The sequence below is a fragment of the Hibiscus syriacus genome, unplaced genomic scaffold (genome assembly GCF_006381635.1).
Source record: "Hibiscus syriacus cultivar Baekdansim isolate YM2019G1 unplaced genomic scaffold, ASM638163v2 tig00110195_pilon, whole genome shotgun sequence".
NCBI lineage: Eukaryota > Viridiplantae > Streptophyta > Magnoliopsida > Malvales > Malvaceae > Hibiscus > Hibiscus syriacus.
Genome location: NW_024062621.1, coordinates 419,792 through 470,284, shown reverse-complemented (window position 1 = coordinate 470,284; position 50,493 = coordinate 419,792). Strand labels below are relative to the sequence as shown.

At 31.9% G+C, this 50,493-nt stretch overlaps 4 protein-coding genes and 2 pseudogenes across 9 annotated transcripts; 3 read left to right on the top strand and 3 right to left on the bottom strand.

The window, feature by feature from the left end:
* Positions 1 to 2,209: 2,209 nt before the first annotated feature.
* On the bottom strand, positions 2,210 to 3,202 carry LOC120218104. The gene is made up of 2 exons (XM_039215076.1): positions 2,839 to 3,202; positions 2,210 to 2,589 (listed from the first exon to the last, which is right to left on the bottom strand). The coding sequence occupies exons 1-2, from the start codon at positions 3,055 to 3,057 to the stop codon at positions 2,254 to 2,256; spliced, it is 555 nt and encodes a 184-aa protein (XP_039071007.1). The 5' UTR covers positions 3,058 to 3,202; the 3' UTR covers positions 2,210 to 2,253.
* A 13,498-nt stretch (positions 3,203 to 16,700) lies between these two features.
* Positions 16,701 to 20,565, top strand: LOC120218160 (extensin-2-like). Of its 2 annotated transcripts, none has more exons than XM_039215127.1 (4): positions 16,701 to 17,197; positions 17,285 to 18,052; positions 18,271 to 20,425; positions 20,510 to 20,565. In XM_039215127.1, the coding sequence occupies exons 1-4, from the start codon at positions 16,816 to 16,818 to the stop codon at positions 20,514 to 20,516; spliced, it is 3,312 nt and encodes a 1,103-aa protein (XP_039071058.1). In that variant the 5' UTR covers positions 16,701 to 16,815; the 3' UTR covers positions 20,517 to 20,565. The 2 variants fall into 2 exon arrangements, with proteins under 2 accessions (XP_039071058.1, XP_039071059.1); XM_039215128.1 differs by having other exon boundaries at positions 16,701 to 17,234; positions 17,430 to 18,052.
* A 7,014-nt stretch (positions 20,566 to 27,579) lies between these two features.
* On the top strand, positions 27,580 to 35,105 carry LOC120218157 (clathrin interactor EPSIN 2-like). Of its 5 annotated transcripts, none has more exons than XM_039215122.1 (14): positions 27,580 to 27,736; positions 28,222 to 28,292; positions 28,498 to 28,549; positions 29,596 to 29,675; positions 29,757 to 29,835; positions 30,099 to 30,182; positions 30,288 to 30,433; positions 31,225 to 31,542; positions 31,900 to 31,947; positions 32,206 to 32,301; positions 32,377 to 32,534; positions 33,081 to 33,307; positions 33,466 to 34,282; positions 34,368 to 35,105. In XM_039215122.1, exons 2-14 carry the CDS (start codon positions 28,258 to 28,260, stop codon positions 34,793 to 34,795), a joined length of 2,568 nt encoding a protein of 855 aa, XP_039071053.1. In that variant the 5' UTR covers positions 27,580 to 27,736; positions 28,222 to 28,257; the 3' UTR covers positions 34,796 to 35,105. The 5 variants fall into 5 exon arrangements, with proteins under 5 accessions (XP_039071053.1, XP_039071054.1, XP_039071052.1 ...); XM_039215123.1 differs by having other exon boundaries at positions 31,225 to 31,548; positions 31,906 to 31,947; positions 33,087 to 33,307; XM_039215121.1 differs by having other exon boundaries at positions 31,225 to 31,548; positions 31,906 to 31,947.
* Positions 35,106 to 36,370: 1,265 nt separating this feature from the next.
* Positions 36,371 to 39,956, bottom strand: LOC120218158 (protein YIF1B-A-like). Its single transcript, XM_039215126.1, has 5 exons — positions 39,826 to 39,956; positions 38,677 to 38,851; positions 37,771 to 37,869; positions 37,541 to 37,692; positions 36,371 to 36,921 (listed from the first exon to the last, which is right to left on the bottom strand). The coding sequence occupies exons 2-5, from the start codon at positions 38,845 to 38,847 to the stop codon at positions 36,678 to 36,680; spliced, it is 666 nt and encodes a 221-aa protein (XP_039071057.1). The 5' UTR covers positions 38,848 to 38,851; positions 39,826 to 39,956; the 3' UTR covers positions 36,371 to 36,677.
* A 1,551-nt stretch (positions 39,957 to 41,507) lies between these two features.
* Positions 41,508 to 50,493, bottom strand: part of LOC120218032 — a 9,118-nt pseudogene continuing 132 nt past the window's right edge.
* Positions 43,159 to 48,207, top strand: LOC120218153 (annotated as a pseudogene).

Sequence of the window (50,493 nt, the reverse complement as noted above, 5' to 3'; positions counted from 1 at the left end):
TTATGATATAATTTTAAAGAAAACTTATAATTTAAAAATGAAATTAAAATAGGATAGTTTAAATTAAGGTAAAGTACACAAATGGTCCCCAACTATAAAGAGTTGGTTTATTGAGTCCATTAGCTATTAAAAGTTATAGAATGATCCACCAATTATAGGATATTATTTTGTTGATTCCCCAAACTATTAAAAGTTACAAAAATGGTCACCCGACTATTCATATGTTCCAAACTTGTTCTTTTTGTTAAAAAAAATTAGTGGTCATCTGAGTTGGACGTTAACATGTTGACTGTGATATGATAAAAAATTTGGACCCATAATTATAGGGCATTGCTTTGTTAAGTCAAATAACGCCCAACCTAGACGATTGTCAATTTTTTAACGAAAAATGACGAATTTGAAACTTATGAATAACTGTAACTTTTAATAATCGGAGGACTGAAACAAAATAGTTTTCTATAATCAGAGAACTATTTTGTAACTTTTAATAGTCGAGAGACTCAACAAAGAAGTACCCTATAATCGAGAGATCATTTATATATTTTACCTTTTAAATTATTATAAAATACGATCACATAAATACATTTTTAATCTTATAACTATGGTCATATTAATTTTGGGATCTTCCATTCAACCGACAAGAAACCATCCCATGTATGCCATAAATACATTTGTACTATTTTGATTGAAAAGTAAATTCTTGGATTGTTGGAAGGTGAAAACATAAACAAAGAGATGGGGGACAAAACATTAACATTTGTCATTGAAAACTCCTGTACTTTTAAATTTCGAGTAGTTAAATCCCTTTAATTTCTTGCTGAAATGGCCTTAAACAGATCTTCATTCTCCACATTTATTGCAACCTTTAATCATTCAATTTTTTCTTGAATAAAGTTTATAAATTTCGAATTAAATTATATTAAAAATATATGTTTGAGTCTCATTTCAAATTTATGTGTAATTATTTATAATAATATGATATTGATTGATTCTAATTTAAACAAGTGGCTCTAACCATATATATATTCTTTTTCACATATATAAGTACGATTTGTTTTTTAATAAATCAAATACTATATAATATTATATATTTATATTGTTATTTTTTAAAAATAATTTTTGAGGATAACATTGATGAGTATAAAGGAGTTAATGAATTGTTAGAAGGAAAGAAATTGCAAAGAGTTGAAGCTAGAGGTACAAATTAAATAAAAGACAAAGTTAAGGGATTAAATTAAAAGAACAAATTTATTGTCAAAAAGAAGAACTGAAATTACACAAGTACTCTATAATGGTTGAGGAACATGTGATTCAAACTTGATAAAAATGCATTTAAAATGAATAAGAGATCGAAGAAACAAAGAAATCATAAATCAAATTACTTAGCTAAAGATCAAAACATCAGTTAAATTTTCAGATTTTTATTATTCAAATTTTATAAATCAAATTTGATTCTACTCGAATTCTGAATAAAAAAAATCGAGTTAACTCAAATAATTTGAAATTAAAAAATCAGTTTTTTCAAATCATCTAGTTTTGTTCACCCATACATACATACATACATACATACATACATACATACATACATACATACATACATACATACATACATACATACATACATACATACATACATACATACATACATACATACATACATACATACATACATACATACATACATACATATACATACATACATACATACATACATACATACATACATACATACATACATACATACATACATACATACATACATACATACATACATACATACATACATACATACATACATACATACATACATACATACATACATACATACATACATACATACATACATACATACATACATACATACATACATACATACATACATACATACATACATACATACATATTGAACTGAACATTATAGAACATATATTTGAACGTGTTTAAACATGTTATCTTTTAATTTATTGATTTGAGGAGGGGTTTAAATAACTTAGAGATTGTATTTAAAAAAACAAATATATATATATATATAAAGTTAATACGTGTAAGTCTAAAACAATTTTAAATTGTGTAAATCTAAAAGAGTTTTAAAAGAAAGATTATATTTACTGTTATTGAACCAACATTATAAGTTCATCCAAAGTTTTTTTTAATGGCTAAAAGCCTGCCTAAGAAGTAATAACCCTGGAAAGAAAGAGATGACGTGGTTGAGAATCTTAGATTGAGCTAAATTGGGGTCTTGACACGGTTGTCTTAGTTTAAGAGGCTCAAGGTACTAAGAGACTTAGTGGTTTGCAATGTAGGAAGAGAGTGCACATACTTGCAGTTAGGGCAAGCAGGGGATGATTTGGAGAGAATGACAAGAAGATGACAATTCAAGCATGGCAAAGCCACCATGTTGGTGGTGTTCGAAGCATGTTGTCGATTCTTGTCGTAGGAGTCTTCGACCGAGATCAAACAACCGTTGAAATGTTCCGAGCAATCAGAGCTTGTTGGTGAGATGTTGAGCTCAAGGTCTAGTTTCTGATCTCTAGGCCAATTCCGCGTCTTCTTCAAGGTTTTCCTGTTCATGTAGTACATTCTACCAGACTACAAGAAGACACAATCCCACCCCAGATTTTCAAATCATTAGTTGAGTTCGACCATGTCATATATTCTTCGAATGACACATATGCATACCCTGAAACCGAGTAACATGGTATGTATGTATGTATGTATGTATGTATGTATGTATGTATGTATGTATGTATGTGCATGTGTGTGCCTGCATGTGACAAGTTAGAACATTGAGAAATATGAACTAAAAATGAAAGATTTCAGCAAAGAAAAAGAGCATACTTCAAGATCAAGACATTGTTCCCAGCCTAATGGCAGAGAGTCTTTAACTTGAAGATCAACACTGGTTTGAAACTGATATGGGAAAAGCTTCCTTTTTTTTGAAGGAAAATTGAACCCATCAGCTTGATGATGATGATGATGAGATGACGGAGCGAAGCTGCTTGTTTGATCAGCTGAAACACATATGTTTGAAGCCAAAGACAACTCTGTAAGTTCCATGAAAACAGCAACAGCAACCTTTCAAAACTGTTTGGGGAGAATCATCAAACAGATAAGAGGCAATGAAGGGGAAATTGCAGAAGGAGGGGGAGATTGAAAATACTGGAAGAAGGGTTCATAAATTGGGTTCATCAAACACCATTAAAAGGAGGACAGACAAGCATTAAAAGTGGCAAGTAGATACTACTTTAATGCACCCAAATCTTGCTTCACTGCTTACAATACTTAATTAACATTTAAGATGGAACTAAACATGACAATCTCAAAATCCAAACCATCTTTACATTGTTGAAAGTTGTTCACATGTTCCTCCAATTCCCCTTAAAGTTTCATGACTTCACTTCTTGGGGAGTAATGGAGGAATATATTTAAGTTCATGAAGCTCTAAGTTCCTGATTTTTTTTACATCTAATTAAACACCCCCAATTTCATTCCCAATTGAAATGTCTAAAAGTTTGAGGATTAGTTTAGAATGATAGTCATAGTTTATGGATGGAATTAGAACATTTAAAAGTTTAGAGACTAATTTAAAATGAGAGTCATACTATGAAAGTTCCAATTGATCACTTTAGATTACACATAGATGCCTCCTAGTCAGTGTTTAAAAAACAGAGCAAAATTAAGATCATTGATTATCGATTCAATCGATTAAACTGTTTGAATTAATTGATTGCATTAAAAGAATATTTAAATATTAAAGTAATAAACATTTAATAGAAATAGATAGACCATTAAATGGTACAAGCTCTAATATAAATTCAATGGGTCAGTAATTAAATATTTTAAAACATAATTTTTTACATTCTAATATGATTACAAAATAATATTTATGTTCGATTTTAAATTTAGATAAATTCATATACATCTACAGATAAAACTACTCAAACCTAGCTCAGTTAGAATTACATTAGAAAACGTATTGAAAATTAAACTTGAAAGTCATCTAAATATTCAAGTTATAGTACATCAGCACATGTAATTGCATGGAGAAAATATTGAAATTTTACCCCATGAATAGGTATAGCTTAGCTAATTATAAGGACTAGGCACGCATTATTAGATATCCCGAAACAGTTATTAATACCCAATTTGGAAATCCAAAGGTACTATACCCTAAACCATAAATACAACCCTTGCGGTTCAAAAGGTTCAAATCTCAACATTATTGTGTAAGAATCACAAGTATCTCTCATTTATTTGTTTAATTGATTATATTAAATATCGGATGCATAAAAAATAGTTTGATCAACAAAACTCAAGACATTTCTTTATAAAAAAAATTATAACTCATATCTTAATTAGCTTCCTTCAAATAACCTATCATTAATTTCATGAAAATATTCAAATAATGATTGACATTTATTACAAATACTAATTATAATTTCAAAATTCAAATATGAATCGGATATCCGCGAACATCGAAATAAGCATGGCTTGTGTAAGGGCATGGGTTAGGGATCCATTTATGTGTGTAGGTGAATTGGTTGAACAAGTTATTACTAAGAAATGCAACAAATTTTATGTGTTGCTGGTCGATGCATTAATTCATCTGCATTTGTACAATTTAGGGGTTCAACTACTTTGTCATGCATTTAATAAAAAAATACTTCTCAGACTTTAATTTTCATAGTCCATGAGAGTTGAGGATTATCACCGTCTCACTGTTGTCCATCTCAACTCCGACATGCTTGATGCCATAGTCCCAAACTATAATTTGATCACCGAGAAGAGCTCACAATTCAATATGGAGGATTGAACAACGCCCAATATTCCTATAATATCCAACTATCCACTCACCATTGTTGTCTCACAACACTCCTCCGCCTGCTGCAGCCAACGTGATTAGTTGGTTTGAATTAAAAGTTAGTTGTCAATAAAACAACCAAGGGTAAGCATGTAATTTCCGAATCCTATTTAGTTCGAGTGAAAAATATTTTCCCAGCACGATATTGATACCAAAATTAAAGTGGGAGCAGTCCATTCATACTGTACGTCTAACTCGACTGTCATAAGGGGCAATGTGAGTTTTGGGTCTATAACTATGGGCTTCTATGACATACATAATTTATTTCAATACCTGCGTTTTAATCAATCAAATGGGTACATATAGGGATGGTCATGGGTTAATAGGGAAGAGTTTTTGGCCCATCCAAATTAATTTGAATGTAATATCCTTTCATTTGTCATCCGACTCAATGTCAGATTTGAGTTTAGAGCTGATTCAAAATCTTGTCTAAAAGATAAAAACTCGCATTACATTCAACTCAACACCAATATATATATATATATATATATATAATTTTTATTAGGCAAAATAGGGATATAATTGAACGAATATAAATTTCTGGATCGATCGGGTCTAGTAGAGTATTTTTCACCTTAAACTTAACTTAATCCAATCTCATCATTAAAAAAATTGATTTGAACCTAACTTTTATAATAAAAAAAACAACTCTATAAGATCATATCAAGTCAAAATGTGTTAATATTGATCTGAACCTACTGACACCTCTATTTGTTGATTAAAAACTTAATCAATCATTGTTGCACTCCATGAGTACACGAGATATATAGGACAAACTTTTTTAATGAGCGGGTAATAACAATGATTCCTTTCACAATTTGGATATTTGCTTCAAATTCAAGCCAGGAAAACTGTTAGACTTTGATTCTAAATTGAAATTTAGTTTTCAATCTTGAGCTCAAATGAATTTCTTGATTTCTTTTAGTTAGGCTTGTTTTGTCTTGTAAAAATGGAATTTATCCTTAATGTTCAATTTCAAAATAATATTTATTATCCAACGCTTTATTTATTTATTTTATAAATAGGTTTGTTGAATTGTCATTGTCAGATTGATGAAGGCTTAGAAAAGCATTATTATTGGCTGAAAATTGGCAAAGGGTGATGTCCCGGTGAATTTACGTATATAGTTTTGCCATTTGGCTTTTAAAATTATTAATTAATTTTCTTCTTTTCTGTGCTACAATCGTGCCTTACAAATGTTAGTTCAATGTTAAAACTGGAAAAAGTTGGGGGAAGTTTCGTTTTCGGCTGCCCCATGCGCCCGTGAAGTGGCTGCTCTCCTTTTATTTATCGTGTTTCCCTCCATAAAATAGGAGTATACCTATGATTTTAGGTTAAAAAATGATTTTTTTAATAAAATTATATTAAGAATTTAAAATTGAAGAATTAGATTTTCGTATCTATATATGTTTATAAAGATATAATATCCGCACTAGAGTAAATACGCATTAACATAGGTAGCTAATTGATAATGTGCATACATCTTATAGACACAATGCAATTGTTTGAATTCAGATACTCTAAAAAGAATAATAATCTTATTTATCTTTAAAATCGCTCAATAAATTTTGTATTCCCCTAATTTTGCTCGTAAGAGTTAGACATTTGTTTATTTTTCGTCGAGTATGTCTAATTTGTATAAATTGAGTCTTGAATACATTCTTTTATAAATTTAGATAAAATGAACTCAGTTTGGATTCGTTTTCCTTCTATAAACCCGTACACAATTTATTTGATTTAGAATTAAAATGATTAGTACGAATCAAACGATTCCAGTGATTAAATAAATTATTATTATTCTTAGAAGTCTTCGTGCAAAATGTCCGCAGGGAATGTTTGAACGTTAATTATTAAATAGTGAAGAATTTTTCAAACATATATTATATTATAATCATATGATATTAATAAAAAATTGATTAAACTAGTAAAATGGATGATAGAAAGGTCCTTCTGCCAACCAATATCTAGTTGTTTTAGTTGCCTAAAAAGTAAATACAAGTAGACAAGATGGAAAAGGATAAGATGCATGGGTCTAAAACATTAGTTGAATTTCAAGATGCCCACAGCTTTGAATCTAAAAAGCTATATTTGTATATACACCTCCTTTTTATGTGTATATAATAATTATTTTATTCATTGATAATTAAACAAAAATATTTTATAAACAGAATTATAACATGATTGTGTGTAATTTTATTAAATTAAAAAAATAAAAGCAACAAAATAAGAATTATCTACTCATTTTTAAAAAAGTTATTATTTATATATAAAATAATAATCCTTATCTATTAATATAGAGACACATGAAACATATTTATAATGTTGACGATGGCCAATTCCAAAGAGAAATAGCTGTTCCTTCTTTCCTTAGAAAAAGAGAACCCACCTAACATTTGAGTTACTTAGTTGTCCTTCCTCTTATAGGGCCAGCAAGGTTGTTCTCAAAAATACTTTGCATGATCAATAACACAAACTAGAGAGATGAAGTTTAATAATCTATTCGACATACTTGATATCGATCGAACATTATTGATATTATCGAGTTATACTTCTTTGATTTTGTAACTTCACTCGCTTTAATCATTAAAGGTTTACATCATTCAATATTAATTCATATCCTATATTAATTTGATGAAATTATATAATATCCAATGTCTGTATGGTAAAATTATATTTTTATCCTTCTAAAGAACGTGTAATTTAATCTAATATCTTGTTTCATCCTTTTTCAAACCAAGATCAAAACAGATGCATGTAGCTTTTAGAGACAAATTACTCCTACTATTTTCTTCTTGAAATCTTGAAAAAGTTAACATATGAATATTGAAACCAATTAAAAATAGAAAATCATCAACTTTATCAATTGAGTTTAGTTTGATTGATATCATTATCGATGTATAATATATGAGAAATTGAGATTGGACATGTTTAAACACTCAATATCTCTATGATTTATGGATGAGGAAGAGTATAAATTGTATATTCTTTATATTATGATTTTTTTATAGACTTAATATAAAAAATTGTTCAAACTATATCCTTTTTCCCATTTAACTGTCTAATTTTTTTTTTCGGTCAACTAAGTGTCTAACGTTACAAATGTTACAATTTTAAGTGTCCCGACCATAACGACCATTAAAAAAATTTATTAAATGACACGTTTCATATTATGATAATTTTAAAAATTTTATTTTAAAAACTTATATATATATTATAAAAATATCCTAATTTTTTCTGAAATATCAGAAAACCCCCTAAAATTTTTAAACCTAAAATATTAACCTTCACCGACAACCCCTTGGGGTCAGCCCGTTGATGCCTATCAATTCATCACCCCTAAAACCCGACTCACCAGTCAACGGCCAAACGGCCAAAATCTAAATGGCCGAACGACCAAACAACAAATTTTTTATTTTCATCAAATGGCCAAACGACCACTTCCGTCGATGACCACCCACCCACCGTCGACGGAACCCACTAACGACCACCCACCCCTCACCAGTGCGAGACCAAATCTTTTTGCACAAATCTCAGCCCCTCTCTGTTCTCCGCAAATCCTAGCAAATTTTTTGACACCATTATTCTATGCAAATCTCAGCCATCGTTCATATTGGAAGAAAACGGGAAAGAAACCGGGGGGGGGGGGTTGAATTTGCGAGAGGGAACGGTGGGAGTAAATTTTCAAGGGTGGGTGGGGGACGGGATGATGGATTTTTTAAATAAATTTTTAAATATAATATATTTTTAAGTTTTCTAAAATAAAACTTTTCACTTAATGAGAGAATTTGGAGTCAGCCACCTAAAAGTGACGTTGGAAATATTAGACACCTATATTAATTGGAAAAAATTTAAGTATTTAAATAAAAAAAATGTATAACTAAAATACTTATTTTTATATTAAGTCTTTTTATACGGGTCATGTAGAGGTCATATAGATTGTTTAAGGATCAAACTTTGAGTATCAACTGAAGATTTAAACACAATTTTTTGTCACTTCAGTTATGATTCAACTGATAAATTTATAAAATTTAGATTAGAGTAATTTATTTGTGGGTAAAATTTGTAATTTGAGATGTAACTATGAGGTTGGAATATTCATTAGAGACACTCCAACAACTTCATCTTATTCTTTTAATTAAATTTCTTCTTTCACTTCATCTCTTTGATTGTTTGCTTGTGACATAAGGCACGCAATTAATTAATTTGGTTTAGGTGGATAATAAAAGTAATAATAAAGGTTTTGAACTAATGGTCAAGAGAATGAATTACAAAAAATACAAAGTCTCTAAGACCGTTGTGATGTTGAAATTAAGGCTACATTTTTATTCCTACTATTTTGACATAAAAAAGATTTTGAGAAAATATTTTATTTATTTTCTCATGCAGTTGGAAAACTCACAGTGAAATAATCAATCATTGGTCTATTAAGAAATTATGTGAGATTTTACGAAAATGACATAATTAAAATTTAGTCATTGAAATGTACGTGGAAAATTGTCACCTTTTCAATGATCATTTCATTGTTTTTATTAACAAAATTTCCATTGGGAATTGTCAAAGACGTGAATAACATTGTTTCCTCCTTGAACTTTGATAATTTTCAAAGCACCAGTTAAGGTTGAGTGGCTGTTAACAGGCATACCATTGAATAATTTAAGCAAAACTTGAAGGATCAAAATTAATATTTTAACCTGCCATACAGCTAGTAGTGAGGAATCACACGAAACTATGATAATGATATATATCAACTTATTTATTTAGTATTTATATTTGATAGAGTATAAATTTATATGTGGTTTATTAATAAAAGAGTTAACTGAAACATACATCCCCAAACTATGACTCTTAATCTAAAGTAGTTCATAAACTTTTGAACATTTTAATTCCATCCCTAAACTATGACTCCCATTCTAAATTAGTCTCCAAACTTTTGAACATTCCAATAATATCCCTCTAAATCATTCGAAACTTCAAAGTTGAAATTATAATATTTAAAAGTTTGGGGATCATTATAGAATGAGAGTTATAGTTTGGGGATGAATTTGGTATGTTCAAAAATATGGGGACTAATTTAAAATGAAAACATAGTTTGAGGATGAAATCAAAATGATATCATCTCATCATCATAAATATAAATACATCAAATATACATTTACAAATATTTATTATTACCAACAATCAACTTAGTCTAGTTAGATGAAATATTAGATCATTTAAATAATATCAAGTCAGTCTAGCGAAACATTAGATCACTTAAATAAAATAAAAGGGTTTATGAAAACAGCTTGTAGAATTATATATGCATGATTGTGTGTGGATATAGTGATGCCTTTAAAAGCCAACGAAATGTCGTTGGTAGTATGCTCTCCCCTAAGTGATGCAGTTTGTGTCTAAACTTTGTTTAATATTTTTGTTGGACTGTCTTTTTCATTACTTTCATCTTTAGGTTGGTGGTATTATATACACATACACATGCACATGCATATATAATTCTAGAAGCTTGGTTTTCAGATATAAAAAAAAACATGCATACGTGTCTCTAGTTGCTTGGCATTCCCATAACTGAAAAGATAATAGTTAGAATATTAAGAAAGTTCATGGTCTTTATAGTTTGGTATAATGGTAAAATAAACCCTAAATGTTTATCACTATTTTCAATTCTACTTTTGAAGTTTAATGTTTATATTGCTAAATAAACCCTAAATGTTCATCATTTTTACAAACAATTTAAAGTATAATGTTTATATTGTTAGAATATATTGAATACATAAACGTGTTTTATTTTATATTTTTCTGTGTATTATATTATGACAATCAAATTAAGTTTAATTGATTTTTTAATTTTTTATAACTATCAATATCTGATATATTAATTGATTAATTTAGATTGATTAAATATTGTAGAGGTCAATATAGAGGTGACTCTTCTAATTCAATTTGTTTCATTCACAAACATCAGTATTTGAATAATTGGCTTCGCTAAAGGTATAAACAAATCTCCTCCACGTTGCACATTGCAATTAATCACATGAGCATATTTAAAGAGCTAAACAAAAAGAATAAAAGAAGGGGCAAATTACAAACAAATGAATCAAACAAAAATTGATATATTGTATATATTTTTAAACGTTGTTTCAAGCGACGGCTAACTATTTTATTACCCACGATTCTTCTTCAGTTTGCACCGTTGGATTTTTTCTAAATTATTTAATCTAATTGCCATGTGGATCTAAACCCGATTTCTAATCAAATAATATTTTGTTAATCATAAAAACAAATAGGGAAAGTGTATGTTAAATTATAGATTGATATGTACATCTAGATAAAATTTATCAATAACAATGATAATAGACGTCAATAATTGTTTAATACTCTAGTTTGATGTGAAAGCTCTTCAAAATTGAAGTTTCGTTTAGATTTTTGAGTTTCACATTGTGTAAAATATTTATGAGTTTTAATTCCATCTTATTTGGAAATAATTTTTAAATTTGAGGAATATTTCGTCCTTCAAAATTATTTATGTTTCGAAAAGATAGAGTTGTCATCGATTATTTTGAGATAGCTAACCAAAATATTATATATTTGAGATTTTATCTTATTTTGTGATAAAAACCAAATAAACCATTAAATTCTTAGTTTTTGTCCTTCACGATTTCCCTAACAAAATCTTAATGGAAATATAAAGAAACAAACAATCTGAAGCAATGAAGCGAATAGATCATATGAATGAAAAATGAAACAAAATATAAATATAAATCTTAATCGAATGTCAGTGTCATTATGCCATGCATGTGACACATCGTGGGGTGAATTTGATGCAAATTTAATGTCCAATAATATTAATTTAATTAAGATTTTAATCTCATGTGAGGCAGCACTAAATCAGGGCTACTGTCACATCTATTGCCGGTTTTGGGTTTGAAAATGGTACTTCTCTTATTTTCAAATCTCCAAATTTAATCTATTTATGAGAACTCTTTTTGAAGAAAATTGTTTTTTACTATTTGTTTCTTTCTCGCGGAAGTGATTTGATCGCATCGAGTATGATTTAGAGTAATTATAAAAAAATATAGTTCGACTAACTAAAGTTTTGAATAGAGAATAACATTCATTTTTACTATTTATGCTATTCAATAAGTTAAATTTAAAGATAAATTACACGTTTATTATCATAATTATCACTTTTATTTTATTTTAATCACTCAACTATTATTTTTTTTAAAAATTATACCTCACGTTATATATTAATTTTCAGTCCAATTGTACATTATAACATACTACATATATTATTATTATTATTATTATTGAATTTTTTTTATAATTATAGTTGTAACTGCATTAATTAATTAAATATTTTTTTTGAAATTTCTATTAAAGCAAGCAAAAGAGTGTCATTGAAACAATTCCAAAAGAGACTAAAAGGCATTTACTCCATGCATGTATCTTCAAAGATAACTTAAAGAAGTTTTAAACTTCCTACGTCATCCAAGACTAAGAACAGTGTAAAAACCAATAATTGATTTTACTCCGAAAATATAAGTGTGAATTCTTATTTTAAATTTTATTTCAATTAATCAAATTTATTCCAATGTTTATCGATTCAATCATATTTTACAGTAATTAATTTAAATGATAATTGTTCGAATGTGTATTACATATCAATATTTTATCTTAATATTTATATCTTTCATGATCATTAAAGTGAAAACAATACATAATTTAGTGAGACAACAAATGTCTTCCAAAGTAGCTAATTTGTTCTAATTTTAGTAACTAATTTTAATGATAAATAGAAATAATTTGTTCAAAAGTAGCTACCTAAGTTGAAATTTTAGTTACTAATTTTGATTATAAATTGAAAGTGGTCCTTTTGATGACTTCAACATAAATAGTTAACATTATATGGCATTGAAAAGGACATTGTCCCAATCCTTTTCTTTTACCTTCTTCCTTACTTTTAAGGATTCTTCGATATGATAATCGATGATATTCGATTCAATGATCAATTAATTTAGATAAGATATTCTCGAGACTTATTATAGGATTAATTTGTCCAACCTAATTTGTTTTATTCACATATCTAAAATTCAAACATCTGATCTTATATATGGAACCAACGACTCATCCCATCATATCAAATGATAATTGACATTTTAAGCTTAGATACATATATTATACATATACATTGATAATTATATTTTTTTTGTATTATTCGTATAATTTTACATAAATTATTGAATGAATCAAATTTTCAATTTGAATATATATAAAATATATTATAAATTATATTGTATTTGATTTTTTACATATTGTACCTAAACTTATGAGACTCACATTGTTTTATATGTGGTTTTCATTTTTATAATTTTCAAAGGCAAAGATAACAGAAGGAAAAAGTTAGGAGCAACATTATTTCAGATAATGTTTCCATATATATATATATATATATATATTTGTATGTATATATATATATATGTATATATATATATATGTACGTATATATTCCTCTAACCCTTATGCCCCAACAACTCATATCCACCTCTTAACACTCCAAGTTAGATTTTTCAATGGTTTTCCTTTACACGGCACTGACTTAAGGGTAACATTTTACTTACTTTTTTAAAAAAATTTATTATCCGATTAATTGATCAATAATTTGAATTAACATTATAAATTTTAATTACAAGGATGATATTTCAATCTAGTTTATTTCATTCATAATATTAAATTTTGAATATTTAATATTATTTAAATAACCTAACATTTTATCCCATTCGATCAACAGTCTTCTTTCTTCAGATAAATTAGATTATCGTGTGAAAATAACGATCGGTTGTAAAAATTAATATTTAAGTTCAAATTATTTTATTAAAATTTGGAGTTTAATTTATGGATCACATGATCTAAATGATCTAAATATGTGTATACCAACACAATTTCTTAATAAAAAAGAGGGCTTTAATAATACAACATTAATAGTGTTCAAGGGTGACACTATAAATTTTCCATATGAGAATTGAGATAAAATTATAAATTTCGAGTTTCAAAATTAAAAATAATGTTGAAAGAGTTAGATTCGGATTATAGATTATGAAAGACCTCTTGTTATTATCGATTTCGTCCTTGATTGGAAATCAAGTTGCGGATGGAATGACAAAATTAGCAAATAGGTGGAACTCGAAATGCAAGGTTATTATGGAGGCACTTGAGGAAATGAAACATATATTACTGGAAGACCATCACAATAGCAATGTGTAGCCGTTACTTTACTCTTTGTTACCAAAAAAAAAAAAAAAACTGCTTCCTAACTCATCCTCCAGGAGGATCGAACGTATAGCCTCTGGTGGTGCCTGGAATGTTCGCCCGCCGAAGTCGTCTTTCTGGCTTGCCATATTGTCTGCAACCCGATTCACTCCTCGTTTAACCAGTGAGAAAGATACTGTCCAGTCCTTGTTCACTTTCTCTCGAATATGCTCAATGATGGTCGGTGCTATTGTCCCGTGTGTTATTTGGGACAGAATCCGGAATACTTCACTTATGGGTTGTTTTCATGTAAGACTAATGTGAATGGTCAGAAACTAAAATTTGGGTTAAATTATAATAGTTTATTCATTACAGCTAATTTCTGCAACAACTAAATAGTTGGCGCCCTTGAGAAGTTGACTTTTATGCCAATGAGGGTTGCATGTTTCATAACATAAAGAATAAATTAAAGAGCAAAACACAGCACAAGTCACTAAATTATACTCAAGTGATTATTTTGGTCACTAAACTTTCAAAAGTTATAGATTAATTCAAATGAGTATTGTTGTATTGTCGTAATAAGTTGTATTTCTTAACATTGACAGGTTGCACTCTTCTTCCTCCATATAAGGCTACCAAAGTTTTTTAATGAGACTCTGATCTTTATTTGTGTTTTATATGAATTTTAATAAAATCATCTGAAACTTTTTCAAAAAAAAATAGTTACTAAACTTTATCAAACTATTACAAAATTATCATTAATTTATCAAAAATTTATAATTATTACAATGCCACAGTGACAATTTTAATGAATATTATTTAGGTAAATTACATTAAATGTTCTTGAATTATGATTAAATCAGTTAATTTTTAAAATTTATAAAATAATTGTTAAATTTATCAAATTAATATAAATTTATCACTGTAATATTACAAAATATTCATTAAATTATCAAAGTATTGAAATAATATTATCAATTATTAAATTTATCACTTTGTTATAAAATAATTATAATAGTATGGTAATTACAAGGTAGTATCTATTCAGAATCTTTTTTAACCGTTGACAACAAATACACACCCTGCATATACAACTGCTTGAACTCGAAACATCTAGAGATAACAACATTCCTTTTCACCAAGATCGTTTAATGGGTTCACAAAATAATTATTAACTTTTATCAAACTATTATAAAATGATATTATATTTATCAAGCTATATTATTATAATGTTACAATAGTCATTTTATAATAACTCGATATATTTAATAATAATTTTATAACTTTTAAAATTTTTATTAGTTAAAATAATTATTTGATAATAATTTAAGAACCTTTATATACTTTACGCTAATTATTTCTTACACAAGAAAGAACTCAATACAATTATTTTCCTTTTTTGTAATTAAAATCTCCAGAAAAAGCTGTTGTTGCACTTCATGGAATTTCACATGCCACGTGCCTCATAACTGAGAAATCACATGGGTTTTTAGAAAGATAATATAAAAATATTTATATATTTTTAAAGAAAAACTAGTTACCGATCAGTGCATTGAAGGTGGGTATGGACGTGCCTTAAAATAATAATAATAATGGAAAAATCAGTCAAAATATTGGTAAATAATAACCTAGCAACTGGCATAAACAATATAATATATAAACAATAAGGAATTTAAAGAAAAAATAATGTAGATATTAACTGGTTTTGGGTTGGATTTTTTACCCTAAAAAATATAATATATAAATATGTTCAAATATTTAGAAAATAATTATAATAAATAAAAATACGAATATAATATAAATATATGGATTTTTTTGAAGAATAAATATATGGATTTGAAATAACTGAGAAGGGAATATTAGAAATAGTTGTTAGGGTTATGCGTTGGATTTAAAATAATTATATTGTTCAATTTGACTTATATTATTATTATTATTTAATTAATAAAATATATTTTTAGTTAAAATTTAATCATATGGTTTTATTATAAATGTCTGGTGTTAGTGAAGATATAATTAACGGTTGGATGAATAAAGAGTGGATATGATCTAAAGGCTACGAATGTGCCACGAATATTCTATTACCAGCCAAATTCACAGCAGGAATAAGAAGAAAAAATAGAACCAGAACTCAGAAGCCGCCTTCACTTTTGTTTTCTTCCAACATTATTTCCTGAAAACTTGAAATTAATTTAGAGAATAATTGTTAAAATAAATTGATTGAAAAGTTGATAGTAGATTTGATATATATTAGTTTTTAAGTAATTTAATAAAATGGGATGTTAAATTTTTTAAACAAAGTGAAATATTTGACTCGTGATATATATTCTAAAAACAGAAAATAAAGTTAGAAATATGTTTTACAATAATTTTCGATTGTATTTAATTTAGATAAATCAATTAATAAATTAAATATATAAAATTTATGATAAAAATATATTATTTTAGGATCCAATTTTTCAAGTTCTAAGAAACTTCTTTTCTTACATGAATTTAATTAAAATCAATCGAAATTGTACCATGTGGCACAGCACTCCATAAACGACTGTTTTTGTATTATATATACTCTTCATTTCATGCAAGCTTCTGAACTCAATAGACACCAACCAAAACAAAACTCCTTCTCCCCCCTCTTTCTTTTCTTCCAAAACAGGGAACTCCGAGAAAATCTTGGCACATTGGCTGACGGTGGTGTTCTTTGGTTGTTATCGATGATGGTACGGCGGGGAAACCCGACGGGGGGCAGGTTTTGGCCCCAAATACTAGTGGCTATGGCCGTTGTTGTTGTTGCAAGCAATGTAGGTTCAGTGTCTGCTGATGCTTATATCTACTCTTCACCTCCACCACCTTATGAGTACAAGTCACCACCACCGCCTCCGTATGTATATAAATCACCACCACCACCATCACCTTCTCCTCCACCACCACCAAAGCATGAAGAGAAGCCGTACATTTATAATTCTCCCCCACCACCTTCACCTTCTCCTCCACCTTATGAGTACAAATCTCCTCCACCACCTCCTTACGAGTACAAGTCTCCACCACCTCCTTCACCATCACCCCCACCTCCCTACTACTACAAGTCTCCACCACCTCCATCTCCGTCACCACCCCCTCCGTATGTCTACAAGTCTCCACCACCACCAAAGCACGAGGAGCAACCCCCTTACTACTACAAGTCTCCACCACCACCAAAGCACGAGGAGCAACCCCCTTACTACTACAAGTCTCCACCACCTCCATCTCCGTCACCACCTCCTCCGTACGTCTACAAGTCTCCACCACCACCACCAAAACATGAGGAGCAGCCCCCATACTACTATAAGTCTCCACCACCACCTTCACCATCCCCACCACCTCCTTATTACTACAAATCCCCACCACCACCTTCACCATCTCCTCCACCACCATACTACTACAAGTCTCCTCCACCTCCACCTCCATCCCCATCACCACCTCCTCCATACTACTACAAGTCTCCTCCACCTCCCTCTCCATCACCACCACCTCCATACTACTATAAATCTCCACCACCACCTTCCCCATCCCCACCACCTCCTTACTATTACAAGTCTCCACCACCTCCATCTCCATCCCCACCTCTTCCATACTACTACCAGTCTCCACCACCTCCACCGAAACATGAGGAGCAGCCCCCATACTACTACAAGTCTCCACCACCACCTTCACCGTCTCCTCCACCACCTTACTACTATAAATCTCCACCTCCTCCTCCTCATTATGTCTCACCTCCATACTACTACAAATCTCCACCACCACCAGCAAAGTCCCCTCCTTACTACTACCATTCTCCACCACCACCAACTCCTTATTACCCCCACCCCCACCCCCATCCTCTCGTAGTCAAGGTGGTCGGAAAAGTTTACTGCTACAGATGCTATGACTGGAGCTACCCAGTGAAGTCACACGACAAGAAACACCTCAAAGGTACAAACAATTCAAACTCTAATTTTTTACATTATTAATTAATTTATTTTACAATTAAAGGTTATAGAAAATCTGTTTTATAAAAAATATAACTAAATTAATTTCATAGAAAGACAAAATTAGTTATTAGAGTTGTTGATGACTACAAATAAAAAACATGTTTCGGTTGATTTTTTTTAGCAAAAGAGAGTAATTTTCAATTATTGCACATGGAGCAGGTGCTATCGTGGAAGTGACTTGCAAAGCTGGAGAAAAGGAGATCACGGTTTATGACAAGACCAGAAACAATGGTAAATTCAGCGTCCAAGTTGGTGGGTTCGATTTTGAAAAATATGGAGTCGAGGCTTGCACGGCCAAGCTCCATGCCCCACCCAAGGGTTCACCATGCAACATAGCCACCAGCCTACACTTGGGCAACAAGGGTGCCAAGCTCAAGGTCAAGTCAAAGGACAAGTACGAGGTTGTGCTCAAGGCTAAGCCATTTGCTTATGCTCCAAAGAAACCATACAAGGAATGTGAGAAGCCTAAGCCTCCCACTCCTTACTACTACACTTCTCCACCACCACCGTCTCATCCTTATAAGCCACCACCGTATTACTACAAATCTCCACCGCCACCGTCACCGGCTTACGTATACAAATCACCACCCCCACCAGCTCACACTTATGTCTACAAATCACCTCCTCCACCGTCGCCTACTTATGTCTACAAGTCACCACCGCCACCAACTCCTACTTATGTCTACAAGTCACCACCTCCTCCAAAATACTATTACAAGTCTCCACCACCACCTAAACACGTTGAGAATCCTCCATACTACTACAAGTCACCTCCTCCTCCATCGCCTACTTATGTCTATAAGTCACCTCCACCGCCTACTCCTACTTATGTCTACAAGTCACCACCTCCACCCCCATATTATTACAAATCTCCACCACCACCCAAACATATAGTGAATCCCCCGTACTACTACAAATCTCCTCCACCACCATCACCATCTCCTCCTCCACCATACTACTACAAGTCCCCACCACCACCACCAAAACACGTAGAACAACCACCATATTACTACAAGTCTCCACCACCACCATCCCCCACCTATGTTTACAAGTCACCACCTCCACCATACTACTATAAGTCTCCACCACCACCAGTCTACTCTCCACCACCACCATATTACTACAAATCTCCACCACCACCTTCACCATACTACTACAAGTCTCCGCCGCCACCAAAACATGTAGAGCAACCCCCATATTATTACAAGTCTCCTCCACCACCAGTCCACTCTCCTCCACCGCCATACTATTACAAATCACCCCCACCCCCACCGCCATCACCATCTCCTCCTCCACCATACTACTATAAGTCCCCACCACCACCACCACCAAAACACGAAGAGAAACCCCCATACTATTACAAATCACCTCCTCCACCAGTTCACTCTCCACCACCACCCTACTATTACAAGTCTCCACCACCACCAGTCCACTCCCCTCTACCACCTTACTATTACAAATCACCCCCACCACCATCGCCATCTCCTCCTCCACCATACTACTACAAATCCCCACCACCGCCAGTACACTCTTCACCACCACCTTACTACTACAAGTCCCCTCCTCCACCGTCGCCATCTCCTCCACCCCCATACTACTACAAATCTCCACCACCACCAGTTCACAATCCACCACCGCCATACTACTACAAGTCCCCTCCTCCACCGTCGCCATCTCCTCCTCCACCATACAACTACAAATCCCCACCACCACCAGTTTACTCTCCCCCACCACCATACTACTACAAATCCCCACCACCTCCATCTCCATCACCACCACCCCCATACTACTACAAATCCCCACCACCTCCATCTCCATCGCCACCACCCCTATACTACTACAAATCCCCTCCTCCACCATACTACTACAAATCCCCACCACCACCAGTTCACTCTCCACCACCACCATACTATTACAAATCCCCACCACCACCGTCTCCCTCACCACCCCCGCCTTACTATTACAAATCACCCCCTCCTCCAATTCATTCTCGACCACCACCATACTACTACAAATCACCCCCACCTCCAGTAGAGGCTCCAGCACCTACATACCACTACAAATCTCCTCCTCCACCATCACCATCCCCTCCTCCTCCCTACTACTACAAATCTCCACCACCACCAGTCCACTCTCCACCGCCGCCATACTACTACAAGTCCCCTCCTCCTCCATCTCCCTCACCACCTCCTCCATACTACTATCAATCACCTCCCCCACCAGTGAAATCACCTCCACCTCCGGTCTACATTTATGCTTCTCCCCACCTCCAATTCCCTACTAGATCCGAAAAGATCAACCACACAATGTTCATGTAAGTAACCTTTTAATTCAACTAGTAGTAAATCATAAAGTTATCATTTCATATTCTAAATCATTTCCAACATTGAAAATTCAGGTTCTAGTTACACCAAAAGAATAAAGGAAGTTGCCAAGAAGTGGAGATTTGGACATCAAAACAGTTACTTTTCAAGTCCGTGGAATAAGGGTCTAAGCACTGCATTTGAGAGATACAATTTTGATAATTCAGGCCTAAAGACAACTACTTCTTTGGCAGCCATGCTCTTAATTTATTCTAGTTGGCATAAGAAGAAAGTGAGTGAATTTTAATTATTTGTTTTTGGTTTAATTTATTTGTGCATATGGATTGAGCTTTCCTATTTGTTGTGGGAATGCATTTGGTATTTAATAGATAACTTGTTGTTTCTACGTGCACTATGAGTGATACCAATGAAGGAATATATTTATGTCCCAATGCTAATGCTTTCGAACAACAGCTTTTTTCTCTAATCAGTTAGCTGTTCGTACCAAATCGATGCAATCATAAACGACGTCGCATTTAATATGACAAAAATGTTTTTTAACAAACAATAAATCAAATCGAGTAATTTTTTCTAAAAAAAAAGAAGCGGAATTCGGGATATTAGTAGCTTAAAATGAAATTAATAAATATAATATGAAGTAATAAAAAATATAATTATAATGGGGAAACATATATCAACAAAACCCATAAGCAATCTAGAATGAACTTGCATTAAGTAATGAATATAAGTAAGTTTAGCTGAGGGGTTGGTGCAATGCACCTTCTAAAATAAGCTTCTATTTTTAATATTTTCATTTATTTGTAGGAAAAATTACTAAACAACTTATTTGAGTAAGTAATTAAATATAAACGAAATGGAAAAAGTGAAATAGGTGAAGGAGATAGTTGCCAAGTCATTATCATAATTATGATCATCATCACTTGTCAATAATTTGATGGAATTAAGCTAATTGACAAGTCAAAAGTTGAAGAGATAAAAAAGATGAATTAATTCAAGAGGCAGCCCTCACCCACATGCAAAATTTATTCCCTTTTCCCTATTTGGCAGCATCTCTTTAGGTTTTTTTCTCAAATAATTTATGAGAGATCGAAAAAATTCAGAAAATATAAATGTCAGGGATTTTTTTTCTTCATTTAGAGCGATTATCACAATAAAGAATGAGTTTGTTTTTTCAGCACAATAAATTTCAATAAAAATTATTATTTAAAAGAATTTATTATTTCAGCAAGACGAAATTTCTGAAAATTTTATTAAAATTAGTCTTATTATTAAAACAACAACAAATTCTTTTGAATAATAATTTTTATTAAAATTCATCGTTTCAATTCAACGAATTCAAGCTTTCTAGATCTATATTTTTTTCTCCAGAAATTATGTTTTAAAAGTAGATTACGAAAGAAATATAATTGAGAAAATATTTGATCAAGTTAAATAAAAAATTAAATTAATCAAATTTTATTTAATTTTTTTAAATATTATACCTCTACATATACTCCTCTGCGAACAACAATTCTTCCGTTTATCAAAGTTTTTGGAGGAACTCTTCTGCAAGACGAAGTCTCTGAGATCTTATATCCTCCATCCAACCATAAACTCTTGATAAGATTATTGACAGACTCAAGAGATCTGTCAACGTTAAATTTATTGTCAAATGGTATCAACTTAGGGATACCTATGATAATTCTAAGTCTTCATAAAAGACCAGAAAGAGATTGAACATTCTCGACTATTCATCTTTTTTTTTTTTTTTATCACTCTTCTTTAACTTAATAACTTTTATAGTTTTTTTTTTTAAATCTACTATGATTTTTGGTCCAAATTAAAAGGAATAAATCGGTTTGGATAGTCACAACCTTAGACTTTACCATCAAACAATAAGCATGATAGAGACGCTACGAATTTAAAATGCGATCGTGGAGATGTTTTGGTTCATGTTACTGGTGCCGTAAATGTTAATAATGATTGTTTACAATGCCAAGTTTCTTTCTTAAGTGACTTGATGATTGTCAAGATGTCTGCAACTTGTTCTTTTGCTGGAATATGTTCACTTGTAGCTTATTCTCTGCTACTTTCTCTCTCACGTAATGCATATACGTGAAGTTCTACATTTTTCGATCTTGCATGAAACACAGGATCAATCATGTCTACGACGCTGGTATTATAACATCAGATTACTGGTTTTTCCACAGCCTTAACGGCTAACTCATCAAGTAAAGTCCGTATCCAGCTTAGTGGCCACCCTTAGCAAAGTGGTGGTGAAATAATAGTTACCACTACATTACTCTTTTCCAAGCAATCTATGGTTCTTTGGATGCAAGTGGAAGAGCTTAGATATACAATGTATATGATTTATTGGTCGATTACTACGAATAAAATATTATATGTTAGAAAATAATAGATTTAGAACTTTGAGACATTATTTATTGATAGAAGTGAAAGTCTGAACAATAAAATTATGATTTTATGTTATATTCCATTATACCTTTAAAACGGTTTATAATATGCTTAAACTTGTAGAGTGATAAATGAAAATTTGATGTTTATAAGACATAAATAAGGTACATACAAATATTGTTGAGGAAAAATTTTGTATCTTAAAATACTTTCACCTCACTTGGAAAGAGTATGGAATTTGGAAATAGTTTATAAGATAGAACCAATTTATTAGTTACTAAATGTACAAAACAAAAAAGGCTTTCTTTTGCATGCAGACGTATCGCAATCGAGGTTAGAAACCTACATGACATAGATGACGTAAAATATTTGAACCAATCAAACCTAAGTTAGACGTATATATATATATATTCAATAGAATTCTATCTAAGCCGAACTCATTGATAGGTATCAATATTTTAGCTCATTATATATATATGTGTGTTCAAGCACCTATATCTGTAAGGTGTGTGTACATTGTTAATGACTAAGAAATATTATGAACATATAATGTCATATAATCAATCTTATTATTAAGAAGAAATCTATCTAAGCTAAGGGTACTCTCTCTCCAAAGTAATATCAAAATTCTAAGGTAGTTTGTACACCATATTTTCGATCAACTTGAACACAAGGCATTGAAAATAGACTACGCCAATAAAAACTCAGAATGCTATTTCTTCCTTTTCTAAGCAAGGCATATATAAGTTGTCAAATGGTGTATTAAGTTAATGAGTATTTAACGTCCAAACTAATGATTAGACTAACGAAGAAAACTAATTGATATTTTGAGGATACAATTATAATATTGTTCTCTGTCAAAAAATAAAAAAAAAATAAAACACCTATGACTAGTTAATGTTTAATTATCATAGTTATCAAACTAAAATGCTCCATTATCCTTTTAGATTTAAATTAGCTAGTGATGAGATCCTAGAGAAAAGAAGTGGAGAATTTTGAGTCCAAACCAATGCTTTTGTACCTAAAAATGAAGCATTTTTTCCGAAAATTACTATGATTTAAGTCTATGATGTACAAGATTTATTTATATTTTTTTGGTTCAAATATTAATATATTGCATTTATCAGTATGATTGAATATTGCAATAGTTGATTATAGTTAAATTATTTATATGTAGTATTTCTAACTTTATAGATAATCATGCCCGTCCATTGGTAAGTGTCAGGGCTCCAAAATTTAGGGGTATCATATTTTATAAAAAAATTAAGTTAATTTGGAAAAAATATTTTTTCTTGACAAAATTTAACAAAAAACTTCTAATTTTCTGCATTATTATCTCAACAATTCAATTGTAATAAATTCTTTTCAAAAAAATCATCAAATTTATGGTGTTTAACGAACAATTTTTTTTATTTATATCAATCCTCTTAAATTTTGATATTTTACAATTTAACTTTAATATAATATATTTTAAAAGCCTCATTCTAATAAAGTAGCAAATGTCTACATATTTTTTGGTACGCGCTGTAGATAATTAATATGTTATAATTAAAAACAATAATGACATAATGGTCAAACTTGTTCGCAATTCGATACTTAACTTGTTAGGTTTGGTCCATAATTACTAAGTCTTATATAGATTTTATATTTACATATATCTGATTTATTGATCACTTTTTACACATTGAGTTCTCTAGAAATCTATTCCGAGAACGATTCAATTAAGTTTATTTCATTTGTATATGTTAGAATTTGAACTACTAACTTTATTTAGAGGATCTAATACCTTATTCGATTAGAAATATTTAATTACGTTTGAATGATATAAAAAATAACAAGACATAATTTTAAAAATAATCCATTAATATAATAAATATAAGGAAATAAGATAACAATTCGAAAAATGTACAGATGAAAAAAAATACATTTTTTTTTCTTGAATTGTCATCTTACGTATCACCCTAAATAAATAATTTTATTACAATCATAGTAAAAATAAAATAGTAATAAAAGCAAGGTGGGAGAACAAAGGCTATATATTCCTCCAAAGCATCTGGCCTACTATTATTACAACTCAAGATAGGGAGGAAAAAGGATTTTTTCCCGAAAAATTACCGGTAATATAGATCAGATTATATTTTTCGATCTAACACCCTTAGCAGTAAAGCGCGTCTCCTGTACCGCGTTATATGCTGATTTGGCGCCACGTGGGGTATTGTGCGTCCTCTGCACCGCGCTATATGATGACATTGGATACACGTGGGTAAAGCATGGCCCCTGATCGCGCTAGGAATATAGCGCGGATCAAGGGGCACGCTATACCCCTGGGATTTCATTTCATTGCTTGTTTTGTTATTAAAAAACCATATAATAATTTGCCCGTAAAAATAAATAATCTCGGACCAGTTTGTTTTCTTTTTCTTGGTATTTATCAGATTTTACAGATTAAAAAACTGTAAATGCAATTAATTATTTAACAAAAGTAACAAATTAGGAGTTTTTACCCAAAAATCACTCAAAACAACGAAATATTATCTGTTAGACACTCTTTATCCAAATATTATTGTTCTAGTACTCTTTCTAACAAAGCGCAGATCATGAAGCGCGCCTTCGCGGGGTTTCGTCTAAGAAGGCGATAATTTATTATTTTATTTTATTTTATTATATTAATTTTTATTACTTTTTGCAATTATAAAATGGCAGCTGAGTTACTGCGTTTATATGAGAATCATATATCGAGTTATTTTTTCGATAAGGTAATAATTTTAAATTCTGTTATTTTATTTATTATGAATGTTTTATTTAGTTATTTTTTAGTATTAGTTTATATTTTAATTTGTATACAATATATTTTAATATGTCAATCAGTGCAGAAATAAGGTTGTGTTCAATGTTACAATGCCCTTCATATTTCACTATGTCACCGTATCTAGTCAAGGCTAAATATGTCCAGACACGATTAGTATCTTTAACTTAACGTTATGAATAAATGAATTTAATATACAATCATTCTCCTAATTAAATAAATTGTATACAAATTAAAATATAAACTAATACTAAAAAATAACTAAATAAAACATTCATAATAAATAAAATAACAGAATTTAAAATTATTACCTTATCGAAAAAATAACTCGATATATGTTTCTCATATAAACACAGTAACCCACCTACCATTTTATAATTGCAAAAAGTAATAAAAATTAATATAATAAAATAATAAATTATCGCCTTCTCAGACGGAACCCCGCGAAGGCGCGCTTCATGATCTGCGCTTTGTTAGAAAGGGTACTAGAACAATAATATTTGGATAAAGAGCGTCTAACAGATAATATTTCATTGTTTTGAGTGATTTTTGGGTAAAAACTCCTAATTTATTACTTTTGTTAAATAATTAATTGCATTTACAGTTTTTTAATCTGTAAAATATGATAAATACCAAGAAAAAGAAAATAAACTGGTACGAGATTATTTATTTTTACGGGAAATTATTAGATGGGTTTTTAATAACAAAACAAGCAATGAAATGAAATCTCAGGGATATAGCGCGCCCTTTGATCCGCGTTATACCCCTATGTGCCGTATAGCGTGGATTAGGGGCCGCGCTTAACCCACGTGTATCTAATGTCATCATATAGCGCGGTGCAGGGGGCGCACTATACCCCACGTGACTCCAAATCAACATATAGTACGGTGCAGGGGACGCGCTTTACTGCTAAGGGTGTTAGATCGAGAAATATAATCTGACCGATGTTAGATCGATAAATATACCGATCATCGATAATTTTTGAAGAAAAACGCTGAGAAAAACTTTGCATTCTGAGATTCTTTTTTAAAGGATAACTTTTAAGATATTTGTATTTTAATCACCAACTTTGATAAAATTTTCATTAGAGTCACTATAATTAAAGAATACTTTTATTTCAATCGGTGCACCTTTAAAAGTTACATTAGCATGCCTACATATTTCACAACAGTAGTTTCAATAAAAAAAATGGATTTCCCTGAATATAAATCCACTAAGTATTGAGTGATTACCAAATATTAATGTAGTTTAATCATTTAAAACAAAACTGAGTTATGTAAATTATAAGAAAAAAAATATTATTCAAATTCGACTTATTTTATAAGTTAAAATTTATTAAATCAAATAACTTTTACTTACGTATATCTCTATTTAATACTGTTATAATTTTTTTATAATATTTTTATTATACTTAATAAAAAGATAAATAGAAGAAGTTGATATGAGAAAAATTACTTTATAATTAATTTAACAAAATAATTATACTACACATCTTCAAATGATGAATCTTATTTTAAATTGGTCGTTAAATTTTTAAATATTTTAATTTTATCTCTAAATTATAGTTCTCATTCGAAATTGATCCATAAAATTTTGAATATTTTGAATTCATTCTTAAACTATGAACCTCATTCTATAATGATCCCCAAATTTTTGAATGTTCCAACAATGTCCCCAAGATCATTTAAAAAGTTGGGGATTAAATTTGAACATTCAAAAGTTTGGAGATTACTATAGAATAAGGATCATAATTTGGGTATGAATTTAGAATATTTAAAAGTTTAGGAATTAGTTTAGAAAGAAGGTCATATGAGAATGTATGTTGCAATTAACTCTTAACTTATATGTTTTAAATCTAATTATATTTTCTTAATTCGAATCAATAATGCGAAGACAAGTGGTAGTTTTGAAATTTTGTAATAACTATTTTTTTTCATTTCTCAACTGCTAATGTGAATAATGAATTCGTCTCATGTTTTTCCTCTGAAAATTCCCATTTTCTTTTTCTCTTCAATTGTTTTTCCTCACTCTAACAGCGACGATCGATTTCTTTGAAATTCTTTTCCGTCGGATCTGCAATTTTCAATCTCGATTCAGTCAGGTTAAGATTTCGTTTCTCTTCTCTTTGTTTTTTTTTCGTTCTCTCTTTCACTCTCATTCAGATCTGATTCAGTTTTTTTTTTAATTTGTAGTTTCGTTTAGATTTTTCATTTTGTAGATCTAATTTCATGTATCTAAATTCAGCTGAATTTCGCCTCATATTGATTGATTTTTGTATTTTGAATTCGTAATTGTTCAAAAAAGTTCATATTCGCATTTATTTATGAGTTGTTTTTACCTATAAAGATTCTTACTTATAAGATTTTAAGATCCAGGGATCTTTCAGAAATATCAATAAAAAAACGAGATATCTATGACAAATGTCAATATATCGCATGTAATCGATCTTCAATTATTCGCTTTTGAGTTCTTTGACTTTTTCGTTATAATGATTGAACTTGCATGTTCAGATGTATTTAACTATATTGCTTTTGTATTCCTGGAAATGATTCAGGATCTAAGCTTCCCTTTTTTTGCCTTCTTTAGTGTGACGGGGCTGCTTCATTTTGAACTCGGGCAAGGATGAAGAAGGCAATCGGTCAAACTGTTAGAGAACTGTAAGTTTATTGCTAGATACTAATTCCCTTATATGATAACGTAGTTGAATTTGTTTCAAATATTTTATAGTTTAAAGACATGATTTGGTAGTAAAATTATCAACGAATAATGATTATTGCAAATTTAGTCAATTTCTTGTGTTCCTGTTTATTGGTATTTGCTGTAACTAGTGGCTAAATGATTTTTTGTTCTATGTTCTTGCAGTAAGAGAGAGGTAAACAAGAACGTTCTTAAAGTTCCTGGAATAGAGCAGAAGGTAAGAAATACTCTAGAAAGTTCATTGTTTATTTGCGTACTTAAAAGCTGACTGTTGTATAATTGTAAGAATTCCTGATTGGTAGGCAAGGGGATATAATAAACTATCTAGATATTGTTTTGATTGATATCATATGAAAAATATTAAACCATGAATGTGATTCTAACTCTGACCCCCAATTTAGGTACTAAAAGGTTGGGGCCTTTTAGCATTATTATTAAACTGCTATTGTGATTTTATAAGTTTTCATGTTCTAGTAAAGGGATGAAAGAAACTGGAGTGAACTAAGTTAGATTATATACTTGGGCTTGGTTGTGAATTGTGATTGTTATATACGGTATTGGTATATGTCGAACATCGGTGTGTTCAATTTTTCTTGGTTTTTCCATGTATTTGGAGGGTCCTTGGAAGGTCATATCACCATACCTATAATCGCATATGCGTTAGACATAGGTGCTGCACACCAGTACTTCATGAAAAATGAAGAGTTGGAGCATATAGGCACATGAACTAATTTTAAAATTAATTAAGTTTTTGGATTTGTAGCCTGATCTATATTTAATTTATGAGGGGTAGTTTCCTACCGGTCAAAGGCTACATATGACACTTTTTAACCAAGCACTATAAGGAATGGGGTCAGAGTGGACAAGTGGTTAATTCGAGTTGGGAGAGGAGTTTCACTGATCTCTGTTCTTGACATCCTGTGTTTGCCTGTCACAGGCTAGTGTGGATGTTTGTTTCAATGTTTCAGAGCACTTAATCAAAAGTTACTAAATCAACTGAATCTTACATTTGTTATCTATTTTTCATATGAATATCTTATTAAGTTTGGTTAAGTGCTTAAGATGCTGGTTGAGCTGGATCTTGATATAGTATATTGGATCTAAACTACTTTCTTCATACTTATTTTTGTTCTCCTTTATGTAAGGAGGGGATTTTCCATAGAAGTATTTAACAATAGATACAGTATGCTCGAACGACAACTAGTACTGTTGATATTTAATTTATCCATATGAAATAGAATTCTTTTCCTTTTTGTCTTTCAGGTTCTTGATGCCACCAGTAATGAGCCCTGGGGTCCTCATGGATCACTTCTTGCAGATATTGCAATGGCTACAAGAAACTAGTAAGCTTGAGATAAGTTATGTATGATTTTCATTCCATTTATGTTACTGGTAAATTCATTTTCTTTTAAATATTCATGCAGTCATGAGTATCAGATGATTATGACAGTAATTTGGAAACGTCTAAGTGACACTGGAAAGAATTGGCGTCATGTCTACAAGGTCAGCAAAGATTAGTTTCATTCATTATCAACTTGTTTCCTCTGCAACATGTAAAAGAGATCATATGAAAATCTCATTTAATTGTTAGCATTTATCCTTTAAATAAATTTCCATCTTCAATTTTGAAACGTTCATCATCTTCTGATTCATATTTTGTGTACTACATTTCTCTTCTATTTATCTGTATATGTTTTATGTTTCTTCAACTTCCCCCCAAATAATATGTACCAACCTGCTAAGGTATTTGTTTTGTTGTGCTTCAGGCTCTGACAGTTCTGGAATACCTTGTTGCTAATGGATCGGAACGTGTCATAGATGACATAAGAGAACATGCATACCAAATATCGGTAATTTATTTTTCTTAATTCTATATGACTCTGTTGATGATGCAATCTGCAGCTTACTGGATTTAAATATTTTGGTCTGATTAAATATTTCTTTCCATGTTACAGACCTTGTCCAATTTTCAGTATATTGATTCCAGTGGAAGGGACCAAGGTAACAATGTCCGAAAAAAATCTCAGAGCCTTGTGGCCTTAGTAAATGATAAAGAAAGAATAATTGAAGTAAGAGAAAAAGCTGCAGCAAACAGGGACAAGTGAGTCAGCAAGCTGCCTTTATGCTTTAATCTTGTTGCTGTGTTCAACCATCCTCCCAAATAATTGTTTTAACACTAGCATTGACAAATATCGGTGGTTCTTTTGGTTCTGCGCTGCTTTTATCATCAAATTATACATGATCATGCTTATCAATAATTTTTTTGAGTCCTTTCAACATGAAAGTACATCTCTTCAAGAGTTTACATTACTTTCAACTTGAGAAGTACATGTGTGCATGAGCATGCACATATGCGGGTGCCCTTTCTCTTTGGTAGGAGACTTGATGTGTTATGAGGTATCTGTTGTTCACATAGCAGTGAGAGACACGTGCATGCTACACATCAGTTTCAGTTGGAAGCATTATTAATTTGTCAATGGAAAATTTATTGAGATTGATTAGATTGGTTTTTCTCCCCAAAGTTGCAGTTGTGTTTTTGCATTCTTGCCTTTAAATGTGGGATATTTCTTGTTCATGTGTTCACCAGCTGACATCCATTTTTTCTTCCTTTCTTGAGTAATTGACTTGAACCTTTGAGAATATTAGCACAGAAATGGAACTCAAATAGAGAAGGTTCATGCTTAATCTAGTTTCTTTTTCATTCAGTTCCATTTATGTAAGTTCTAGACTTCTGGTTACATTTCTTGCTCACGATCAGTGGGATCTGTATGATTACGTTTCTTCTCCCATTAACAATTTGTTAGAAGATATTGCTTTGGAGTTTCATTCTTGATATGAGAATATTAAGTAATGAGGATGTTGATCCATAATATAGTCCTGTTTGTTGTACAGGTTTCGAAATACATCAACAGGTGGAATGTATAGGCCAGGTTCAGGGGGATATGGAGACAGATATGATTATGATCGTTATGGAAACAGGGATTATGATGATCAGAATGGTAATGGAAGAGACCGTGAGTATGGCTATAGAGATGATGATCGGTATGGAAGATATGGGGATTCAAACAACCGTGATGGAGATCGTTATGGCAGAGATGGTTACAAGGATGATGACTACCGAGGTAGAAGTAGAAGTGTTGATGATTATGAATATGGCACAAGATCTAGGAGCTCTGATAGAGACCGTGCTTTTGATGAGGATGGTGCTTCTTCTCGGTATGCACTTATTTACGTTGAGGCCTTTATATTGCTATGTTCTTTTAGGAAACATTAATATTGTTGATTCAATTATGTTAACCTTGTTTCAGTTTTTTGTTGAAGTAATAATGAAAAACATTCAAAGTGGAAGGTGTAAATATTAATAGTTTCTATTGCACTAGATTAGGATTCTTAAATGGTGCATTTACTTGGTAACTTTCCATGGAAATTTTCTATCTAAATCTGCTTTTGGGTGTCCTTTAACCATATAATATGTCCAGATTTAATAGTTGGGATCCTTTATAAATTTAAGTAGGGTGCTCAAACCTTTTTGGTATGCTTGACATGGACTTAGCTTGATCATCTTCTCTGCAGGGGCAGTGGTGCTAGAGCTGATGATCACTCTCAGGATGGAAGGTAACCATGTGTCGATGCAGTATCAACTTGTATTAGTTAAGTTTTCTTAAAGGAGATCGCAGCCTAGGAATAACAGAGGAGATTACAACTTACAAGTGCTGAAATTTAAAATCTAGACTTGTTGGGTGCCACCTCTTAAGTCTGTATTCATGAACCAACTAGGCTAACCTTTGATTGTGGTTGATCAATGTTTTATTAGACAATAATTGTCGGTTTCTTTTTTCTAAAATTTTCTGAAAATATGTATTTTTTGTGCAGGCAGCATGAGCGGAAGCATTCTGACCAAAATGTTGGTGCTCCTCCTAGTTATGAAGATGCAGTAAATGAGACTCAGAGTCCTGCCCATAGTGAAAGGTATTTCTTTTCATACATGTAGCTTGGAATTGTGTTTTTCTTGATGGTGCATACTGAAAAAAAAAATTATGATAGGGTTGGCCAAACTTCTGTAGCAGCTGCTCCTGGGTCTTCTCCTCCTGCTAGCAATAATAATCCTAACCAAGCAGCCCCTGATCTTAGTAATTCAGCTTCTCCTCCAAATCATCAAGTGGAGGTCTTTGATGAATTTGATCCCCGCGGATCAGTTTCAGGTATGAAATTCTGTATGAATTCGATGGTTTCTGTGTTCCTGTTGTATTACCTGGATGGTCATAGCGGTCTTCTATTATGAAACTTAGTTCATGTGCTGTTCTTTTGTCTTGACATATCACCCTGGGAAGTTTAATTTTCTGAGTCCAAATATTAGGTTTGACATGCTCTGTTGCTCCACATTCCATTTTATTATTATTTTTATTTATTTTTCATGTGGTAGCTTTTAGTTTATTTTCTATCTGTGAATTACATGTTTATTGCCAAATGGTTAGCCATTTAAATGTGGATATTACTTTTTGGGGAGCTAAACCTTTTGCTGTTGGTTATATACTAGTGACAGTTTTAAATTAGAACATAAAAGACTATTTTGGTTACTTATTTCAGTTTTGAATTTTATTTGCTCAACTCAAATGAAATTACTGGTTGGAGTTCCATGTGACTGTATGGAACAAACTCCTTGTTTTGAGGAACTTAGACTGGATTCCTGTTGATCCCTGTTGCATTTATCCCCTATAACTGCGACTAATTTATCTATTTCTCATCAATTACAGCCGCTCCAACTACTGCTCCTGCTGCAGCATCTGTCCCTGCTACTGCTGTTCCCTCTGCTTCGACCAATGCTGAAATAGACTTACTGGATGTTCTGTCTGATTCATTTGCCATAGTCCCAGTTACACCTGAAAACCATGCTACTGAGTCCGATGCCCGTGCCAACTCTGGTACTATGCCCACCTTTGCTGCTAATCAGTCGGCATCTAATTTTGGAAATCAGGTAACATAAATCATTTAATTGAGGTACTTGTTAAAGATTTTTTCCTCTTTCCTATCTCTCCCTTATTTACTCTTCTTCCTTGATTCCAGTGGACTTCAATATATATATTTTAGTTAATCTGTTGTCATCAATATTTATGGTATATTGTTCTTGATCAGGGTTTTGATGATCCATTTGGCGATGATCCTTTTAAAGCTGTCCCTTCAACTGATGCTGCCCCAGCGGTGCAACAAATTTCTACTTCCATGCCTACTTTCCAGCCTGCAACAAATCAAAATGCAGTAGTTCCTCAGCCCCCTTCTGCGAATTTTGAGACAGCCACAAACTTCAACTTTGGGGACTCATTCTCTGCCAATGCTTACTCTGCACCTAGTGTGTCCAGTGTTCAACCTCCATCAACAAACTCCCAGTTTCTGCCCCAGGAATTGTCAACTCCAAATCTGGAAAGTGATATACTGGCGGATGTTTTTCCAGCTTCTGGGCCTGCACAGCCCAGTGTTGACATGTATGGCCAATCTATGCAGCCAAGTGCTAATCCTTATAGTCAACCGCCACAACCTGGTGCTAATCCATATGGTCAACCTGCACAGCCAAATGCTAATCCATATGCCCAACCCATGCAACCAATCTTGAATAATTCGTATTGTGATTTTAACCCACAGACTGTGTCTATGTCCCCTCAGATCCCAGAATCTGCTGCCCAAATCAGCAATGGGAGCTTCAACTCTCACATTGGTTCTAATGCTCCTGTCAGTTCACACATGGCTGCTCAACCACAAAATAACAATGATGTCATGGGTGGATTAGTTTCACAACCTGGATCAAAGCCTTCAATGGCACCACAGACAGTTACTCCCTCGTCAACAGGAGCACTTGCTATAGTTCCTGTTTCACAACCATCGAAGGATAAATTTGAGTCGGCAGTTTGGGCCGATACATTGAACAGAGGACTGGTCAATTTGAATATATCTGGGCGTAAGTTTTCACCATTCCTTCGTAAAAAAAATGTCATGAAGTTTTTCTCTTCCGTATGTACTAACTTTCTATTTTCCATATGCAGCTAAAACCAACCCATTGGCTGATATTGGAGTGGACTTTGATGCTCTTAATCGGAAAGAAAAGAGGATGGAAAAGCCTGCCCCGAATTCGGTGACATCTACAATCACCATGGGTAAAGCAATGGGATCGGGTTCCGGGATTGGTCGTTCAGGTGCTAGTGCTCTAAGACCTCCAGCAAATCCTATGGTAGGTTCCGGTATGGGCATGGGTATGGGAATGGGTGGACCTGCTGGAGGCATGGGCATGGGAGGAGGCTACGGTGGAATGAATCAACGACCAATGGGAATGGGGATGAACAACATGGGCATGAAGATGGGAATGGGGCAGAGACCCTACATGCAACCTCAAGCTGGAATGCCTGGAAGTTATAACCCTATGATGGGTTCCGGTGGATATTATCAACAGCCATATGGCGGCAGTTATCAATGAGAACAAGTTCCCGTCCGAGAAAAGGAAGTTACATACAAAGCTTGTGATATAACAGAGTTAAAAGAAATCAAAATATAGCTAAACCTTAGGTATCGCCATCGGTATCCCAGAGTAGAAGCTCTAATTTTGTAGTGTCACGATTCTCTTGGCAGGGGGCTGTGATGGGATCCAGTTCTTATTCTTATGTTTCTATTATTTTTCTCATTCTTGCTTAAGCTGTTGCACTGTTTGGACCACAATGAGTCCTTTTGGTTCAATGCCTGGTTTGAGCTGTTGTGATATTGTGTTGTACTGTGGACAGCCCTTCTCACGTTTGCTTTATTATTATTATGCCTTTTCATTCTTCCACATAATATATATACCTTTCTTTATGAAAATAATAAAATTAATCATTATGCTTTTACATCATTTATTTGCCCATTAGGAGCAGTAGCAATTTCTGTTTATTTTCGTTCATTCAAGAGCTAAATCTTCACAGTGCTCATCACATTTATCAGTCAGGGCAGTTGTAGCTTTAACTTTTCTTGGCAGACGTGAGTGGATGTGGATGATCATTCTCTTCGTAAATGCTCTAGAGTTTTATGAATGAATATTTTTCGAAAATACAATTTATATGAGCAGAAGTATCACATGTTACAAAAGGATACATAATAAATTTTTTCCACTCAAATGTTTTTAGTTTTGTTTCATACTTTTATTTTTTAATTAATTTATTAAAATTTATCTTTATTTTATCATTTAAGTGTTAAATCATATATGAGAGTAACATAATAGACATGTGTATTGATGTGGACTATTTTTTACTGACATATAATCAATATATCATCCATATCATTTGTTTTATCTTCTTCCATAAAAAAATGAAAGTTTTATAATTTCATCTATATTTCACGTCAACGCTACAATTATAATTTTTTGGAATCTTTTCCGACCACTCAAGATATCAACAAATTCGTCTCATTATCTCTTATTATTCTATCAATTTAGAGTTTACTTAATCACTTTAAAGCTGAATCATAAATCCAAAAGTCATGAAATCCCAAACTACATATCTACAATATCCGCCATCCGATGAACATGAAATAAAGTTATACAATTTGCTTTCTCTTTCTCCACCCATCTGATCAACATGAAATAAAGTTATACAATTTGCTTTCTCTTTTTCCACCTTTTCTACTATTGAGATTAAGAAGAAGATATTTCTCAAAAGAAATTTGAAACTCATTTTTTATGTAAAAAATAAGAAACTTTTGAGACCATTTCCTAATTTTTAAAGAAAAATATTCAATCATAACATCGTATTTAGTAGCAGAATGACCAAAGTAAGAGAAAATTGAAACTTCAATAAATAAATTGAAATCTTTTAAAATTAAATAATTAAAATAAAAATGAGAAGAAAATTGAGTGATGAAATTTAAGTTACCTATTATTGAGTGATGAAATTAACTATTTGACTATTAAAAAAACTAACTGTTTGGATTTTGATTTATTTTTTTCACAAATATTATAATAACGTTTTTTATATTTTATTTTTTGATTAAGTAGAGAGATTACATCATAGGAAAATATTGGGGTAAAAATATTCAAACAAGTTTTAGATTTCTCAGCACATGGGCATTGGTTTTTATGAATTTGAGAAACAAAAGAATCTAAAAACAGGATAAATTATCTATGGTAAAAATTGCCTAAAATCACAGTTAAAGCTGCTGGGTAATAAACACAATTTTAGACAATGGTTTTAGAAAAGCCAGTTAACACTAATGTTGCCCAGCCATGTGAAAAGCGGGAATTGAACCAGCGCGATAAACAGCAAAAGATAGTGATGCTTGCTAGAATCGTAACCTCTAACCTCCGCGAACAGCACTCTCTTCATCGTCTTCACCTAGAAGACTCCCATGCACAAGCACGTACAAGGCATCAAAAAGTAGTACGAGTATCTCCATATGATACTGCCGAGAACGGCCAAACATATTCCTGTGAAAGTATACCCGGCGTATGCCAGAATGTCGAGTAAAGGCGCCTCACCGCTGCCCAATGAGAGTAACATTACTTTCAGCAGCATGACTTGCAGAAACCAGCCGAACAATCCCTTAACGAAAAGCCAGTTGAGTGCTTCAGGGCTAAACCTGGTGGAAAAGAAGAGAATAGAAACCATTTTAGGGATAAAGAAGATGAGGAATCTAGCCAAGCACTACATTTGAATCAAGTTTGGCACATCGCATATCACAATAACCAAATCTAGAGGGGTAACCGGTAATCCACCGTCAATAAGGCTAGACTACTAAAAGCCAGATCTTAATGCAAATAGCAAGACGCTGAAGCTTATGTTACTCTAATGGGGACAAAAGACAGACTTTTGCAGGTTACCATTACAAGATAAAATACAGAACGGTGTAAACATTGACGTGCAAGAATAAAAATAATCATTTCTTCTATTGCTGGTAACAATTTTTTTAAATATTCGAAGAAAAAGAAAAATTGAAAAAGGTGTTAGAAGGCAACCTAATCAGAAATAGCAACATAGCAGAAAAAAACTGCCCACAATAAGGTTTAAGGATTGAAACCTATGTTACTTTGACACAGATGTGAATGACATATACAGGCATGCAACATTTTCAATTTTTCCCGTACCCATATCTGAATGTGTCACACATGGGGTATCGAATATGGATACTTAAAAGAAAATGAAAAGTCCGAGCAACATATATTAAAAATAAGCTAACTGAATGAGTTGCAAATACTTACTTCCCTTGAAGGCCCAGTGATACTCCAGCAAGGACGACATAGGTGCCAAAAGCCATAAATGGGATGTATATATCTGGTGCATTTATGTCAAAAATAGGGGGTTTATATGAAAGTGTGCCACCCACTGGCTCAGTTATTCTTGTCCAATGGCCCTGAAGGAAAAGCACGAGTTTGAGAAGGAAAATTGAACAAAATAACGGAAAATGTCCCAAATGGGGGCATATGCTTACCCTGTGCAGAAATGGCAGTAAAACAACCTTCAATTTCTTTCTCGCATACTGATCATTCACTTGAAAGTAGTATTGAGGATCAGAGAAGTATCTACTTATCTGCTCATTTCAAGATGTAAAAAAGTAACAAGTCATAAGCCCAAACAAAATTCAAAATTTCAGATCTTCCATTTAAGCAAATATTTTCAACTCTAGCCCATGCAGATTAAAAACATTTAGAGGCCATATACAATTGATTCCACAGAATTCATCATAGGTGAGGAAAACTAAAAGAAAACTCAATCCGGACATGATATCTGTTTGGTTCAGTCTTTCAAAATTCTTTGTTCAATTTAAGTTCAGGTAATAACAAAAACCATTTGGGAGTTGTTTACTGAAAAACCTAAATAATTAATCCCAAGTGGCTAACCGAATTTAACTTGATTTTGATTACTTTAATTCTTGCATATATTTAAACAGTTGTTTTCTTAAAGTTCAAATGGATTAAAAGAACTTACAAAATTAAAAACCCTTCTAAGTATAAAGAACATGTATCAAATTGAACGGATAAACTTTATGTTAGAACTTAGAAGTTTAAGAAATTTGCTTCGGTTTCAATTTCCAAATTAAAAAGCACATTTTGACTGAAAAGTTGACCGGAAACTGAAGAGAGACAAATCAAATACACCCCTAAGAAAAGTCAAAGGCTTCACAAACAGATGGTTTAAAGTTCAAACCAAGTTAAGCAATTAGTAATTCTGTGTGGAAAATGATTTGGGATCCAATTTGATCGAAAACCACATACAACTTTGATGGATTTCCTGAAACAACAATATTCAAATACATAATACTATGATGCAACAAGGAGTAAAAATAATACATCATTTAAGCATAGAGTAAAGATAACTGAACCAGCGTGCTACTTACATTGCTCTGCACATACTCAGAACTTGATCCCAAAATTTTCTCCCCATATGCACCTAGACCACCTCGGATAAGACCAGAACCAGCCCCGTAAAATGCATTACCAAATGGAGTTGGCTGAGGATTTGTCGGTGGCATCGGCACCCCAGGCTGGGCTCCTAAGTTATTATACATTCCTAAATCAAACACAAGGTAAGAAAACTTTATTCAACAAGCATATCTCATTATGGTGCAAGAATAGTATGCCATGAGCTTCAAATTGAAAAACAATGTCATACCATATTAGGCATAAATGGAAGCCAAAGTTGATACATTTATTCAATAATATGACATAACTATCATAACAAGAATACATATTGTACGCACATACATGCATAATCTGTTCAAAAAAAATTAGCAATGCTTATTGACCACTGCTATTGTTAAACACCAAAATGCACTTGGGAAAATGGTAAAAGCTAGAGAGGTTGGCATTAACTTAAACGAAATGAAGAAAGTAGTGAATACATCAGGTGAAATCCCTATTTAAAACCAACAAAGTGGTTACTTCACTCAGTTTCTCCACATCTTGCAACAAAAAGTTTTGAACAAAAAATTGGTTTCTTGCAAATTTAGACCTCTCACTATATAAATCATTTATCTCATATTATTTTTCTCCACAAATCAATATTGTTTATAAAGAGAAGTATAATCATCTAGGCTATTTAACATATGTTTATTAACCATAACTAGCTCATCCTCCTCTCCCACCTAAGACAACATCGTTCATCCCAAAAAGTGCCTCACAATGAAAGGGGCTTTCAGTTTCAAATATCCTTTCTTTACAACTTGATAATTTTATCTGGTTGGAAGATTGTGTATAACCTTGAATAGAAATTCAACTTTTATTCATACCATAAAGTCAGTCGTCTCAATCATTTAAAACCCCATTTTTACTTCTATTTTGGATAAAATTAGACCTACCCCTTAAGTAACAGAAGCAAAGAAATGCAACACGACCCAAATTTCATATAATAATATCTAATCTTTACATCCATTGAACCCAAGCAAAAAAATCCACTTATTTATATAATTCTAACTTAGCTACCCACTTTCCAAAATGCAAATATATCGAGAGCTCAAAAAAATTATTATAGTTAACAAACAGAGAGATTTGAATCGAAAAATAGAGTACCTTTGGTTCGATGAAGATCCCGACGATATAGATCGGAGCTCAGACAAGATTCCGGTGAGGGATTCCACGTGGAACTGAAAGGGCGGCAGCTCAGAGAATAAGTAACGGTAAAAGATTTAGAGAAAGAATGAAGATAAGCGAAAATATGGAAAATATGGAAAACTCAGAGAAGAAGTAACGATATAGATCTGAGCTCAGACAAGATTCCGGTGAGGGATTCCACGTGTCGTCCACCTTGTACGTTTTGTCATTGGAGAAATCAAAATTAATTGAAGGGTAAACTACACTAATGATCAATGAAATTTTAGTATATTTACAATTTAGTCACCTTGGTAAATATGGAAAAAGTTGTGAAGGACTTGTCGTCCACCTTGTACGTTTTGTGTCATTGAAGTATTATGTAATTAAGAAAAAATAACGATCTAAGTATAAGCATCTTAAAAGTTTTTTATTTAGCAGGTAGCTAGTTTTATTAAAAAAAGAGAAAATATTTTGAATTATAATAAAAATTTACTATCATAATTATAAATTAAACATATAATTAAGATTTTTTTTTATAATCATTGACACGAAAACTAGTAATTTTATATCACATAAGGATCATAAAAAAGATTAAAAAATCTAATAAAAAATTCGAACAAATATAGATACAATCAGATTTGATCGCATTTGCAAATGAACCACAAAAGATTATCAAGCTACTGAAAGACCTATGATAAACTGCAAATCAGAGGGGAGCAATGTGAATTATTCACAAATGCAAATCGGGTATCCAAATCTAATTAGATGGTCCAAAACAAAAAATATTATCATGATAACATATAAGCGTCATATTAATCAGTCATGACGATGTCAAATCAACCCTTAAAAAAAAGATAAATGAAAACAACAGTCAAACAATTGAAAACGTGACAAAAGATAAACTAAAATGTACCATAAAGACATATTTATTAAAAATAAAAAATAAATAAAATAAAGATGTAGTATACAAAATAAAATAACAATTATTGACAAACGATAATCAACATTAAAATTATTACCGTCATCAATAAAAAATGAAAAGAAAAATGATGAGCTACTCACCACAAATGCGAGAACTAGGTATTTTTTAAGATCGTTATCTTAAACATCTTAAAAGTTAAATCAACATTAATATAATTTACTCTTAATTAAATAACATGTGAAATTATAATAAAATCATTATATTTATATAAATACAATTAAAAGTAATCATTACAAAATATAAATAGATAAAATGACAACGAATATATTCAAATTGATAATCGAAATTAATCATTAACTCATGTATTTTTAAAATAAATAAAAGTATTATATATTAAAATAACAATAAAATACTTACTTTTTAATAATTATAAGAATATTTTTAATTTTATGAAATAATCTAAAGGGTGTGATATTAGTGTATAGAGAAGTATTATTATTATTATGGGTAAACTATACAAATGGTCCCTTATGTTTTTAATTTGTTCGATTTTGATCACCAGTTTAGAAATGAAGTGATTTTAGTCTCGGTATTGATTTCTTCGATTTTAATCCATCGATCGTTATTTCACGTTAATTCTTTAATGGAAGTATGAGTTGGCAATTAAAAAAAATCACGTCTATTCTTCTTAAATCAATTACATAGTTTATTTGGCTCTTACATAACCTGAGCTTCCTTTAAATTCCCCATAAATATATAGAAATAAATCTCATTATACCTAAAAATCACCCTTTCATAGCCCATGAATCCTTGGCGTTGGGTATGCAAATCATCAATGATGGCAGTGGCTAAGGTCTTGAGCAAGAACACCTTAAATCCGCTGTCGACCAGCTTCTGAAACAACCCGAGTACAGTAGGGATTGTCCAACACACTGCCTTCAATATCCATGCCTTAAAACCCCTAGGATCCTGAGGCTCACAAATTAAGATGAGAGTTGAATTAGTACAATTAGGAGAATTAAATGAATTATTAATACCCGTATTTCTTTCTCTGGTAGTATAATATATTTGAGATGCAGGTGTCATCAACATCAAGGATCCAAGCATCCATGCCATCTTCACCCACAACAAGTTCTGTAACGTAATTCTCTATTTGTTCCACGAAGTAGTTAACGTCCTGCTCGTATTGCTCTCTGATCATTTAAGTTTCGATGTGGTGAAGGCAATGAGCCGGGACGGCGTGCCATCCTCGGACATTGTTAGCCTCCACAGCTAGCTGGCAGGACAAGCACTCGTTCGATCTGTCAGCTGCCCACCTCGTTCTCCAGAAGGGCTTAGTGCCATTAGAGCAGGAACTTCACGAACACTTTCTTGTGAAATTTTGAGTTGTATGGATTAGATTGGTTAGGTCATAGACAGGAATAACATATTCATCTAGCTAACAAGCACTTAATACAGGCTCGACTACCAAGGCCTTGTCTGCCATGTGATATTTTGTGGTTACACACCCATATTATTTTTAAAAGTAAACTGGGTTGACTCTGGGTCTTGTGTTTGAGGCCAGTTTTCAGAAGTTTTAGTTCGGGAAGCAAAGTTTAATAAGGCGGACCAATAACGTGGAAATTCCCAAGAAGAAGAATTGAAGAAAACACAGGTTTTCCTATTATTATTTAATTGATAACTTAGATTTTTGTTAATAGTTTATGGAGAGTTAGTGGTTGAGAGACTAAAATTAAATGAACGGATAATGTAAGAGACTAAAATAACTTTATTTTATAAATATTTAAGAGATAATTATATTATTATCTCATGTCAAATCGAATTTTAATCTAATATGACCTCGTACTTAAAAAATACTCTACTCCGATTCGAACTCTTTTTTTTGAACAAAATCGGCCCTATAAAATTGAGTCTAATTAAATGGCAAATCTAATTATAGATGAAACAAGACATTACTTTTTATAATGTGTAAAAAAAATGGGTCATATAAAATTATTTTTCAAGTATAATGTGTATTACAGTATTTATTGAAAGTCGTATGGGATGTGGTACATCTTCAAGCTTCATGCATGCATTTTAATAGTGATTGATGATGACGCTTTAAAATTCGTCAAGTGATCAACGTCTTATAAAAATCGTTGTCTGTTATATGTAACTTCTAATAGATACTGCAACAAATATTCTATTTAAAAATACAATTTTTTTACACCTTAAATAAATATTTTTAACACGTTATTGGAGTAATTGTGTAGTATTTTTTTATTATTAATTGTAAGATAAATGTTTAAATGGTTATTGTTTACGTGGATCGGGTGACTCAAATAAGCCCGAGCCATCGCTCTTCTCACCATTTATATCCCAAGTCCCGCCCCGAAACCATCAAACCTCCCCCCAAGCTCAACTTCCTTTCCGCTTCCCCCAAGATCTCAGTACCAGCACAGGCCAAATCTGCTCACGCTCCTTCTATGCGCGTGCCATACCTTCTCCTTCTGTTCCACTTCCGTCAATTTCGCCCGCGCCGGTCCGCCCGATACCTCTCTGCCGGTCCCACCTTCAAGTTCTCAAACCAAAGCCCATAAGCAAGAAAATTAAATGAGGTCATTCTTGAATTCATAAGCTAAATAGATTTCTTCCTCGGCCATTTGATTTTTCTTCTTTTGATTTGATTTGTGTTATGTGATCTCTGGTTCTGCATCTTTTTTATGGCGTTTTTGGTATTCTGTTTTTATGGTGTATGGAACTGTGAAAAGAATACACTCAGGGACGCTGTGAATAGAGAACAACGATCGAGAGTTATTCTAGGGTTTAGTTTGTAAGCAGGAAAAGGGATAAAAGAATGAATTGAACTTCTGACTACTATTCATCTCCAATGTGTTCGTATTTATATACGCTTACAATCAATCAACTGCTATTAACAGAATTACAACAATCTTCAACGAACTGACTACTAATTCCCAACTTCCCTTCCACCGGTATTACAGTCAGCAGTTAAAATGGATGTAACCTTTTAGTTCACATATTTGGTTTCTGTTTTCTTTAATGTGTGAATTATAGAGTTTAACCTTTTTCCATTTATGGATGTTTTATTATAGTTCTTTTATTTGGCTATGTAATTTTGCAATTGAGCTCTGCAACTGATTCAGTTAAACCTTTTTTATTTCATTCTTATATGATTGAATTATATAGATTTTCATGTGGCACTGTAATTTTGCAGATGAGTTTTGCAACTGATTCCCCGGTACACTCGTCAAGCAGTGATGACTTTGCTGCATTGATTGATGCAGAGCTCGAAGCCTGTTCTTCCGATTCGTCCCCTGATGAACGAGGAAATGAAGAGGAAGAAGTTGGTCCCGATATCGATGATGATGACGAGGAGGAGGATGGAGATGACGACCTTAATGATCATCGGTACATTATTCTAGAAATATTGAACTTTTAATTTTGTTAGAGTTACTATCAAAGAAATCTGCAAAAAATGAAGAGTGGGTGCATTATTAGCTGTGTTTAAATGATTGCCATGGAAGCTTTCCTGTTTTATTATGTTATCCTACCAGTATCTGTATACTTTCTTGGTGTCACATGAAACTGTGCTAATTTTAAGACCCATGACCTTTTCAAAGGATACACACAGCATATGATTTTCCTTGGTTGAGTTTCTGTAAGTTTTTGTTTTGGGTTTTGGTTGAATTCTTTGTAGATAGATATCAGTTAACGTGTAGTCAAATTCCAGGAAAATAGTTAAAAATGTTTTTAGTTCTGTTCCTATTAATTTTAGAGCTACTACTGTGCTGAATTATGTGGACATTTGGTTGTTCTTTGGTGAAATTGAGGTTTGATTATTGTAGCATCTTATTGGATATATCATTTGAATTTTGAATTGAACCCCGCTGTGTTTATCCATTCTCTTTATAAAATTCACTGGTTAAACTAAAGGTCTTGCATAAATTTAATTCGCAGGAACAAAAGGTGCAAGACGAAGTTGGAAGACCAAGAAGAACCTCAACGGTCAACCTCTCAGGGTTTGATAGAAGAAAAGTTGGGTAAAGTTAATTTGGTTAGCTGCCCCTCTAGTTTATTTGAAACTTGGATCCCTTCCACTCCTCAAACTTCATCATAATTAACCATCTGGATACCTGCTCATAAATATCACAATTTAATAATGGCTTTTAGGATATACAGTAAAAGAACAATTTGGCTGGAACTGCCCTATTCTTAAGTTTAATTCTAATACTGTTGGTAAATGCCCAAATAGGACGTGTCTGTTTTAGATGGTTTGGCATACTGAAGCTTTCAAGGTTTTAAAACTTCATTTGGCTTTATTTGTTAAGCCATGGAAGCTGTTTTTATACTGCCGATGCATGCATTAACATATGCTTGCACTTTCTTAGTCTTTTCCCCTAGAAACTTTCATTAAGAACACATACTAGAAAAAAGGCTTTTGCACAAGGACTAATATTTGTCTAGAGATGTAAAAACATATGTCTAGGGATGAAATTGCATGTTGCCGCATGCACTTTGAATTTACTGTTAGAAAAGAAAACAGAAAAAGGTTTACAACTTTACATACATAAAATGTATCTATCCAGCAGTTAAGTTTAATTTTTGTTTACTGTTTTTCTTTCTTTACTAATTTCACATTTTGTACTTGCAGAGATATCTTTGAAGTAGGATTATTGTACACACCCTGGTTCATTTGGACAAATGTGCATCCTTTGTGGGCAAAGGGTGGATGATGAATCCGGTGTAACATTTGGTTACATACACAAGGTGAAATTTTCTCTCTTTTGCTTTGTAATTCCAAGCATTTATTTCAAATCATACAACTGAAAATAGCATTAGTAGTTGTGTTTTTATTCATTGCACTAGACTAAGATGTCTGAGCAACTGTACTTTGCAGGGTTTAAGGCTTGGTAATGATGAAATTGTTCGGTTACGCAGCACAGACATGAAAAATTTGTTACGTCATAAGAAGCTTTACTTAGTTCTTGATTTAGATCACACACTGCTTAATTCTACACAACTCAATCACCTAACATCTGAGGAAGAATATTTGAAGGCTCAATCTGATTTGCTTCAAGGTATGTTTTGTTAAACTGTTCAAGTCCTCCTGCCTTCCATGCTTTGGTAGTGTAATTTACCTTTTATGATTCAATTTTCTTTTTCAGGCCACTAGCTTTATAATGTTAGGTGTGTACTAGTGTTAGATATCTTGTGAAAGTAAGCTTTGCTTAATAGCTTGATTTGGCGAGTCTAAATATAAATCAACTAGGCCTACTACTGTTAAATATTTTGATATGTTTTGACTAACATTTTTTGTCTGTAAACCGCTGCATAATTTTTAATTCAAATTTCTAAAGTTATGTGAAATTCTCAAACGAAGAAACTGTAACATTGTGGTTATAATATGTGGATGAAGTTTATGTACCCTTATTTCAGATTAGAATCAGCATGAGTTTTATGGATGCATCAACTTTTAAGGAAATGATCAAATTCGATATTCTGGTGCTATTAATTGTGGTGATTGTAATTCTGAGGATTAAGCATCCTAAACTAGTAGTATCAAAAGCTTAAACCGAACAATGCAAAGATGACAAGAAATCCGACGCTTTACATTTGGAAAATAAACATTTATTAGTTTATCAGTATAATATTAATCTTGCAATCTGAAGAAATAAAAAGGAAATAGTAACTATAAGAACTCAACAGTTTGATAAAGTTATGTCGGCTATTCTGTGTGCACTTATGATGTGTGTTGCTTGAATTAATGAGTTTCAATTTTCGTATGTCATTACTCGGTAGTCGTACAACCCCCCATCTTTTATCTTCTCGCTCTACATACATACATATCATGTCATGGAGTTACTTTAATGGAGTTGCTCTCTTTGTACTCTATGGGATTCTGGGACAGATGTTTCAAAAGGAAGCCTCTTCATGTTGGAGTTTATGCATATGATGACAAAATTGAGGCCTTCTGTTCGTACATTTCTCAAAGAAGCAAGTGAAATGTTTGAGATGTACATTTATACAATGGGTGACCGACCCTATGCATTAGAAATGGCTAAATTGCTAGATCCCGAAAAAGAGTACTTCAGTGGTAGAGTGATTTCACGAGACGATGGCACCCAGAAACACCAAAAGGGTCTTGATGTGGTATTAGGGCAAGAAAGTGCTGTCGTGATCCTTGACGATACAGAAAACGTGAGTTTAACTTTTAACGAGCCGGCATTGGTATATAGTTTTACCTTGGAAGTATATGTCGATAAGTGGTAGATTATAATGTGTGAATTTTGCCATGTCTTCTTTCCTTTATTCCTTTTCTTTAACAAGAAAGTACATGAATTAGGAAAAATTACATGAGCATAGAGCAACTTCAGTTAAACACCAAAAAACGTTTGAATCTTTAGAAGATTGATGTATTTGTTGTCTTTTCTTGTTATAGGCATGGACGAAGCATAAAGACAATCTGATCCTGATGGAGAGATATCATTTCTTTGCTTCGAGTTGTCATCAATTCGGCTTCAATTGCAAGTCTCTTTCTCAGTTGAAGAGCAACGAAAGTGAGACCGAAGGAGCACTTGCTTCTGTTCTTAAAGTACTTCAACAAGTACACCATATTTTCTTCGATGTATGTAGCATTTCTCATGGATGTTAATTTCTTTTAAGTTGTGGCCACCTTTCAAGTTTTATCCAACTTCATTTAAATTTCTGGCAGGAACTTGATTCCGATCTTGCTAGCCGAGATGTGAGGCAGGTATGCTTTTTGTCATGACCTTGAGGTTTAATATATGCATATCGTATTTAGACTCGACTTGAGGCATCACATGAATATCTTTTGTTCCGGGGGATGGCCATAGTCAAATTCAACTTTGTGTTTTTCCTCCTTTGTGATTGCAGGTTCTGAAAACGGTTAGGAAGGAAGTGCTGAAAGATTGTAAGATTGTTTTCAGCCGTGTCTTCCCTACTAAGTTCCAGGCAGAGAATCATCTCTTGTGGAAGATGGCAGAGCCGTTGGGAGCCACATGCTCGACCGAAACCGATTCTTCTGTAACACATGTCATTTCAACAGATGCTGGAACAGAGAAGTCCCGTTGGGCGGTGAAAGAGGACAAATTTTTGGTTCATCCGCGGTGGATAGAAGCTGTGAATTTCTTTTGGCAGAAACCGTCTGAAGAAAATTTTCCGGTCAGCCAAACAAAGAATCAATGACCATCTTTTGATGTTTGTTTTATTTTTAGATTGACAGTTACATTGCCAGCTGAAATCGACCATATTTTCCTTTCAGCCAAACAAAAATTTTCCGGCTTGGAAGGATTCCTAACACTTTTTTGGTAGATTAAACTAGTTGTCTGATGATGTGACTTCAAGGTGAAATAGGTTGTCGCGAAATGCGTGAAAGAGTCATTTTGTTGGGAGATCAGGAGAGTGGAAGTATTTTATATGTACTTATTTTTATCTTCAATAAACTAGCTTTATTTTTCTTTGTTATTGTAAGCTTTTATGTTGGAATTATATTTGATACATCAGGAGTGCATAAATTTTAGGTTAAAATACGTCCTAAGTCAATTAATTATTAATTTTGTTATAAATGGTTCACTTTTACTAAAAGAAGTTATAATTTAGTTAATTATAAAATATTGATATAAAAATTTAGTGTATATCAATTTAACTTGGTGTAACAATAGTTTTAGTTATCAAAATTTATATTATATCAATTTAATTCGAATTTTATCTTTTTTTAGGATACTGTTTAGATAATATAATAAAAATCTTTTATCAATGTATATAGATGATGTTGTTACGCTAGATGAGCACGAATGAACATTGTTAATGATGAATATCATTAAATTAATTTATAAAATGTTAAATTATAAATTATTAAACATATAATTATAAATTAGTTAAAAAAATAAATGTAATTTAATTAAAATATAATATTTATAAAACATTAGTTTTAGGCATATTATATCATTGACCACGTAACTATTTACCTCTTTTACTTTAACCACTGATTTTTCAATTTTGTCAATTGGGTCACCTAACTATTTAAATCTTGTCAATCAAGCCATCTGTCGTTAAATATTAACGGAGGAGATGACGTGACAGTTAATAAAATTTATATAATTATATATTTAGTCCTTATTACTTACAGATTCTATTAATTTGGTTCTAACTTTTATTTAATTCAATAAATTTAATCCTTAATCCGATGGTGACATGTGTCATTGTGTAATTGATTTTTTAATATTTTTTATTTAGTAAATTTTTTATCTAATCAAATGGTGTCGCGTGCCACCAATTGAATGACTAGAAAATAAAATAAAATCAATAACCGTTGTTGGTGGGGTTTGAATATAGGACACAAGCCGAAAAACTAAACTCCCTAACCACTAAATTGGACCACTAAATATATCCAATATACAAAACATAATCTATATAATTTATAATATAGTTAATGGTAATAAATGACCTTATAAAGACTCAAACATTAAATAATTGAATAACATATATATATATATATATATTATAATTGATTAATAAATGAATATTTTTTTATTTATATTTTAAATCACACTTAATGTAAAAATTGAAATTAAATTAATAAATTGTCTTCGTTATTCTAATTTTATTGAACTGAAATGTATAATATCTTATATTTTAAAATATTATAACGTCGATCGGATTCTAATTTTATTTAACAACTCTATATTAAAATAGACTAATTCAATAAAATCAAGTTTCCCTTGGATTTTTCTTCAATTACATAATGAATAAATAATAAAATATAAAATTCTTACTTTAATGGGGATATAAACAAGTTAATGCATAAGTTAAAATGCTTACTACGATAAGCGTTCAACTATAAAGAAAATTCTAAGTCAACGAAGCTCTTCGTTATATTGTAATTATAATATATTTAAAATATTTTTATTTTTTCATTAAAATGATTTAAAATATAAATAAAATACATTTACATATTAATCAGTTATAATATTTGTGTGTATATATATCATATTATCGTATTATTTAATAATTCCATGTTGGAGTTCTTAATAGGTTATTTTCCCTTTTTTATTGCCATTAACTATATATATTATGTCGTGAAAGATTTTTCATTTGAATGGTATAGCCTAGTGGTTGGGGTATTCGCTTTCTCTTCTCGCGTTTTGGATTCAAATCTCACCAGCAACGGTTATTGATTCAATTTATTTTCTATTCATTCAATTGGTGACACGTGACACTATTTGATTGGATGGAAAATTTATTAAATTAAATAAAAATATTAAGAAAAAAATTCAATCACACAATGACACATGTTACCATTTATTTTAGGATTAAATTTATTGAATTTTTAAAAAGTTAGGACCAAATTAATATAATGTGTAAGTAATGAGGACTAAAAGTATAATTATACAAATTTTATTAACTGTCACGTCATCTCCTTCGATAATATTTAGTGGCAGGTGGCTTGATTGACAAGATTTAAATGGTTAGCTGACCCGATTGACAAAATTGCAAAAATCGGTGGTTAAAGTAAATGGGGTAAATAGTTAGGTGATCAATGATATAGTTTACCCTAAAAACTAATATTTTATAAATATTATATTTTAATTAAATTGCATTTAGATTTTTAACTAATTTATAATTATATGTTTAATACTTTATAATTTGACGTTTTATAAATTAATTTAATGGTGTTAATGAT

What these genes read in the sequence shown, in the direction of transcription:
- LOC120218104 (XM_039215076.1), bottom strand. Translation starts at nt 3,057, where the DNA reads ATGGAACTTACAGAGTTGTCTTTGGCTTCAAACATATGTGTTTCAGCT. An exon ending in AACAATGTCTTGATCTTGAA is followed by an intron (nt 2,590 to 2,838) that starts GTATGCTCTTTT and finishes GTCTTCTTGTAG; the next exon opens with TCTGGTAGAATGTACTACAT.
- LOC120218158 (XM_039215126.1), bottom strand. Translation starts at nt 38,847, where the DNA reads ATGTATAATAACTTAGGAGCCCAGCCTGGGGTGCCGATGCCACCGACA. An exon ending in CTGAGTATGTGCAGAGCAAT is followed by an intron (nt 37,870 to 38,676) that starts GTAAGTAGCACG and finishes TGAAATGAGCAG; the next exon opens with ATAAGTAGATACTTCTCTGA. An exon ending in TCACTGGGCCTTCAAGGGAA is followed by an intron (nt 36,922 to 37,540) that starts GTAAGTATTTGC and finishes CTTTTCCACCAG; the next exon opens with GTTTAGCCCTGAAGCACTCA.
- LOC120218160 (XM_039215127.1), top strand. Translation starts at nt 16,816, where the DNA reads ATGATGGTACGGCGGGGAAACCCGACGGGGGGCAGGTTTTGGCCCCAA. An exon ending in CTACTACAAGTCTCCACCAC is followed by an intron (nt 17,198 to 17,284) that starts CTCCATCTCCGT and finishes ACTACTACAAGT; the next exon opens with CTCCACCACCACCAAAGCAC. An exon ending in CGACAAGAAACACCTCAAAG is followed by an intron (nt 18,053 to 18,270) that starts GTACAAACAATT and finishes CACATGGAGCAG; the next exon opens with GTGCTATCGTGGAAGTGACT.
- LOC120218157 (XM_039215122.1), top strand. Translation starts at nt 28,258, where the DNA reads ATGAAGAAGGCAATCGGTCAAACTGTTAGAGAACT. An exon ending in GGTCAAACTGTTAGAGAACT is followed by an intron (nt 28,293 to 28,497) that starts GTAAGTTTATTG and finishes ATGTTCTTGCAG; the next exon opens with TAAGAGAGAGGTAAACAAGA. An exon ending in TTTGATGAGGATGGTGCTTC is followed by an intron (nt 31,543 to 31,899) that starts TTCTCGGTATGC and finishes TGATCATCTTCT; the next exon opens with CTGCAGGGGCAGTGGTGCTA.